This window comes from Macaca fascicularis, chromosome 16 (assembly GCF_037993035.2).
Source record: "Macaca fascicularis isolate 582-1 chromosome 16, T2T-MFA8v1.1".
Taxonomy (NCBI): domain Eukaryota; kingdom Metazoa; phylum Chordata; class Mammalia; order Primates; family Cercopithecidae; genus Macaca; species Macaca fascicularis.
Window position 1 is genome coordinate 33,193,202 of NC_088390.1, and position 70,469 is coordinate 33,263,670.

Sequence of the window (70,469 nt, forward strand, 5' to 3'; positions counted from 1 at the left end):
TTTGCATTGTTTCCAGCCTGGGGCAATGATGAGTAAAGCTGTTAAAACAGGCACATATGTTTTCCTTTTTCTCGGGTAATTTTTTAGAAGTAGAAAAGCCAGAACATAGAAGTAGATATTTGACTGTATTACAACTCACCAAGCAGTTTTTTTTATTTTTTTATTTTTTAATTTGTTGAGACAGAGTCTTGCTCTATTGCCCAGGCTGGAGTGCAGTGTCGTGCACTCTCACAGACACACATGGATCCAGATGCCACAGCAGCCTTAGTTGGCCAACCTTAAAACAACACATTTGTTCTTACAGTGTTGGAGGTCAGAAGGCTAAAATCAAAGTGTCATGGAAGGTGGTCAGCAGGACCGTGGAGCTTCTGAGGCAATGGGGCACTTTGGCTAAGAGCCACGTACTGGTTCCAGCTGGTGGTCAGTCTCGACCAGCCAGGCTGAGCTCCCCATCGTCGGGGCTGAGCCTGGGTGTCCTCTGGTGACGCTGAGTCCAGAACAAGGTTGCCCACATTCTGGTCCGCAGGGCTGAGCTCTGCTTTCTAGACTTCCAAATAAGAAGAGGGAAAGTCCCTGGTCTCTGGGCACAACCAGGAACAGAGAGCAAGTTCTGACTCAGCAGAGGGATCGATTCATTCCATGCAAAGAGCTGCACTGTCAAGGCCAACACGAGCCAGGGGCTCAGCTCACGGCATCACACCCAGTCCTCTCAGAACTCTGCCGGGTGGTGTTACTGTCCTGCCGTTCAGAGGAGGGAACTGGGGCACAGGCAGGTCAAGCGACTTGGCCAATGTCTGAATTGCTAGTGTACAGAGCTGGGAGGGGAGCCAGTGGGACCATAAAACCAGTGCAAAAATCCATCCTTCTGCATCCTGCGGAGCAAAAGTGAGTCCGGTTGTTTTCCTGGGTTTCCTGGACACACAGATCTAAATTCCACAGCAGCCTCGCCTGGCCAATCTTAAAACAACAAATTTATACTCTTAATGATTCTGGAGGTCAGATGTTAAAATCAGCGTGTCAGCAAGGTTGTTTCCTTCCGGAGGCTCCAGGGGAGAATCTGTTTCTTTTCCTTTTCCAGCTTCTAGAAGCTGCCTGCATGCCTTGGTTTATGACCCCTCCTGCCATCTTTAAAACCAGCAGCTTTGTCCAGGCACAGTGGCTCATGCCTATAATCCAAGCACTTTGGGAAGCCAAGACAGTAGGATCTCTTCAGTCCAGGAGCTGGAGACTAGCCTAGGCAACAAAGTGAGATCATGTATCTACAAAAAATAGAAAAAAATTAGACGAGCATAGTGGTGCATACCTGTACAGCCAGCTACCTGGGAGTCTGAGGTTGGGGGAATTGTATCAGCCTGGGAAAGTAGAGGCTGCAGAGAGCTGAGATCACACCACTGCACTCCAGCTTGGGTGACAGAGTGAGATCCTGTCTCAAAAAAAAAAAAAAAAAACATAAAACAAACAAACAAACAAACAAAAAACCAAAACTTCTTGTTGCTTCTGTTGTCACATCTCCTACCTCTGACTCATTCTCCTGCCTCCCTTTTATAGGATCCTTGTGATCACATTGGGACTACCTGTAAAATCAGGACAATCTCCCCATGCCAAAATTATTAATTCAATCACATCTGTGAAGTCCCTTCTACAACATATTCACAGTTTCCGGGGATTCGAATGTGGATGTTTCTGGGGGGTGGCCCACTGATACCCAGTGTTATAAGTTTCTTGTAAATCCTTCCAGAGATATTTTATTTATAAATAAATAAATGCAAGTCCATAGCCTTCCGTCACCCACTTTTTATACCAATGGCATCATTCCATATCAGTGCTCAGAGTTCTGTCTTCCTCTTTTTCTTTTCTTTTTAAGGCTACACAGAACCTATTATATGGAAATACCCTAATTTATTTCACTTTTCTCCTGTTGGAAGACATTTAAGCTCTTTCCAATGCTTTGCTTTATAATCTTGTGTATTATAATACTGCAATGAATAACCTTGTTTGTAGGATAACTTTCTATTTAAAATTTCATTTTTCAGGCCAGGCATGGTGTTTCATACCTGAAATCCTAGCCCTTTGGGAGGCCGAGACAGAAGGATCACTTCAGCCCAGGTGTTCAAGACCAGCCCTGGCGACACATCGAGAACCCCTCTTTTCAAAAAAACTTAAAAATCAGTGGGGCATGGTGGCATGTACCTATTTGGTCTCAGCTATTCGTGAGGCTGAGGTGGGAGGATCACTTGGGCCCAGGAGGTGGAGGCTGCAGTGAACCATGATCACACCCCTCACTGCACTCCAGCCTCGGCAACAGAGGGAGAACCCATCTCAAACTAAACTAAACTAAAATAATCTTGTTTCTCAGAATTTGAAGGCACCATTTCAGACATTTTGAAAACTCACAGAACTTTTTTGGGGAACTTGTTGCCTTGGAGATTAACCTGCCCTGTCCCGCCCCCATGATCTGTACTTGCTCTTTCTCCCTCCTGGCTTCCTTAATTAAGCCTTGTGTGTACTTGCGAGCCCACGTCCATCACGCTCTGCCTTCAATTCTAGACGCTGTGGTGTGAATACGCTTGAGTGGAGGCCGCATGCTTCCCAGGAGGGTGTGTATTTCCAGCGTTGTCTCTCATGATGGTATGAAAGGCTCTGGAGAGAATCACAGGCCTCCACAAACAGACAAGGGGAAAAATGTTCCACAGACATGTTTCAGGAATAACAGGCTTCCCGATCCTAGGTCATGCTGGTCCATACCTGGATCAGGCTGACTCTCCTTCCCCCACACTGCGGGTGTAGACAGGGACAAGAAAGAGAAGTCAGAGACACAGAGAAGCTGTGCTTTGCTTGAGGTCACTAAAGTACTTAATGGCAGAGTTCAGAGCTGACCTGAGGGGCAACAAAAGACACCCCCTCATAATCCATGGGGAGCAGAGTCTATCTGAGTCAGATCCCAGATTTCCTGGGGCTTTCACGGTGCCAGGTGTGTACACTGAGCTAGGACAGGTTTCCCAGGGTCCTGTGTGGTCACACAACTCAACAATACAGACCAGAAAGCAGTGGGCAGTAGGCTGAATTTGGCTGGCGGGTGTTTTCTGTTTGGCCTTCACAGTGTTTCTTCTAACTTGTTATTATAGGAAATTCAAACATGTAGAGAGAATTGTACCATCAACAACACACACCCATCACTCTGCTCCAACAACGATCAACTCAGACCTATCTTGCTTCATCCTATACCCTCCCTCGCTTGCTTCCCTTCCCACCTTCAGATATGAAAATACCATTCCATTGCAAATATTTCATTGTGTATCTCTATAATATGGGAATTTGGGGAATTTCATTTGAGACAGAATCTCGCTTTGTTGCCCAGGTTGGAGTGCGGTGTCGCGATTGTGGCCTCAACCTCCCAGGCTCAAGCGATCCTCCCACCTCAGCCTCCCAAGTAGCTGGGGTTAAAAGTGTGTGCCACATCAGGCTATTTTTTTAGTTTTTGTAGAGATCCCGCTATGTTGCCCAGGCTGGCCTCAAACTCCTGGGTTCAAGTGATTGTTTTGCCTCGGCCTCCCAACATCCTGCGATTATAGATGCGAGCCACTGTGCCCAGCCAGGAAGTTTTACATAATCCATTTTGACAAAAATTTTCCTCCAAGAAATTAGAAAGTTTTACAGAAAAATAAATTCAGATTTCTGTCTTCTCTTAAAAATTTGGAAGCTCTGCCAATCCTGGGCCTAGATGGTAATCACTGGTTAGCGCTGAGTAGATGTTGACTTTTTAGATGAGGGGTGTGACGTCTACTTTGCCACAGTCCCCACCACTCCCTACCTGGCCATCTGACTCATAACACATCCCTGCCTGGCTCCTTTAGGCATTTAATTTGTGTTGGAAATTGACCTAAAGGAGATATTAGAGAAGACATTAAAAACCTGAAGAATGTGAAAATCAGCCAGGAGATAGAACTGTGCTTTAATGCGGGTTATAGAACCACACTGGATATGAGGCATTTCGGAATAAACTTTGAAAACTGGAAGTACCAGTTTGTGAATTTTGCTCAGAGAGATCAAGGTGGGGGGTGGGTGACAGTGGAGAAGCATCTCCTATGTGCCAGTCTCTTCCATCACAGGCCTTTTCTCATGAAATCATCAGTCACATGCAGTAGGAGAAACACCTTCCCATTTTACAGATGAGAAAACTGAGGCAAAGAGAGGTGAAGTAGGCTTCCCAAGGCCACTCAGGTCATGAGCAGCAGAGCTAGGATTCAGACCTGGAGTTGGCCTGACTCTGAAGTGATGCATCCTCACCATGGCCCATCGCTCCTTTAAAGAGCCCCGGAAGACAGAATTTGACAAAGTGGTAGCCCGTGGGGCCTGGGATGGGTGAGGAAACTACACTAGGGCTTGGGGCTGCTGAGGGCCTGAGGGAAGGAATGGGGAGCCCGGGGGCAGAAGTAGAGGAGGCGGCTGCCCCATGGCTGCAGAGGGCATCTGGGAAGAGGTTCTGCTGAAGGTGGCCAGGAGGGCAAAGGTCACGGTGGCCATCGTTATATGGTGGTGGTGGGGAGAGGGACATGGTTTCTTCTTGTGCCTCTCGGGTGAGTCAAAGATTTACCCTCCAGACCCCTGATGGGTCTCTTTGGCCCCTTGAGCCTCCTGAGTCCCCAGCCAAGGCCCTGGGCGCTTTACTGGGAGCTTGGCATGAGGTCCAGCAGCCCCCATTACTACCTAGTTCCTTACCAGCCCGGGGCGTCTGCCTGCCTCTTCCCTGCCTGGAAGGAAGGCCTTCAGCCTGGTGCGTTCCTGATGCAGCCTCCACCGCCTCTCAGACTCTCACACAAGCTCAGCTCCCTGTCGTGTCCTCTCAGGGCCAGGCTTCTCCTTATCACAAGCTTAGACTGTCTGAGTAACTAATTGGATTTGTGTCTGCCTCCACACAGGACCCTAAGACCCCTGGGGCTGAGACTCCGTATATACTGGTCATAGCCGCACCCCATCCCCTTGCATGGCGCTGTCACACCCAGGCCGGCCACTGACTAGCGCTGGAGGGGAGCAAACAGGAGGCCGGCCACCTGACTGATGGTCCCACACCTTTTCCCTGCAGGCCGTCCCCTTTTCTGCGACTGTCCAAGGGGGTCTCCAGGACGGACTTCAGATCACTGTCAATGGGACTGTTCTCAGCTCCAGTGGAAGCAGGTGTGTGTGTGTGTAATGGATGGAAACGTTTCACTCCAGCCTCGTCCCTTAGTAAACCACTGGGCCTGGGAGTCTGGGTTAGTTCAGACGACAACATCCAAGCTCACGTGCCTGGCTCAGGGGAGGCCCAATGCGTCCCTAACCCATGCTGCCGGGCACCACTCCGCAGGCACAACCTGCAGCCAGGGGCGCCATTAACCTGGACTCCGGGATGAATGGGGCCCTGGGAGCTGGCGGTCTAAGGAGGGAGTGGGATGGTCAGAGTTGGAGGATTATGTTCTGGGTTGAACTTTGCACAGTGTAACTAAGAGTTACAAAAATCAAACTTCCTCCTTTTCCCATCACTGCTCTCATCCACTCTGAAGCTCTCCTTCTGCTGATGTGAAAATATTGAAAATCGCCATCAAAAGTAATTTGGTCTCTTTTGGTTTCAAGGCCTTTTCTGGAAACTACTAAATCAATTCAAAATACTAACATTGTATTAGGGCTCTTTCCCACCCCCTCCTCCCTCCCAAGGTGGGCTGTCTGGGAACAGAGAGGAGCTCACATGACTTCTCAGGGACTGGGAAGGCTCTAGACTCTCAAAAGGATCTGGCTGACCCCTGCCGGGGCGCCCCGACTGGGTGGCACAGAGGTGTGCAGCTCTCTCTTGTCTTGGTGGGAGACCACGGGTGGCTGCCTGCTGAAGTCTGTGGGGCCCACAGAAGAGCCTCTTGGACTCATTGCTCTCTCACAGAAGCCCCTCTGCCTCAGTCCCAGAGGACCTCTCCTTCTGGGCCTCGCAGATCCCTGCTCAACCTCAGCTCGGCCACCTAGATTCTTTTTTTTTTTTTTTTTTTTGAGACGGAGTCTCGCTCTGTCACCCAGGCTGGAGTGCAGTGGCCGGATCTCAGCTCACTGCAAGCTCCGCCTCCCGGGTTCACGCCATTCTCCTGCCTCAGCCTCCCGAGTAGCTGGGACTACAGGTGCCTGCCACCTCGCCCGGCTAAGTTTTTGTATTTTTAGTAGAGACGGGGTTTCACTGTGTTACCCAGGATGGTCTCGATCTCCTGACCTCGTGATCCGCCCGTCTCGGCCTCCCAAAGTGCTGGGATTACAGGCTTGAGCCACCGCGCCCGGCCTGATTCTTAGTGACCTCCCCCAGGAGATGCCAAGGGCAGGGAGGCCCCTGATCCCCCTGAACCCTCCAACCAGGGGAATCAGGACCAAGCCTCTGATCTTCCGCCCCTTCCTCTCTCCCTCTCCCTCCGCCTCCCCCACCTGCCAGCACCAGGAGGGCTTCCCACTCCCATCCTGTGGAACAGAGACAGATCCTACCTCAGAGGGCGCTCTCCTCTCAGGAGCTTTCTGCCTCTCCCTTCCTTGGGGCAGGAATTTCCAAAGGACTACAGGGATGAAGCTGAAGGACTCCAGGGGAAAAATACATACAGAGATATTTCAGATGTAATCGTCTTCATTTATTCATTTAATTAATTGATTTTTTTCTTTTGAGACAGAGACTTTTTCTTTCACCCAGTCTGGAGTGCAGTGGTACGATCATAGCTCACTGCAGCCTCGAATTCCAGGACTCGAGTGATCCTCCCATCTCAGCCTCCAGAGCAGCTGGGACTACAAGAGTGCACTATGATGCCCAGCTAATTAATTTTTCTTTTTAAGTAGAGATGAGATCTCGCTGTGTTGCCCAGGCTGGTCTCGAACTCCTGGGCTTAAGTGATCCACCCACCTTGGCCTCCCAAAGTGCTGGGATTACAGGCGTGAGCCACTGTGCCCAGCCCCAATTTCACATGCTCTCTACAGTTGTTCTCTTCTTTCCCACTTAGTCAGGCATGTGCTGGCTTCCAACAAGTGTCCACTGGCACGGAAGGCTCTGTCTTCTAGGTGTGCTTAGCAACTTCCATCTTTGGTACCAATTGGTAATCACTTTCCAAGACCTATGCTTCTTGTTTGCTCATGCCAGCACTTTTCCTTAACCATTTTCTACTTATTTTTAGAAAATCATACTGTAAAGGCAAAATGTAATAATTGCACAAAAACACATTAGATCCAAGTTAGAGAAAAAAAAGGATGCCAACCAAGCAGTCTCTGCCAGGCAGGTTCTATGCAAGATCCCAGACAAATGCAGGGCAGAGGCGCCGAGGCCCTCCTATGCCTATCACTGGCAATAAACCATGCCACAGAGAACTATTTGCTTTCCCTGGGCCTAGGTTTGCTGTGGACTTTCAGACCGGCTTCAGTGGAAATGACCTTGCCTTCCACTTCAACCCTCCATTTGAAGAGGGAGGGTAAGTGGTGTGCAACACAAGGCAGAAAGGAAGCTGGGAGCCTGAGGATAGGAAGATGCACATTCTCTCCCAGCAGGGAATGCCCTTTGACCTCTGCTTCCTGGTGCAGAGCTCAGATTTCAAGGTGAGCAGGAATCCTCTCCCCACCTCTCAGCCCTGGGACCCCCCAGCCCTATCAGGTGAATGGCTTTTAAGTAATCACTTCAATTGACATTCAGCCAGAATGACACCACTATACAGATAACACGACCATTTCCTTGTAAGGTGTTACCCATGGCTGCATAGTCTCCTTCTGCACCTTCACCTGAATCTACAGGTGTGCCTGCTGCTTCTTTTACTCTGAAAATAAGAACTAGAGGAGTCATCACGTTGCTGTTTGATGTTGTGTGTCTTTGAATTCCAAGCTCATTCCATTCCTCTGCTGTCACCATTCCTCCTCTCCAGGTCCCTGGTAACATTTACTTTTCAGCGACATTGTTCCAGCCTTTATCCAGGGTCTATTAAGGGTATAGTTTTGTAAGCACATTGCAAATTACCTTTGCAAGTAGTGTAGGTCTCTGGGCTTGAGAAGCCGGTGGGTAAGTCAGTCTGAATATGCTTATCTGAGATAAGGATGTTCCCATCCACTCAGTATGCAACCCGAGGTCACCTCTCCTCTGTTCCCCGTGAGCATTTTATGCATATTTAAATAATACCCCTGCAGCCATAAAAACAAACAAGATCATGTCGTTTGCAGGAACATGTATGGAGCTGGAAGCCTTTTTCCTCAACAAACTAACGCAGGAGCAGAAAAGCAAACACCACATGTTCTCTTATAAGTAGGAACTGAATGATAAGAGCACATGTACACAAGGTGGGAGACAACACACCCTGGGCCCTTGTGGAGGAGGGAGAGCATCAGGAAGATTAGCTAATGGATGTTGGGCTTGATACCAAGCTGATGAGTTGATCTGTGCAGCAAACCACATGGCACTCGTTTACTTAGTTAACAAACCTGCACATCCTGTACTCATACCCTGGAACTTAAAATAAAAGTTGAAGGGGATGAGCACAGTGGATCATGCCTATAATCCCAGCACTTTGGGAGGCTGAGGAGGGCAGATCACTTCAGGTCAGGAGTTCAAGACCAGCCTGGCCAACATGGTGAAACCCTGTCTCTACTAAAAATACAAAAATTACCTGGGTGTGGTGGTGGGCACCTGTAATCCCAGCTACTCGGGAGGCTGAGGCACAAGAATGGCTTGAACCACTGTGCTCCAGCCTGGGAGACAGACTGATACTCGATCTCAAAAAAAAAAAAAAAAAAAAAAGTTGAAGGTAAATAAATAATAAATAAATGAAGCCCCAGGTGAGCTAAGACTAGAAAGACAAACCTACTGCAGTAAACGACCAGAAGAACGAAAACCCAACCACTGGAGCCCAGTAGAGACTCGGGTTGATGCCCTTCGGGTCACACACGTTCCTGTAACTGGCCCCACAGTGAGGCCCAGACTCAGGTCTTCATTTTCTAGAAGGAGGGTCCAGGAGCGCAGGGGGGGTCCCCATCCCGGCCTGGGGAACCTGCCCCAGAACACGTGCTCTCCTGTGGCAGGTGATGGTGAACGGGAGTCTCTTCGTGCAGTACTTCCACCGCGTGCCCTTCCACCGTGTGGACACCATCTCCGTCAATGGTTCTGTGCAGCTGTCCTGCATCAGCTTCCAGGTCAGACTGTCCACCTGTACCGGTCCCCGGGGCTGGGATGCAGGGCCCAGCATAGCTGTGCCTTGGCCCTGCTGGGTGGACCCAAGCCAGTCTCCTACCCAGGTGACTCTGGGGACAACCTCTGCTTCCCTGTCCCAGTGCCTGCCCGCCCCTTCTCCTCTGTCACTCTGCCCCTCCTTCTGTGTCACTGTCTCTGTCCAGAACATCTGCCTTGGTCTCCCAGGCTCCTCAGCTGCCCCTTTCTCTTCATCCCTCAATTTCCACCCTGGTTAGGAGGCCATGTTGTTCTAGAAAGAGCCCAGGCTCAGGAACCAAACTGAATCCAGTTCAGATTCCCAGCTCTGCCATTCATCCTCTGTGGGATCTTAGACAAGCGACTTTGCCTCTCTCAGCCTCGGCTTCCTCATCTGTAGAATGAGCATGGTCATTGCCTGCCCCCCGTGGGTGGTTGTGTGGTTCAGTGAGGAGACAGATATCAGAGGTCACACAATGGCCCCCTGGGCCCACACCAGGGTCTGTTTGACCTCTGTGTTTTAAAGACTTTGAATGTGTTGCCAACATCTGAAAGGTCAGGAGAGCCGGGTACGGTGGTGGAGGTCTGGAATCCTGGCTACCCAAGAGGCTGAGGCAGGAGAATCGCTTGAGCCCAGGAATTAGTTCTGCCTGGGCAACACAGCAAGACCCCACCTCTAAAAAATTCTTGTTTGAATAACAAAATAAAATAAATAAAACTAAAGAAGGTCAGGAGATACTAATACCACATGAAAAACGGGAAGATGAGGGTATGCTGGGCACACATTCCCACAGGGCACCAGCAGCTGGATGGGAGCTGCTGTTACCCTTTTGGCATTCGAGGGAGCTCCCTGAGATGAGCGAAGTGCGCAGTAGGCCCTCAGCAAATCTGGGCTCCTCACCCTTTGGTCCTCGTCTCTCATTCCCTCCTTCCCTGACTCTCTCCCCTGCAGGTGGAAGGGAAGAGCTGGAGGGAGACTGCCCCCCTGTGCTGCTCACCGGAGCCTGGCCCTTTCCCCTCCCGCCTCGGCGTTGCCACATCCCTCTGCCTTCCTGATCTCTCCCTCTTGCCCCTGCCTCTGCCTTTCAGCTTCTTCTTGGCTCCATTAATGCTTCTCCTTACCACCCAGTGCCTTTTGTTTTAACAGAACCCCCGCACAGTCCCTGCTCAGCCCGCCTTCTCCATGGTGCCGTTCTCCCAGCCTGTCTGTTTCCCACCGAGGCCCAGGGGGCGCAGACAAAAAGTGAGTTCGACACAGAGGCCCTGGGTGGCTGAGCAGACAGCAGGACACCAGGGCCTACGGGCACCATCGTGCCCACTCAAGAGTTCCCTGTCTCTGTCCGCTGGGCACCCAGAGCTGGGGACCTGGGAGTCACCCTGGATTCTTCACTCCCCCTTCTTTATGTCTCTCCAAGGCACCAAGGGTCCTGAAGCCACCGACAAGGCTCAGGCCTCTGGGATTCCTCACCATGACGACAGGGGTCCAGTTCCCCACCCCCCACACCCAACCACTGCCGCAGTGGCCTTCTTATAAGCAAATCTGATCACACCCTCTCCCTGCTTAAAAATCTTAACAGCCCCAAGCCCTTCAAATAAAGCCCAAATTCCCCAGCAGGGCATACAGATTCCTCCCGAGTCTGGCCCCAGTCAACCTCCCTGCCTCACCCCCAACCCACGAAGCTCACGCAGCCTCCACGGCTCACGCGAGGCCCTCTCGGGCCACCATGCTTTTGCATATGCTGTCCCTGGTCCCGGAAGCACCCTCTGCCAGCCTGTCCCCAGCACACGCCTAATTGCCCTTCCATGCTCTGCCTAAGTGTCTCTCCTCTGGGAGTCCTCCCTGCCCAGAATATTGTTGGACGCTCCCGCCATGTCCCCATGGAGTCTGTACATATCTGTGCCATGCCAGTTCACAGCACCCCATTGTAACTGTGTTTGTATGTCTGTCCCCGTCACTCAACCCCATCTCCCTATGCACATGAGGCCCCAGAGGGCTAGGACCATGGCTTATTCATTTGCAGAGTGCCCGGCAGTCAGTAGGGGCTCAGTGAATGAATGAATGAATGTGGAATGTGGTTCTCACAGCCAGGAAGAATGGGATACCAGCCAGGGCAAGAACAGTCTACTGGGTGGGGCAGGATCCAGGATAAGGAGGCGAGCAGCCCTTCCTCTGGCCACTCAAGCAGTGGGGACTGGGAGGAGGGGCGCTTTGTCTACACAGTCTTCCTATGGCCCATTACGGTACAGACAGGGTACCTGCCTCCTGCCACGCTGACTTCAGGACTGGTTGAGCCCCGGGGAACTTTTGCAGGGCAGCCCAACTTTGGCCCTGGTCCTGGCACTGGGGAGGATAGAAAGTGTGCTGGATACAGTCAGACAGAACTGGCTGCCGTTTTGGATTTGGTCCCTTCCACCTGGGCGAGCTTGGGCAAGTTGCTTAATCTTTCTGAGCCTCACTGCCTCACCAGGAACACAGGAGCTGAGGCTGCTTCCCTCACTGGAAAGCACTGAAGCCCAGGAATCGACCCACAGCAGGCCTTCAACAAATACCCCTTCTCACCTTACGGGTGAGATATGGCACTGGAAGTAACGCTCTTGGCTGTGGGAGCTACAGAAAGCAGTGCAGTCTCTATCAAACCCAGTCTTCTCTCTCTTGAGAGGAACAAATGGGGATACCTTACCTCCCAACCCCAAAGCCCTGTGCACCTGGAGGTAAAAATCTGGGTACCACGGGTTCAGGAAGGCTTGCTTGGGAGCAAGAGGGAGGTGGGTGTTTCTGGGCAGGCATTTCTCTTTTCTTTTTTCTTTTTGTTTTTTTTTTGAGACGAAGTCTTGCTCTGTGGCCCAGGCTGGAGTGCAGTGGCGCGATCTTGGCTCATTGCAAGCTGTGCCTCCTGGGTTCATGCCATTCTCCTAACTCAGCCTCCTGAGTATCTGGAACTACAGGTGCTCACCACCACACTCGGCTAATTTTTTTTTTTTTTTTTTTTTTTTTTTTTTTGTATTTTTAGTAGAGACAGAGTTTCACCGTGTTAGCCAGGATGGTCTCCATCTCCTGACCTCATGATCTGCCCACCTCGGCCTCCCAAAGTGCTGGGATTACAGGTGTGAGCCACCGCGCCCGGCCCTGGGGAAGCATTTCTGAGCACAAGAGCCTCCCTGGAGTTCTGCCATCGTCTCTTCCCGTTCTGTGGTGCCCGCCATAACCACCGTTCTGACTCCCCTCACCCCTCCAGCCTCCCGGCGTGCGGCCCGCCAACCCGGCTCCCATTGTAAGTCTCTTGCTTTCTTTTTGGATCCTCTTCATTTTGGCTCTTCTGGGCTCATGGAGGAGGCGGGGCCAGGCATTGGGCCTCTCCCATTGGGAGTGGGGAGGGCAGAGGCCAGACCGTTGACCGTCTGCCCGGCCTGGCGAGGTGGGGGGTTGGATGTCGTTGGCTGGCCGTGATGAAACAACCTGAGTTGCCAGCCTGTGGGCAGCCACGGAAGACCGTGTCCCACATTCCCTTCTCCCACCTGCAAAGGGAGGCTAGGCTGAGAGAGGTTTCCCTGAGAGGAAAGATGGGCCAGAGCCACCAGCGTCCCCATCTGTCTTCTCCAGGGTTCTAACCTTTGCCCTCCCTCATCCCCTTGAGAGAAGAAACACCTGGACCCACCCTCTGTGGGGTCTGTGGGGCCATTGGGCTGATTACGCCCCCTGGAGGTGCCTGCCGTGTGGCGCCCTCTGGTGGGAGCTGGTGGTCTTCACATGGGAGAGCCTGGGTGAGACCTGGTTTCTTTCCTCCAGACCCAGACAGTCATCCACACGGTGCAGAGCGCCCCTGGACAGATGTTCTCTGTAAGTCTACAAGTTCTGGACAGTTCACAGCTGCACAGTGTCCTCCTTCACCAAGAACTAAACTGCCTAGAGCCCCAGAGTCAGGAAGAAAGCGGTTTAGCAAGGAGGATGGGGACATCTGGGGCTGAGTCCTTGGCACAGGTGACATGTGGCTAAAGCTGTTCTTGGGACAGCAGAGATTCTGGAAGAAGCAGGATTTATCCAGTGGTGGAAGAGGCAGGTTCCCTAGAGACCGGGAGGGAAACTGGTCCACCTGTCACCAAGTGGGGAGTGCAGTGGCCCCAGCACCCGGATGTGAGGTTCCCGGCCCTGCATCCTGCGTCCCCGGGATGTCACTACTGATCACAGGCTTAAGCTGTTCTCCTGATGGTGCAAATCAGGCCGGGAGTTTAGCGTTAGTGGGGCTGCCTATGGAGGGGTTGAGGGGCAGGTGACCGTGGTGGGGTCCGGGAACACGGCAGGAAGTTCCAGGAAGGCTAACATGAAAAGGGAGGTGGACGGGAGAGTCCAAGGGCCAAAGCCTCATGAGATCAGCCTCACAGTGGAGGCCCCTCTGGAATGCGTGGGTGCGCGTGAGTGAGTGCTCGTGCACACATGTGCTCTCCCATTGAATTTCCTGGTTTCTTTTCAACAGACTCCCGCCCTCCCACCTGTGATGTACCCCCACCCCACCTATGTAAGTGGTTTCTCAGGGAGGGTGGAGGTTCTGTTTGTGGTGGGCAGGCTGGGGGTGAAGAGCCACTGTGGGGGTATCCACTGGCCTTGAAAAATGAAAAGCGGTCCTTTGGTAAGCTGAAGGGCTTCAAAGCATCCCAGTGAATTAGAAGACTGTAGAGAGGAGCTTTCAACCTTAAAACTGTCATGTCAATGTGAGCACATTGCATAGCCCTCCCTTTTCACCCCACGAGTCTTGTTGTGTTTGGCCAAAGTTCCTTTCTTTTTTTTTTTTTTTTAAGACGGAGTCTCGCTCTGTCACCCAGGCTGGTGTGCAGAGGTGCGATCTCGGCTCACTGCAAGCTCCGCCTCCCGGGTTCACGCCATTCTCCTGCCTCAGCCTCCCAAGCAGCTGGGACTACAGGCGCCCGCCACCACGCCCAGCTAATTTTTTGTATTTTTCAGTAGAGACGGGGTTTCACTGTGTTAGCCAGGATGGTCTCAATCTCCTGACTTTGTGATCTGCCCACCTCGGCCTCCCAGAGTGCTGGGATTACAGGCATGAGCCACCGCGCCCGGCCCAAAGTTCCTTTCGTGACACTAATCTAAGCCCATTAATTTGAGGAGCACTGGAAAGTTTTCCTTTGGCTTTTATGGAACGAAGTAAAGATATCACGGGCTTCCTCTCAGCTGACAGCCCAGATTCATGGGAACTGGTACAGTGTTCCCCTTTTGCATGGTGGGCTGCCCTGGCTGCCACTGGCTGACCCATGCCTCTCCTTCTGAAAGCTGATGCCTTTTGTCACCACCATTCTGGGAGGGCTGTACCCATCCAAGTCCGTCATCCTGTCGGGCACTATCCTGCCCAGTGCTCAGAGGTAAGCCAAGGGCTCCAGTGACCTCTGGGAAGAGAGAGCCCTTCAAGGTCATTCCAGTCATTCCCTTGGCTTCAGGCAGGCTGTGGATGACAGGGAGGAAATGGGGCCCAGAACTCAGTGGACAAAGGTCCAGATGGGCCGCCCACCCCAGGTTCCACATCAACCTGTGCTCTGGGAGCCACAGCGCCTTCCACCTGAATCCCTGTTTTGATGAGAACGCTGTGGTCCGCAACACCCAGATCAACAGCTCTTGGGGGTCTAACAAGAGGGGCACAGCTGGGGAGAGAGGAGGAGTGGGCAGCGAAGACGAAGCCCCACGCTCATTCCCCTCCCATCCCCCACGCAGCTCCACCCCAGTCCCAAGCCACCAGCTGTCCACTCCTGGTGGGAGGTGACCTCCTCAGCCCCTCCCCTCTGACCTTTAACCTCACTGTCACCTTGCACTCTGTATCAACCCTTCACCCCCTCCAAGAAAGCTAGTCTGATGGCATCCCACTGGCCTCCACCAACTGACCAGAGTGCTGTCTTCAGGGGACTGGCTCCTTTCCCAGTGTCTTTGAAATAGAGAAATGAAAATGCTTGTTGGCACATTCATGTGGGTTGACCGTGGCTTCCTTAACTCATTTGGAGACATTTTGGAGCCTGTGGAATTGGGCGGGGGTGCTGCTGAGAGGAGTGGGACGGGAGAGCATGGACTCCCTTTGGGCAGTGGGTCCTGACCTCACACCTCCTCCCAGACGGTCCCTCGCAAATCCCAAGAGGGTGTTGGAGAAAGCAGGCTGGGGCTCCAGACTTTTGGGCAGGAGTCTCGGACACAGGAAGGGTGGTAACGGGGGACCCCAGGAAACAGCCCCATGCTTCCGAGATGGGAGAGGGGCTGGGGCAGAGCCTGTGAGGGCCACAGCAGGGCCAGAACTGGGCTCCTCAGACCTGGTGTCCCAGTGGGAGGAGGTGGCTTGGGGAAGGGGTGTCAGGAGAAGCCGACCCGAAGCACCGTTTAGGTGTGTGTTCCATTGTGGGTCTCCCTGGCATTAGGGGTTAGGGCTTGCGTGGGAAAAGTGGCTCTGTGCCCATGTGTGGGGTTCGGCCAGCCACTGGAAGCCCAGCTCCGCATCCAGCTGATGCCAACACATCCTGCTTGGCCCAGCAAGAATCCATTTCCTCAGGCCCCATAGACCAGCACAAGCTCCATCTGCTGCTGTCACACCTGGCAGCCATTTCAGAGGAGCCATGGCCTGCCTGGGGTGTTCCTCTGTGGAGGATCTGTCCAGGCTGTGACACCCACCAGCTCCCCACTCTGAGGGGAGCTTTCCCTACAAAACACCCACACACACATAGAGTGTGATTAAAATAAAATGCAATTCATATAAATATCTCCATCAAGGAATCATACAGGGAAGGCCCAAGTGGCCATAGGGAGCAGACTGGGGTGTTAGTTTTTTAAATACCGAGGCATAAATAACTGTACACAAGGCAGTTAAATACACAGTGGCGCAACAGCACCTCCTGGTGGTCACATGAAGTGGTGCACTCAGCAGCGGGTTCCATCTTTCACCCACTTGCCAGGTCTGGCATTGAAGCGTTCGTCTCCAAGGGACCAGGGAGGCCCCAGCTTGAGAGAGGAGGCTCCGATCAATCCAGGGTGCTACTTGGTAGGAGGTCAAGTAAAGGGCTTGATGGGGAACGAGGTGAGGAAATAAGACTTGAGGCTGGGGGATATCACTTTTCTCCATCCCCCCAGGCCCTGTGACCTCAGAGCTGGCTCCTTGGTTAAGTTCTGTGCCGGCAGTTTTAACCCCTCCTGTGGGCCATCAGAGGGCTGACATCTCCAGGCTCCTGGGCTGCGCTGCCGCCCCGTCCTTCTTCGCCTCGTAGGGAAATACAGCACCAAAGATATCTTCATGATAGCGCTTCTGGCTCTTTTAGGTGGAAACAGAGACCAACGTGTCAAGTCCAGGCTGGGATGAGCCCCCGGGGCTGCCCAGCTTCCCTGTCACGTGGACCTTCATGAGCCATCTGTCTTCCCCACTGTCATACTTAGATTGTGCTGGAATCTGGTTTAGAGCCTAACCCCGCTCAGCACCTGCTCTGGAGCAGGCCCTCTAACCATCTCCAAAGCTTTACTTGGCATTCCCATGTCCTGCCCAGCGCTCACCTCCCACCCAAGACGCTCCAGGAAGTGTGAGCTCTGAGATAAATATGTTTGGGAAACGCTACATCCTTGCTTCGCTCCCAGCCTTGAAGGGTCCCGACGCACAGCAGCAGGTTGAAGCCTCCCAGAAGCCTTGTAGTAAAGCAACGTGCTTGCCTTGGCTTAACTAAGCCTGTCCCAGGCTATTCGACCTTGCAACTTTTTGATGCCAAATATCTACTGACCCATTCAACCCATTTGGGGAAATGCCTGTTATCTCCTCACTGTCCTTCCAACACGCCAGCTCAACTCCCACCCCCGGCCTTTGTACCTACTGCCCCCTCCAGAGCAGCCCCGAGTGTTTCCTTCAGTATCCACGGGGCTCCTCCTCGCTATCTCGGGTTTATTCTCAGACGCCGCCTTCCAGCTCTGCCTTCCCTGGCCGCCTATTTACAATTACACTCCCCAGCGTTTCCTGGGCTGTTTCCTGCTGTTTTTCTCTGAAGCATTACACCTCTTTCTTTTGGGTTTGTCAGCCCTAGTAGAATGTAAGGAATTTTTGCCTGATTCATTTACTGGTCTATCCCTAGCACATAGTAGATGCTCAATAAATGTTCAGTTGAACATATGAATGTGTCTTAGGGAGAGTATGGAAGTGACAGTCACAGGGTTTGGAATCAGAGAGAGGCAGACTGAACTCTAGGCTTTCATATTCACTGCTGTGGACCCCATAGGCCCCCTTCCCTCTGTAAAACAGGGTGCCTCCCTTGTAAAATCGTTGGCAGGACTGAATGAAATGTCACATGAGAATCCTTGGCAAGCACTTGGCCTGTGGAAACCCTTGATAAATATCACTATTATCTTCATCAGTGAAATGCAAGCCCTTGCTGCCGCGGGGATGCGGGTGAGCAGACGCCAGCCTGGGTGTGAATAAGAAGTGTGAGGTTCACACGAGGCTGACGGGGGCAGCCTTGCTCTCCCCTGTGTTCACAGCCTTGCTTTGGCCACACAGATACTTTCTGAAAGGGGGCTTGGAGAGAGGCCAAGGAGACTCTCCTGCCCCCATTCCACAAATGGCAAAATGGAACCCATTCACCCGACTTCCCAAAGCTGCGACCAGTCCGGGATGTGCAGCGGGGCCTTCTGACAGCCCACCCAGCTCAGATCTCAGCCACTGCTAAGATTCTCTTGGGATCCAGAACTTTTCTGGGCCTGACTCCCCTGGGTCTACCGGCCACCCCTGGTCCTGGCTCCAGTGGCCTATGCTCTTGGCCAACACCCTCAGCCCACACACCCCCTACTATACCTTGAGCTGAAAGAAATAGTCCTCGACCTGCTCCTCATTCAAGTTCAGCTTGGCAGCCACCAGCTGCTTCAGGGTGTGGGCCACATCCCAGGCCATGCGCACATCCCCGCAAACATAGAGGTGGCCCGGCTCCTCGTGGAGCACACGGAGCACCTCACTGGCCAGCTGCTGCCGCAGGATGTCCTGAACATAGACCTGAAACCAGAGGAAGTGGTGGGTCCAGTCCCCAGCTGCTGGGGACAAGGCTTGCAGACAGGCCTGCTGGCCTCAGGGAGGCGGGGAGAGGGCACTAAGGGCTGTGGAGTGAGTCCCCTCCCAGCCAGGACCTTGCACGGGGCCAGGCTCAGGATGAGGAGGAGCACAGATGCCCCGGGGGCTGGGCTGGGAGTAGAGAGATAAATGCTGGACACAGTCCTGCCCTCGAGGGGCTAACCATCAAGTGGGGCTCCCAGACTGTCTCTGGATTTGCCATGCTTCAAAGAGGCATCAATAAAGGCAGTCCCCCCGCCCAGGGCTCTGCCTACACCCCAGAAAAAGGAGCCTCTCAATGCAGACTGTCCATCAGGTCCCTGCAGGATGGGGATCCTGGGCTCCCCAGCTAGACGGTCCAGGAGTCAGTCGGACACTCTCTGCTCCGGCTCCGCACAGGATGCACACTGGCCCCAGCACTGGGCACAGAGCACTGGACCCAAAAGGTGCCCTGGTGGGACAAGTGTGTGAAGGCCGAGAGTCTATTCTGACACCCCAGGCTCAGGGGGCAACGCGGCCTGGGGGCAGCAAAGACCCTCTGAGGGCTGTGATGGAAGCGTTGGCCGCCCTCCAGCCTTGCTGGGCTTGAGCGTAGCCAGCCTGCACCACCTCTCCCTGGGCAGTTGCGTGTCCCAGGGGACCTGCTGGGGACCTTCAGCAGGCTGAGCTGTAGGCTTAACCCGCGTGTGACCTAGGTTAGTCCCGAACCTCTCCAGGCCTGTCACTTCTTCTATATGAGAGGGCGTAACACTCTTCACAGCATCGCCCTGATGGTTGTGAACTACCCGCACTTCAGAGCTCAGGAGCTGAAGGCTCAGGGAGGCGAGGGGCCTGTGGGGACCCAGGGCTCACCCTGGAGCCTGTGTGTGTAATGCTTCACCTGCTTCGAGGATGCATTTACCTTGGGCTTGCCAGGCAGGCGAGAATAGGCTGTGTGCACCGCATGCAGCACCCCCTTCTGGGCCATCTCCAGCATCTCCTCCTGGTAGATGTGGTCCTCATCTGGGCGGCGGCACCCAAACACCAAGGTCATGCGGCCTCCCGGCACTCCTGCAGGAGTCCCGGGCTGTTGTTACCATGTCGGCCACCAGAGGGCGCCACGGCGCCAAGTCCAACTGGAATTCTCATTTCACTCCCACTAGCTATTTAACAGCATTATCCCCACTTTACAGATGAGGAAACTGAGGCCCAAGGCATTCAGATCACTCATCCATAGTCACTGAACTGAAAGTGCGGATGCAAAATTCCCTCAGCCCATCGGAGGTCAAAAGCAGGGACTTTTCAGTTACCTCCACTCCCAGGAGGGGGAGCCCCGGCTACGATGTGGGAGACATTCTAACCCACAGAGTCCCACACAGGGAGGCAAATTTGGGAGGCCTTCCCTCCAGAAAGGTCCGGGAGCCGTTTGTGGGGCTGCGGTTCTGCTTCTAGGCAGGCGCTGCCCGCTGGTGCCCCTCCCACCTGGGAAGCCTCCAGCCTTACCCTTGTGCTGGGAGTCATGGAGCCGCTGCTGCCAGAAACTGCGGAAGGGGGCGATGCCTGTGCCAGGCCCGACCAGGATGCAAGGATGGGAGGGGTCCTCGGGGAGGTGGAAGCCGCGGGCGCTGAAGAGGACAGGAGAAGAGGGGGCCAGTCCTCAGACACCCCGGGCCCACACACACACTGGGTGCCTCGGGAGCTGGGCCTGTGGGGGGCGGTCGTGAGGGGTTGGAGAGGACAAGCAGCTGCTATTTGATTTCCCACATCCTGCAGGCTGCTTCACCTCTGTCCAGCCACCAGCACCTCCCCCAGGTCCTTCTGAAAAAGGGCCAAGCTTACTGGACTCTGAAACCCACTTGTCACCACTGTCCCTGCTAGAGACAGCCACACCAGTGTAACCCCAGTGGGGGCTCCGAGCAGCACCTAAACCCCAGATCCCTCCCTTTCCTCCCGGAACCCCCAGGGGTCAGTGGTCCCACAGGGGACAGAGCGGAAGCGGTGCTTACTTTCGTATGAAGCAGGGCACTGGGTCTCGGGGCTTCAGGCTGTTGAGCCATGTGCTGCAGACGCCGTGGTGCAGGGGACCCTGGCCATCTGCAACAATAACACAAAGTGACCAACGTCCCCACCGCCCATGCGCAAACTGTACCAGCTGCTCCGCCCACACCACGGCCTCCTTGGATGCCCCCACTCAGGCACTCTCAGGACTCAATGAGCAGCTGTTTGTCCTCCTGGTTCTGAGCGCCACCCTCTGAGAGCGCAGAGCTGAGGAAGGTTGAAAGGGACTTAGAGAGGCTGCAAGCTGCTCCTTCTGCCAATGCGGAAACCGAGTCCCGGAGAGGAAAAGTGACTTGGACAAGATCACTCAGGTCGTGGCGGAATCAGGTGGACAGCTCAGGTTCCCTGACTCCTACTCCAGTGCTCCTTCCAAAGACTTTCTCCAGGAGCACCCCCAGCTCACCTCTGAGCTCCACTGACAGCAGCATGAAGTGACCCCTCGGGGTGGCCACTGCTGTGTGCGCTCATGAGCGTGGCCCTTGCTGGCAGCAACCCTGGGTGGTGGATGAGCTCCGTGCATTTCAGCCTGCTCTGGGCCTCGCTTTCCTCCTCAGTGGCCCCTCCTGGGCTTGTAGAAACCCAGGAGGTCTCTCTGGGTTCTGTTCCCCTTACAGTGGCCCAGCACTTGAAGGAGGCCTCCCACCAACTGCAGAGGTCCCCCTGGTTTCCTCGGGCTCTCAAAGTACATGTCGGCCTCTCCTCTCCTGGTCTGGGTGGGTGTTCTCTAGCAGGGCAGAGTCTCTGCCAAGGTTTTATAAACTGTGTTTTTGCTTCCTAGAGGACAGAGGGCTCGGAAGTGTGGACAGCTCCCAGCTTTGCCAACCCAGGCAACTCTCAGTTACAGAGGGCAGGGCAGGGGGCAGAGGCCGGTGGTGGAGCCGAGACCACCTGGATGAGATGTTGGCCTCCCCATCAATGGCAGCATCACCCCCCCTTCGCTGCCCTCTGTGACCCTGACCTTTCCTTCTTGGCTTCTGCACAATGAAAATCATGTAATTATTTCTATGCCTATCTCTCCACTGCTGCCTCTAGATGCTCCCTGAGGGCAGGGCTGATGTCTTCTGTATTTCCCCACCCACCCCAGTGCCAGGCATGGGGAGGTGTGAAATAAACCATCACTAAATGAGCTCAGTGAGCGAATGAACAATCAATGCAGACTCCCCTGCGTTCAGGATGCACAATCAGGAAGACTAAGAACCACTGGATTCTCACCAAGGGTTGGGTGCTCTCCACGTCTGATCTCATTAAATTGTCGCCAGAGTAGTGGGACAGTGGAGTGGTGGAGGACTTGGACTCAGCAGTTGGACTACCCAGGTCCGAATCTCAGCTCTCCACTTACTAACAGTGTGACTTTCTGTGCCACCTGTAAAATGCACACAGTGCCTACCCCACATGGTAACTGATCATATACACAGAGAAGGCTTGGTTTAGTGCCTGGTTCCTAGAGATCTCTCCCACACGCCTCCTAATACTGTTAACAACTCTAGGCTGTGGGTGTTCCCTCCCTCCTTGAACTGATGAGGGAGCTGAATCCGAGTTGATGAACAGATGCCCAATAAGGAGTGGAGAGGGCCTGCTCCAGAGCCCTGGGCTCACCTTGGGTGTGGTACGTGACCACGGCCACAGTCAGGTGGATCTCCGTGGGCGTGTGATCCCGGGAGGAGCTGATGGAGTAGAACCTGGGCTTCAGAATGGGGAGCTGGGAGAGCAGGAAGCCAGCAGACACCCGCAGGGATGGGAACTCCTCCAGCACCTCCAGGAACGTGGGGCTGTTGGTGAACTTCCACTTGCTGTACTCTGAGGGCTGAAAGCCAAGGGTGATGTGAGTGACTCGGGGCGCCTGCCCCATTTTGGGGGAAAGGCTGTCACAACCCAGTATTCATTCACTCACTCAACAAACAAGTCCATGTGCCAGGCACTGTCCAGGGTGCTGAGACTACCAAGCTTGCGAAGAAATAGTTCCTGTCCTGGTGAAACTCAGTCCAGTACATTTATCTAACTTGTGTTACCTCCACTCTCAGCAACTCATGGGCAGGGGTCAAATCTTTATTGTAATTTACTTGGGGCAAGACTTTGGAACCAATCAGACCTGGGTTCAAATCTTGACTGGGTGTCCTCACTATGGAATCTCATCCCAATTACTTACCTTTTGTGAAACAAGGATAGCATTGCCTACCTGGTGGGGATGTTATGGGAATTAAACCAGAAAACATGTACCAAGCTAGTACATTGCAGCCACAAAATAATGGTGGTGGGGGTAGTTGGAATCAAGATAATTAGCTATAATGATGATGATAATAATGACAAGCAGTGCCGTTTGCAGACTTGGAACCAGACAGTTGCAGGTGAGTTAATGCATTCTCTCATTAACTTATTAATTCAGCTGTCCATCTGTCACTCTGTCCATAATGCCCATTTATCCATTCATCCACACCATCCATCCCCCAATACATCTTAAGTGACAACTTTATTCCAGTTTTGGGGAAAGCAAAGACAGATAACGATGGCTCCCCTTTCTAGCTAATATTCAAGGCAGTGCACTCTGGCTGCATCCTGCAGACACTTGGAAAAACTCAGTTCACTCAACACAACTGTGTCCCAGACATGGGCCAGCGGATGATGCCTGGCTTCCCACCAGCCTTTGACAGGTCTCACTTTGGGAAACTGGGTGGATCCCTCTTGGAAGTTAAAGACCAGCTCTGGGCTTTGGCTCCCCACATGCTGGGACCCCCCACATACCCCCACTGCCCACCAGCCCTGATCTTCACCTGGCACAGGGCCTCCAGCTTCTGTCTCTCAGTTGCTTCTGTGGCCACCTGGGCCAGCTTTTGGAGCAGCAGCTGGGTTGGGGGGGTGGTGATATCCAGGAAGTAGGTGAGGGCCTGGCTGAGCGAGCAGGGGGGCAGCCTCTTGTCACTGACCCAGTAGCTGCCTGGACGGGGAAGGAAGGTGTCAGGATGGAAAAGAGGCCCCATTCGGGATTCTCAGAAGGTAGCGAGGCCCCCAGGCAGACACCCCCTGTTCTCCAGCTGCAGGGGAAAGGAGGCTCTGAAATCTTGGTTCCAAGAGCAAAAGACAGGAAGGAGGTGGCGCATAGAGAAAGGATTGCCAGGGAAGGCTGAACACCAGCCCCCCAAGGGGCACTAAGTTGGCGTGGTCCTGATGAACTAACCATGTCCTTCCCTGGCCCAGACCTGAACTTTAGCAAGACACCCACTGGCGATCTACAGACTCACAATGACTAAATCCACCAAAGACTAATGGATACCTCACAGGCCAGTTGTTCACTCAGAGAAAAGCCCATGACTGCAGTCCCCTGGGTGCTGTACCAAGAGGTGCTGGGTGAGCAGAAGATGAGCCCAAAGGGAAGTCCCGGGGGGCAGCATGCAGGGCAGTCACAGCACAGACTCTGGGGCCAGCAGACACGGGTTCAAACCCTGGCTCCCCACTTCCTAGGTGACTGAAGCCTCTGGGCCTTGGGTTCCCTCCATGTGAAACAGATCTGATACCAAAACCTATCTTGCTGGGTTGGCATGAGCACTGAATCAAACCGTGCACATAATAGCTCGTGCTGTACCTGGCACACAGATGCTTTCTAAATATTAGGTAAAAATATGAGCATGACATTATCTCCTCTGGAACAGAGGCATAATGAACCACATCCATCACCCTACAGTCACAAGGACGTCTGTCTCGTTGTCCCCATGTCTCAGGTTCTCTCACTTTCTCCTGGACAGTGGGGAGCACCACCAGGCTCTGCCTCTCTGGTCCCACTTTCTTTTTTATTTTTTTGAGATGGAGTCTCTGTCACCCAGGCTGGAGTACAGTGGCAAGATCTCTGATCACTGCAACCTCCACCTCCTGGCTTCAAGCAATTCTTGTGCCTCAGCCTCCCGAGTGACTGGGATTACAGGCATGAAGCACCATTTCTGGTTAATTAGTTTTGTACTTTTAGTAGAGACAGGGTTTCATCATGTTGGCCAGGCTTGTCTCAGACTCCTGACCTCAAGTGATCCACCGGCCACAGCCTCCCAAAGTGCTGGGATTACAGGCGTGAGCCACCGTGCCCGGCTTATCCCACTTTCTCACTTTGGCCACTGCATGGCGGGGATGTTGTTATCACTGGGGAAACTAAGGCCAGGGAGCGATGCCTTATGGGCTAGGACTGTTTTCATAACTGCTTTCACAAGAGCTTTGGCGGCCCACCCTCTCAGCAGGAAGGGCAGGGATGGCTGTCACCGGCAGGCCCAGGCCCAGCCCCTCAGCCAGGTGGGGTGGCCGGAGGATGCCAGGCAGCACTGGCTCTCTGGCCTGGGGCTCACCGCTCTCGTCCAGGGCCTCCAGGCGCACTGTCTGGTGGGGTGCGGGGCCGTCCACCACTCGCTCCAGGATGCCTTGGACCAGGGCGGGCTGGTTGCCTGGACAAACCCCGAGGTGCTCCCCCGGCAAGTAGTTCAGGCCTTGGCCGTCCTCACAGGAGAGTTCCACCAGGATGGTGGCACGGCTGGGGAAGGAAAATGAAGCCTCAGGTGACGTTGGAGGATTTCCTCCAGGGCTCCTGATGGGCGGGCCAGTTTCCCCAGGAAATGTGCCCTCCTTTCATTTTCCTGGCTGGTTCCACAAGCCTGGGCCACCACCCTGAGCTTGGGATGAGGGATCCCCACAGGCAGGGGTGCTCGAGAGGGCCCCGGGAGCTTCCCTTTGGGGAGGAGGGAGCCCACCCCTTCCCAGCAGCCCTCTGAGTCCCCCAAGGGCTTGGCCACAGCCTCTGCCTGGAGAAAGCATCCCCCTTGGAGACACGTGGACATCAGAAGAAACCTTTCCTTGTTGCCAGGACAAACCCTGTTCTTATTAGAACCAAGGCCAGTTTTCCTAATGCACGCGGGGAGGACCGCACAGATCAATGAAACCTGCAGATAATCCACAAGGCTCGTTTCCCAGAGCTGGGAAATTTCCTTCCCTGCCAACACTTTTCCTGAAAGTTCTTCAGAATGAGTCAAACAGTTTAAGTCTCTCTTGCACTCTCCTTTTAGTGAAAGAGTTCAATGAGGAAGGAGAGGAAGTGGACAGATGCTTAGTGTCCAACCTGGAAAAGTGGCCCGTGGTTAACCAAGAGTAGATGTAAAAGCACAGGTGGCCGCGGGTTACCAGGTGGGCCGGTCCTACTGACAGTGCGGCTGCTAATGCCAGCAGATGCTCCTCCCCTCTCCCTTCAAAGACTGATTTCTTCTGGCCTTTCATTCCTTAGAATAAAATCGACAGAGCATCACCCGAGAAGCCCTGCACTTTCCCTTACCTGGATGTCAGACTCTGTAGGTTCTGCCGAGATTTGAGCCTCATGGTGAACACGTTCTTGGCGTGCACGCTGCTGAGGGCTGCGAAGGACACAGAGACAGTGAAATGGCAAAGTGGCTCTTGAGCATAGGTAGGGGAAGCCCCCAGGTGTCTGAGTCAGTGACACCTGGACACTACACTTGGGGCATGCTGCTGAGGTGGCCGTTGAGGGTTTTCTTTTTCTTCCTTTTATTCCACAAATAAAGATCCTTGGTCCAGGCCGGGCATGGTGGCTCATGTCTGCAATCCCAGCACTTTTGGAGTCCGAGGTGGGTGGATTACTGGAGGTCAGGAGTCTGAGACCAGACTGGCCAACATACTGAAACCAGGCATGGTGGTAGTTCCTATAGTCCCAGCTACTAGGGAGGCTGAGGCACGAGAATCACTTGAACCCGGGAGGCGGAGGTTGCAATAAGTGGGAATCGCGCCACTGAACTCCAGCCTGGACGACAGACTGAGACTCCGTCCCCCAACGCCCCCCCGCAAAAAAAAGTCCTTGATCTGATACAGGGCAGCTTCTAGGTATTGCTTCTAGGTGTTGGGAAATTCAATTTAGGAACCTAAAAACGAAAGTCCCAGGACATCTCCATGGCTTGGGACCCACAGGAGAGCATCGCTGACATTGGGGATATCTGAAACGTAGAAACCTGCAGGACTATCTTAGTCAGGGCACAGGGCACAGCACCCCGGGGTGCAGAGTGGAGAGTTCACCACTACAGCCTGGAATCACCTCTGCGACGCCTTCTTCACGACCCTTGGCTGCCTTTGCGGCTGGAAGGCGGGGGCTCAGACCCCAACATGGCCACAGGCTAGCAACGTGCTTCACCTCCCTGAACTGCAATTTCTCCTTCTGTGCCTTTCTCCCAGGAGGAGTGTCCAGGCTCACTTAGCCCATGTGGGCCAGGAGCCCCGCACAGTGCCCGGCACACAGTAGGCCCTCGGCAGATGCTGTCCCCTTCTCTCTCCACCACCCTCCTGGGGCTCCCTCCTGAAACAGCCTCCCTCAGCACCTTGAGTCTTGCACCCTAACAGGCTCTTGCATGCAGTGAGAGGGAGGCGCCCAGGCCAGCTGTCTCTGTTCAGAAGGAGACCCGGGGGTCTCCTTGACCGTGGGCTCAGGGCTCAGACCCCAACACAAACAAGCCCCGTGTGCTGCTGAGAAGCAGGTACCTTTGCTGAGGTCCAAAGGCTGTGAGTCCTGCACGAGCCTGTAGTGGTGTGGGTCCCAGGTCACACTGGAGGTGTAGAGCTTGGGGATCTGAATGTGCTGTTTGCCTCGGACATCAAACATCTCACAGGCTGCCTGGAAGAAGGTGGAACAGACTGGGGTTAATGGTCAGCAGCAGCAGCATCCGCACCACCGGGGCTACCACTTTTTAGGCCCTTACCATGGACCAAACACTGAGCCGTGGGCTTCATGTGAGTTCTAAGCACACTTACCTGATAGGGTGACAGCAAGGACTCAAAGAGGTGCCTGGGCTTGGCACATAGTAGCTATTGCTACTATTATAAATATTGCTTTGTTTTTGTTTTGAGACAGGGTCTCACTGTGTCACCCAGGCTGGAGTACAGTGGTGCCATCATAGCTCACTGAAGCCCCAACCTCTCTGGGCTCAAGCAATCCTCCCACCTCAGCCTTCCGAGTAGCTGACACCAATTATGCACAAGCAAGCCCAGTCAATTTTCTGTATTTTCAGTAGAGGCAGGTTTCACATGTTACCCAGGCTAGTTCTGAGCTCCTGGGCTCAAGCGATCTGCCCACCTCAGCCTCCTAAAGTGCTTGAATTACAGGCATGTGCCACTGTGCCCAGCCATTATGAATGCCAATATTGACATGATCTTGTATCCTCATGCCCACACTGGGAGAGGTCTGATTGTCCCCATGTTCCTGCTGTGGAACCACATGGAGGAGGCCCGGGCTTTGGAACCAAGCCTGCCCCGACGCACGCTGATAATCCTAAGCACCACCAGTGAGTGACACTCTGCATGACTGACGAGTTCCCTAAGTGACTAGGGCCAACCACCGCAATAAATAGCTACGGAGACACTGAGTGGATCCAAAGTGGTGGTGGAGAGATAAGGGGTCAGCATCTGCCGAGGGCCCACTGTGTGGTGCCTGTGCCCAGGCTCTCTATGGCTGCGAGACTGAAACAGACACAGAAGTTAAGAGGTGACCTAGGTAGTCAGTGGGGGAAAGCCCTTAAACTAGAAGCTCCCTAAGGGCAGGGGGTACCTGTGCCACCTGCTTCCCCAGAGTGGTGTGCACCAGGTGGAGCTCTTCTGGGGGGCTGAGGGAGAGCAGCAGTGACCTGCGCCCTCAGGTCAGTGGCCCTGGCCCATGTCTGGGAACACATCTACAGGACCACGGGCAGAAGTCATGGCACCTGGGATGTTCAGCACAGATGTCCTAGGCATGAATGCTCCCTGTCATGTCCCTGCTGTGGAGCAGCTCTGGCTGGGAACCGACCTTGAAGGTTTGCACGGCCCAGCTGCGGAAGGCGTCCTCCTGCCCACTGAGTTCGTCCCCTTCTCCCATAGGGGTGAGCTGAGAGGCCCCCAGGTGGGACAGCTTCTGATCGATGTCATGAGCAAAGGCGCAGAACCGAGGGTACATGCTGGAGCCAAGGCCAAACACGGCATACCTGCCCGAGAACACACACAGAGACTCATGCCCCATGCAAGCAGCACCTGGCACCCAGCACCCAGCACCAACAGCCTGGAGGGCCAGCCCCAGACTCTTCCCCTCTAGCTGGAGCATGGAGTTGGATCCCCTTCGGGTCCCCCTGACCCCAGAGCCTTGTCACCAACTCCCATGACCACCCCATGCTTGGCCTACAGACCTGTGAGAGGGACTTGGTTTCTGTGGTTTGACCCTTGACATACTGTGAGTACAGACCTTAGACCCAGGGTCCCTCTGTGCCTGGTCAGCTCTGAGATGACCCCCTGTGCACACCCAGTTCCATCTCCTGAACCCAGACTTTGGGTCCACAGGGCAGGGCTAGGAGGAGTAGAACGAGGGAAAAAGTTTTACCTGAATTTGTTGGTGAGCTCTTTCAGCATGAAGAGCGATTTCTTCAGTTTCTAGAAAGAGAGGGAACGACAGAGTTCTCAGGCCAGGATGAATAAAAACACTGTTTTTTCCTTTCTTCTGGAAACCTGGCCACAGCTGGCAGGAGAAGGCTCACAGCCCACAGTGGAAGTTGGTTTACGTGTGGGGCCATCTGGCCAAGGACCTGGTTGTCAGCTGACAAGTTTAGCTTGTCTCTCACTTCAGCTAAACTGTAGCAACTCGTGTGGGCCCTGCCCCTTGGTGGGAGACCCAGAACAGCCTGGCCTCCTCCCATCCAGCCCTGGCAGAGGGGGCCTGCCTTATAGCAGGGCATCTCCAGAGGGCCTCCTAATGGGCCGTGATTCTCTTCTGGTTTGGAACCTGGTAGAAGCAACAGCAATTGGTCCTATAGTCTCTGAAATCAGGCGGGCTCTCCAGGAACCCAAGACGATCCCAGGAGGTGTGTGACCCAGCAGAACTAGCGTCAAATCCCATGGTGAGTATTTACTCCCTTTTCATAATTTATTTTTTAGTTCTTCCCCTTCAATTACATTTTCATTCTTCTGAGCACTGGAGAGACAGTCTCAAATTGGTGCTAATAGACCTTTAATACCTCTCTCATTGCCTGTCACTCTTTTTTAAAAACAAAGATAGCTGAGCATGTTGGCTCACACCTATAATCCCAGCACTTTGGGAGGTTGAGGTGGGCAGATCACCTGAGGTCGGGAGTTCAAGACCAGCCTGACCTACATGGAGAGACCCCATCTCTACTAAAAAAAAAGAATACAAAATTAGCCGGGCGTGGTGGCGCGTGCCTGTAATCCCAGCTACTCGGGAGGCTGAGGCAGGAGAATCACTTGAACCAGGGAGGCAGAGGTTGCGGTGAGCCGAGATCGCACCACTGTACTCCACCCTGGGCAACAAGAGCAAAACTCCTTCTCAAAAAAAACCAAAAAAATAGAAACAAACAAACAAACACAAAAAGAAAGAGTAGGATTTGGTTAGGAATAGTATCTAGCTAAAATTCATTAACTTCATTTTGTTTTCATTGAATTTATGTTTTGCTATTTTCCTTTTGTGAGAGTGATACAAGTTTCCTTTAAATATGAATTTTTAAATACGAACAGGTAGGCCATTCACAGAAATATATTAAATATATCATAGGAAAGGGGGTCCTCCCATATGGCAATAATTATGACGGAGGCCGGCAAATGACCTGATCCAGAGTGGCCTGAGCAGTAACACCCAAACGCCCTATATAGGACATGCTGCATCCCCTAGACCCTTTCCTGGGTCCTCCTGTGTGCGATCACCCCCTAGACCATCCAGACCTCAGGCCACCCACCTCTCCATTGCCGGGGCAGTCTCCATTGCCAAACGTACTGGTCACCACCAACAGCAGCCGCTCCTCCTCCAGGCAGCTCAGACTGTACTTATCCATGCAGACAACCTGAATGGACATCAACTCTCAGCTCCCAATAGGGCCCTCCCTACCCTGCCTAGACACCCTGGGCTTCCTCCCACACTGTCCCCAGTCTGTGGCTCCTGTGCTCATCTGTGCTCATCTGTCTCTCCCAGGGCCTGGCACAAGCGTGGCACAGAGGAGGTGAATGAACCGATTTGAACGCATCATCCGTGATTCTCCTTCCCAGCTCAAGCCCTGCGGCTAACCCATCGGCAAGCCCTGGAAGCTCTGTCTCCAAAACACTGCCTATCCTATGTCTAAACACCTCTCACCATGTCCACTGCTACTTGCAATTCTGTGTGTGTGGAAATATTTCCACAAAATTGGAATGAGCAGGTCACAGCGGCGCCTGGAGGCAATGGCCGGGGAAATGTGCCCTCGCCTTGTTATTCTATCCGGGCCCACCCAGCTGAGGATGGGGGACCTGCCACCACTCTCCTGGCAGTTCCGGACTCCTGGGAGCTGGCAGGTGAGGCTTAGACCCAAGAGGTGTTTTCAGCGACCTGGCTGACCTGGTCATCAGTCAGTTCCCTCTTGGCTTAGGCCTCTACGTGGTACAGATCACAGCTCATGCCATCGTGGCATTACACTGGCCTGTGCCCTGTCCTCAGGGTCACATCCATCTCCCAGAAGCCGTGCGACCCTGGAAAACCCATCAACCTGTCTAACCATCAGGTTCCTCCTCTGTGCATTAACAATGACATTGACACCTGCTTTGCAGGGCGCTGGGAGGGTAGAGTGAGTTGTATACTGGAGAGCTCTCCGAGGGCAAGGCCTGGCCCTGAGTCACTCACTCACTGTGAGATCCTCAAAGCCCGGAGCTGGCCTAGTATGGGGCCACCAATCCCTAAGAGTAGGATTTTATCTGTCAGTGCTGAAGGCAGGGGATAGAGCTTAGACAGACCCTCTGTGGCCTTTTCTTGTTTATCTGCAGCTTACTCATCTCCCCCCTTTCACATGTAGCACTGCATCCTGCAGAGCAGGTGTTCAGTGAGCCTGAATAAAGTTCAGCTAGAATAACTGATGTATATTGAGGCCTGGATTCACTGTGAAAGTGTTCCTCAAAATGTGTTCTCCAGAACACCATGAAAAACTCATCTGCTGTGTAAGTTTGGAAATCCCTGCACGCGTCTTTCCTTCTCTTGCAGATTTCTCATGCACATTAGCATATCCAAGGTTCTGAGACACCCAGGAGTGGGGAAATCGTTTTAACTTTTCCTAGACTCCCCTGCACACAAGCAGAAAAAACAACAGCCATCCCACTGAGCCGGTACCTTGGGGTTGAAGGCACAGCTAAACAAGGCCCCCAGGTCCCAGGCCAGCGCCTCTGATTTTCCTGTCTCTGTCGCAAAGAGGATAGTGACTCTGACTCGGGACGCCATCGTCTTGCGCATCAGCATACAGGCAAAGAGCACAGCTCTGTGGGGACAGATAGACAGGCAGGTGCTATGTGCTAAGTCAGCCTTCCAGAAGAAAATGGGGGACCAGGGGAATGGGACAGGACAGCGTTTAATGTGGGGCAGGTTAAGGGAAAAGCAAGCTACGCTTCTCACCAGCCGTGCACCATGACAACTCACCCTTTTCCTCCCCTCCCCCACTACTACGGGCCCCTTTGGGAAAATGGAGGAGAGAGAAGGTTGGAACAATGGTAGCAGGGGGACCCTTGGAATTGGCGACTGGACCTCTGGGAGCCAAATTCCACGAAGAATATACATTCCCAGGCCAGGCACAGTGGCTCACATCTGTAATCCCAGCACTTTGGGAGGCTGAGACAGGAAGATCACTTGAGCCCAGGAGTTCGAGACCAACCTGGGCAACATTGTGAGACCCCATCTCTACAAAAAATAGACAAAATTAGTCAGGCGTGGGTTTGTACCTGTGGTCCCAGCTACTTGGGAGGCTCAGGTGGGAGGATCACTTGAGCTCAGGAAGCAGGGGCTGCAGTGAGCTGTGATGGCACCACTACACCCCAGCCTGGGTGACAGAGTGAGACCCTGTCTCAAAAACAAAAGCAAAAAGAATATCCATTCCCTGTGTTCCTTGCCCTTCAAGGACTGGAGGCGGAGGCTGACTAGAAGGAAGAGAGACAGTTCACACATCACTACTGGTCACTGCCACTCACTTGACCAAGACTTTCAACGGAATCTCTCTTCTCTTGGGTCTCCGCTTCTCGTCCTGCCAGACATGGGTTTTCCAGGCCTCTACCTTCAGAAAAGAAAGGAGATGTGAGGGCAAGGCGGGGTCCTGACTTGGCTCAGCTTGCGGATGCTGGAGTGGTAGAGGACCCTTCGCACCCGTCATGAGCCTGGGAGAGAAGGCTGTCCTGCACCTCACCCCCGTCACTGAACCCCTGCAAGGAAGGGCTGTGGCTGCCTCTCCCCCAGTTGCCTCTCCACTGCCCAGCATGGAGCCTGCACATTGAGGGGGGCAGCTCACTCTTATTCTCATCAGTGTCCTCCTGGAAGGAACAAGCTGCGCTCCCTTTTTCTTTTAGCATCTTATCACCAGGCAGATGACATAATGTACAGTCCCAACTGAGACACCTTTGAGAGCAAGAGGAGCTGCTAGTACAACAGGCAAGAATCTAGGACATGCAGTCACCCTGCGTGTGAGGTCATGTAGATGCAGGAAGCTCTTCTTAAATCCTTTTTGGCACAAAATGAACTCGTCTCAATAGCTCATGGTTACTGAATGCATTCTGCGCTGGGCACTGGGCTGAGCTGTTCCATACACCAGCTTTGCAATCCGTACAACCCCCTGTCGTGGAGTGAAGCCCATCCCTTTTAGAGATGAGAAGATCAGGGCTCAGAACGGTGAAAGGACCCACCCAAGACCCTATTGCTAGGAAGTGGCAGAATCAATAGTGTCTGACTCAGGAGCCAATCCCTTCAGCACTCTGCTGGGTGACTGTTGCCGGACCCTCCCGTGGAGGCAGGTGTAATGACAGACCCCCCCACCCGAGCCACAGGCCACTAGGGGTGCAGTGGAAGGCGCTTCCTTCAGTGCCACTCTCCGTGGAAATGCACAAAGGCTGCTCAGCATCCTTGAGTGAAGCCTGGAAAGCTTTAACAACATATCCCTACCTGCTCTTGTGCCCTGCATGTGTAACCATGAGGTGCACATACACACACACAGCCACACCTGAGCCCCCAGGACGGAGAGGAGAGGAAGGCCCCTCACCTGATAGTAGTAGAAAGGGGACAGGACGTAGTTCAGCATCTCCTGGTGAAACACGGGAGTGATGCTCCCAGACATGGGAGGGACCAGCCAAATCCAGTCTGCCGGGCAGCCCCCACGGGACCGGTATTCATTTTGCATGTACTTCATGAAGGATTCTGCAGCTGAGTGGTGGTCCATGATGGTCACGTTTTGCTTCTGTATCAGAAGGCAAGAAGGGGAGTGGCGATAAGGGTGGGGGAATCGGGAGAGGGGCTGGTTGGCTGCAGGGCTCCCGGAGGGTGCCTGGGAAGGCCTGGCAATCTGTAATACGGGAGAGCAACTCCTCCTGGCCCTCTCCCCGCCTGCTGAAAATAAACACCCAAATGGTAGGTGCTTGTGGAGCCTCTGAAGGAGCCCAAGGAAGCACATTAGCCAGGGTCAGCCCACAGGTCCCATGTCCCTTTGGGGGTAATATCCAGCCTCTCATGCCCACAGGTCTCCCCAGACTCCCATCAGATGGCTCTATCTGGATCTGCATAACTCAAACCACAGCGCCTTTTGGCAGGTAAAGGAAATACCATCCCAGCCATTTATGGGTGGAGAGTTCTAAGAGTCACTTCCCTGGGGTTGTAGCCTCCTCAGCCAAGAAGGAGCCAGACCCCTCCGTGGGGAGGTCTGAAGCATTGGGAGAACTGTAGTGTATGGGAGACGAATCACTCACAGTCTGAAATTACAGGCTGTGGGGTCTGACCCCATGGAATGGTCCAGCGAGACAGCCACTGGCCTCTATGTCTGTGGCAACCCATTCGGTCAAGAGACATTTGTTTAACATAGTGGTTCAAACTCTGGCTTCTTATTTGAGCTATTAATTCTTTAATCTCCCTAAGCCTCAGTTTGCTCATCTGTAAAATGGGAATGATAAGAATTCCCATAATGGCCAGGTGCAGTGGCTCATGCCTATAATCCTAGTACTTTGGGAGGCCAAGGTGGGAGGATCACTTGAGCCCAGGAGTTTGAAATCAGCCTGGGAAACATGGTGAGGCCCCATCTCTATAAAAATTTTAAAATTAGTAGGCCAGGTGTGGTGGCTCATGCCTGTAATCCCAGCACTTTGGGAGGCCAAGGCAGGCAGATCACCTGATGTCGGGAGTTTGAGACCAGTCTGACCAACATGGTGAAACCCCGTCTCCACTAAAAAATATAAAAATTAGCCAGGCATGGTGGCAGCATACACCCGTAATCCCAGCTACTCAGGCTAACGGAGGAGAATCGCTTGAACCCGGGAGGCGGAGGTTGCAGTGAGCCAAGATCGCACCATTACACTCCAGCCTGGGTGACAGAGCAAGACTCCGTCTTAAAAAAAAAAAAAAAAAAAGATGAAAAATTTAAAAATGAGCCAGGTGTGGTGGCACATGCCAGTGTTCTCAGATATGGGGGAGGCTAATGTGGTAGGAGCATTGCTTGAGCCCAGGAGGTCGAGGCTGTAGTGAGCCATGATCACGCCATTGCACTCCAGCCTGGGTGACAGAGCAAGACCTTGTCTCCAAAAAAAAGTTCCACATCATGAGGTTGTTGAAAGGATGCAATAAGCTGAAATAAGCAAAGCATAGTAGGTGCTTAATAAATGTTAGCTGCTCTTATAATTTCCATCTGCCAGGCACTGCATAAGGCATCAGCGTTATAGAAGGGAAAGACACAACCCCTTCTATGCATTATGGTCTAGTCTAACTGGGTGGGAAGCAGAGGAAAATCAGGCATTTTCACATGGCCTGACAGAAACTCTGATGGAGGCAGGCAAAGGTGCTGGGGAAGGGCAGAGGAGAGGACACAATGCCAAACAGAGGCCCAGCGCGAGTTAGGGCATTTCGGGAGCGGCTCCTGAGAGGAGGGCAGTCTTGTGAGAGGTGTGCAAGTTAGTTGAGTGGAGCACTGCATGAGTCAAGATAGGGAGGCATGAGGGGACCCAGCTGGTGTCAGGCCTGGGAAGTCCAGCCATGCCTTGTAAATTATATAGACATATATAAGTTCTATATGTATATATATAAGTCCGGCCACCACTCTTGTGGACGTGGGCTCTCATTCATTTATTCTTCCAAGTCACAGCAACTCCTGGGTGCCAGATCAGTTCTAAGCTCGGTGGTAGCTACGGGATGGGCGCAGTGGCTCACACCTGTAATCCCACCACTTGAAGGCAGAGATAGGTGGATCACTTGAGGTCAGGGGTTTGAGACCAGCCTGGCCAACATGGTGAAACCCTGTCTCTACTAAAATTACAAAAATTAGCGGGGCGTGGTGACACAATCCTGTAATTCCAGCTACTCGGGAGGCTGAGGCAGGAGAATTGCTTGAACCCAGGAGGTGGAGGTTGCAGTGAGCCGAGATCACACCATACACTCCAGACTAGGCAACGGAGGGAGAGCTCATCTCAAAAAATATATATATATATATCTCAGTGGTAGCCATGATCGTGATGACAACATAATAAATAGTGAGAAAATCATTGCTTACCAAGTGTTCCCTATGGGCCAGGCAGTGCAGCTAAACATTTTGTATGCATTTTTACTTAACTCCTACAATCCTCAGGTGAGGGAGGCACTATTATCCCCATTTTACAGAGAGGAAACAAGGGCCCATCTTTTGAAGTTTACCCTGAAGAAGGGTGGTGAGGAAGTCCTGGAGACACTCAGGCAGTGGAAGGACACAGTCAGCCACGGTCAGGAGACAGCAGAGGCTCACGGACTTTCTGGGACGTATCCACATCCTGCCAGCATCAGGGCTGGTGCTGGGAGTCCCCAGGAGTCAGGATGTGTGGTGCGAGGCCAGCCCTTCCCGAGACACCAAGGGGCTCTTCCTGTTCCATCTTCCCCTCCCCCATCAAGCACAGGCCTGATCTGCCTATGGGGTGACCCAGTCATGGGGAACAGTGTGTGCTCATCTGTACTCTGTTCACCACTCACATCCTTGGCCCAGTCTAGTGCCCAGCACCAGGCAAACCCTGAGTAAAACATTGCCGAATGAATGAATGACTGCCCAGTGGTGGGGTCTCCAGGGCATCTGTCAGCTTTATGGCAATGGTTGTGGCTTCTAAAGTAGTATCTTCCTACATCTCAGGCCTCCTTCCCACAGGGAAGAGAAGTGTTTCCATGGGTAAGAACAGCAGATGGGCCAGAGGGCTTAGCCCTACACAGGAGCCCAGTGGCTGTGTGTGGGCTTAAGAGGAGGTGGAGGCTGTCACCCTCACACAGCAAGCAAGAGCAGCCACAGCTCATAGGTCCCCTCCCAGCGTCACTCATTCATGCACGCATCAGACCAGGACTGAAGACCCAGTTTATGCCAGGCGACAATGTGGATGTGGCCCTCATCATTCATTCTTCCAAGACACATTATTTTAGCATCTACCATGTGCCAGACACTCTTCTAGGCTAGAGGTGCAGCAGCAAACAGAGAGACAAGGTCCCTGCCCCATGGCGCTTACATTCTAGTGGGGAAAACCAAACAATAAAGAAAGCCGGCCCGGTGCAGTGGCTTATGCCTACAATCCCAGAGCTTTGGAAGGCTGAGGCAGGCAGATCTCTTGAGGCCAGGAGTTCAGAACCAACCTGGGCAACATGGAAAAACACCATCTCTACTAAAAATACAAAAATTAGGCAAGCGTGGTGTGCACCTGTAGTCCCAGCTACTTGGCAGGCTAAGGTGGGAGGATCACTTGAGCCCGGGAGGTCCAGGCTGCAGTGATCATGCCACTGCATTCCAGCCTGGGTGACCAAGTGAGATGATGTCCCAAAAAAAAAAAAAGGAAAAGGAAAAAAAGTCGACATCCTATATAATGCCAGGAACTGTATGAGGAAGTATTTTGAAGAAAAATAAAATGGTTAAAGGACTAACACAGAGAGACAGGTTGGCAGTGGGGCGAGGGTATCATTTTACATGGCATAGTCAGGGAGGCCTTTCTTTTTTTTTTTTTTTTGAGTGGAGTCTCGCTCTGTCACCCAGCCAGGCTGAAGCAGCTGGGGGATGAGGAATGGCAATGAGATCTCTCCATAGTTTTGCTGTAGAAAGGAGCAGAAAGGTGAGGCAGTGGCTGGAGGGAGCCTGAGGTTTGGCAGGAGTTGCGTGTTAGCTATTCATTTATTTTTTGACACGGGGCTAGGAGAGCCTGTCTGTACACTGCTGGGAATGACTCAGCAGAGAGAGACACTGATGATACAGAGAGAGAAGAGGGAAATTTTCGGCAGTGAAGTCCTAGAGCGATTGAGAGAGCACAGAATTCAGTGCTCAAGTGCAGGGATTGAACAGTCTTGGGAGGTGAAGAGCTGCCTGTTGCTGGACCTCTAGAGTGAGCAAGGGGGCTGACTTATAAAGTAAGCATCACATAAGTCACTGGATCTGATGAGCTTCTAACCAAAAAGTCTTCAGACTCACAAAACTCCAGACATACCTGGAAACTATGGAGCACAGCAATGTTGATCTCAACGACAGCCTGGTCTTTCCAGAGCGAGGCCAGCTTGTGCGTTTCCAAGCCCATTCTCCTGCCCACTTCCTACAGAGGCAGAGTGATAGCGGGGAGTCAGTCCCTGGAGCCACCCCCAGGCCCACACCTCCAGCTGGCCAGCTGGGCTGCTTGTGTTACCTCCAGGATGTTGTAGCGTTGGACGTCACAGAAGTCTCGGACTCCGATCTCTGTGCCCATGTACCAGCCATTGAAGGGGCACCCTGGGAACTCCAGGCCGCCCACCTCGAGCAGCATGTTGGCCACTGCAGGCAGGGCGTACCACTTTAGCTCCAGTTCCCGAAACCACTCATATCTGGCAAAAAGGCAGACACAATTTAACTGGGGCCTTCCTTTTTTTTTTTTTTTTTTGAGACTTGGTCTTGCTCCATTGCTCATGCTGGAGTGCAGTGGCACAATCATAGCTCACTGCAGCCTTTAACTCCTGGGCTCAGACGATCCTCCTGCCTCAGCCTCCCAAGTAGCTAGGACTGCAGGCATGTGCCACCTTGCTCAGCTAATTTTTTTCTTTCTTTTTTTTTTTTTTTGTAGAGTCTCACTATGTTGCCTAGGCTGGTCTTGAACTACTGGCCTCAAGCAATCTTCCTGCCTCAGCCTCCCAAAAGTGCTGGAATTACAGGTATGAACCACCATGAACCACCATGTCTGGTGCTGGGGGCTTCACTTTTGCACCTTTGCCCTCCCATTGACCCCCCACCTTCCCACCAAGAAAAAAGCTTCAGAAAGAGTCAAACAAGAAAACTCCTTTCCAAGAGTTGATTCTGAGTTAATCCCAGCCCGAGAGACGTATTGGACACACAGGGTGCCATTTATTAAATTATGCATTCCTGCACTCATTCATTCATGCAAACCCATATTAAGCATCAAGTATGTGCCAGGCTCTGTGCTAAATGCTGAGAATGCAACACAATAGAGCAATTAAGGACACCAGTGTCAGAAAGCCGGGGTTCAACTTCTGCCTCACCACTGACTAGCAGTGTGACCTTGGGATGTTTTTAGCCTCTCTGAGCCTCAACATCCTCGTTATCAGAATAGAAATCATAGCATCAAATTCATGGAATTATTATAAAGCTAGTAATATCATTCACTTGTATATTCATTTATTCCACAAATATTTATAACTGAGCACCTACTATGTGCCAGGCACTCTGCTAGCTGTTGGGTATGCATTGTGAACAGAAAAGAAAAGATCTCCACTCTCAAGGAGCTTATAGTCTAATGTCTAGACTCTAGATTATAAATGGGTAAACAAATACATAAGGAATAAAAACAAGATGATGTGTTAGACTGAGGGTAAGGGGGCCCTCCTCTAGCTTGAGTGGTCAGAGAGTCTTCTCACAGGAGATGGCATTATAGGAAATGCCTTTTGACAAGAAGAAATGAGCCTAGAAAAATTCTGAGGAAAGGGCATGTCAGGCAAAGGGAACAGGGAGTACAAAGGCTGTGAGTTGGGACTGAATTCAGTTCATTCAATGGCCAGGAAGAAGAGCCCAGCCCAATGTCTGCGAGAGAGTAAATCTCAATACGCAGAGGTATTTTTGCAATTATGAGAACTGCCTAGAGCAGGGGCTGGGCCAGTGGGACTCTTGAAGTCACTGGAGCCCTATATGCCCCCGACAGGAGAGGGACAGCTAAGAGCATTGTCAGGAGGGCAGAAGAGGCCTGGGCTGCTCCTTTCCAGAATCTCAACGCATTCCTCTCCTGCAGTCACTGCTTCCCAAGCTCCTGGGGCCGCGTGCATCTAAGCCTCTGCTTCCCCTCAGCATCAACAAATCATCCTGTCTGAGGCCCGAGGTGCCAGTGCAGACAGGCTGCAGAACGCAACAATGACAAAAGAGTCCTTGAAAGCCAGCCCCCTGAGTGTCACCTGCTGCTGGCTGGGCTTTAGGGGAGGTATTCGGAGGGGCCTGAGGGCTGGAGCCTCACTTAGGAAAGAAGAGCTGTGTGTTGACTCACCCCTGCCCCCAGCACCCTCAGCCCACTTACTTGGGATGTTCCATGGCCACCTCAAGCACAAGGTCAGGTGGGATTTCGAAGAGCTCAGGGTCACGGCCGTCAGCCTGTAGGACCAGGGGGACCACATCGAAGCGGCCATACTTGGGCTTCCAGCCCAGGTCGATGCACAGCTGGGGAACAAGACAGGCCTGTGAGTCTGCAAGCCCGGACTGCGTGTCTCCTCTGGGCTCCACTCTGTCACTCGCTCACCACGGGGCTCCCTGCCCCCAGGGCCAGGGGCTGAGGCTGGGCTGGGTACCTGAGTGAATTCCACGTTGGCAGGATCCCCTCTGATGCTGCCATCTGGCATCTGGTAGCCCGCGTAGCGGATGAGCTGAGCATTCCACACCCGGAAGTCGTGCTTACCATCGCTCCGCTGGGGGAACACGGTGATGGCCGACCTTCCCGGGACAGGAACAGTGCTGTTTACCACCTGGCCCTGATGGGGGCCCAGCCATCCTGCACTGGCCCTACCTCCCCCTCCACCCTACCTGCTCTGCAGCCCCTGATCCCGAGCTGACTGAGCCAGCCTCCTGACATGCCCCTCCTCCTGCCCTCCCTCAAGACCCAGGGCCCACCCCCTCAAGGGGGCCTTCCCATCCATCAGGCAGGGTTAGCTGATTTGCCAGTCTTTCCTTCGCTGCCCTATGTCTCCCTCTTTGCAGTGGAGTTAGCTAGATGCCTGTCTAGTGCAGGTCGTAGGCTCATGGCAGCTGGAGCAGCATCTTAGGGTTCTAGTCACTCTGCCTCCTACCCCCCATACCCCACCTTCCTCCTGCTCCCCCAGCCTAGTCCTGTGTTGGGTTGCATTAGGTAGGCACTGAGTGCTTGCTGAACAAAAAGATGAATGAATGACTGAATGAGCTGTTCAGTCCTATTAGCTGTGATCTCATTGGTTGGGAGAGCAAGGTAACCTCTTAACATCCCAACCCTTCTAAAAAATGGGAGCCCCAACCCTGAATAGTGAAGCAGTTACTACTTAAAGATTCTCCATCCCCTCCAAATGGCTCCACGTCAGAAGGAAACCAAAGGCATGGGCTGCCGATGGGAGCTGAGCTCACAGGGGCTGGGCTCGCTACTGGAGGTCCCCGAAGAAGCCCGAGTCTTTCTCTTTTTCCTTTCTCTCTGGTTTCTCTTGGAGCTGGAGATGCCTCCCCTAGACCCAAGTGCTGCATCTTTTGGCTGAGATTCTCAGGCAAGGCAAGCCCCTCTGCAGCCCTGGGAAACGTGCACCGACCTGATGTTGCCATTGTTGGTGGAGTAACGCACGTGTCTGCAGATGTGTTCAAACATTTCCCGGGCGGTGGAACAGTTGCGGGCATCGAAGACCTACAACAGCCCATCCAGACCATGCCCATCAAAGACTGGGCAGACAGAGGCTTTGAGGCTGATCAGAAGTCACTGGGAACCAATGGAGCAGCCGAAACACTCAACACTCAAACACTCAACACCATGCAGAAGAGTGCAGCCTCCCATCTGCACCACCACTCCCATCTCATAGCTGCCCTCTAGGGGAACACAGGCAACTCCACTCAGATGATCCCAGCAAAGCCAGAATTCCAAGAAAACCTGACTTGAAAGCACATGAATCGGGATTCCTACAGCCCCAGGCTAGGCTAGCCCTTTCCCACACCAGCACATATTACACAGCCAGAGTTGGTTTCACTGGCAGTTCTAATCGATTTCTCTGTCCAAGAGCTTTCAATATTATCCTGCAACAAATGATTCCCCAACAAAAAGATGGCCTAGGAGGCTAGGCTAAATAAAATGTTCTCTTGGAGCCAAGAATTCAAGCATTCGAGGAAAACAACACATCTTGCAGCACCACGGCCTCAAGAGTAATAAAAACAAGGTCGTGGTTTACTCTAATGATGGCATTTAGTCTCCTGAATTTAACACAATAGAGAACGGGCAGCTAGAAACTCTGGTGCTGAAACACGATTCAAGGCTTCTAGAGAGGGACTCTAGGTGCCCCATCTCAACATTTGGGAATGTGAGAGAGGGTCCAGGGCCGTGGCTTCAGTCCCAGGAGGCCTAGGCACAGCTCTGTGTGGCTGTTCCAAGCCATCTGCTCAGGGCCTGGCCGCCTCCAGCTCTCTCCTGCTCAGGTCTAAGGAAGTTCACCTGCAGGTTGGACCACTGGATCCTCCCAATGCAGCGTGGGGCATTGCGCCAGGCCTGCTTGGTGGCGAAGATGAGCTCATCTCCCGTCAGTTGGTAGGTTCCTGTTGTTTCTATCTCCTTTGTTACCGCTTCCACCCTGGCCAGATGTTCCTCTATTTTTGCCCTGGGGGACAGGAAGACAGAAGGAAGATCAACAATGAGATGGCCTTACATGGGGATTGATTCAATCCACAGAAGCAGGAACTGAAATAGGACACCAGAAGGGCAAGACGCCTCTCACCAGAGACAGCTCCCTCCAGGACTGGCTTTGGGGACCCCACACTTAGCCTAGAAGCACCCCACGCTTATTGCTCTGCTGTCCCCCATCTTGAAATTCTGAATCATTTTAAAATAAAGAGCCCACATTTTCATTTTTACACTGAGTCCTATAAATGTTACTCAGCCAGTCCTGAGTCCATGGGAATGCTGCTTATTTTCAGGTGCTTTTTCTTTAATCATATTCATCTCAGTAAGGGGTGCAATCCTTCTCAGACACTTGCAAGCCTGGGAGGAGTGTCCCATCCAGCCATAGCAATGTCCTGCCTCTCCATTAGTTAGGAGAGTGCCCTCCTGCCTTGACATGGCTGAGAGAAGATGAGCCAGCCCCTCCGTGGCAGCTCCCGTGTACTGGGTACCCACATGAGCCAGGCACTGGGTGAAGCAACTCGCAGGCAGGGTCTCACTGAGTCTGGGAGGGAGATATTTTCGCATCTGTTTTATAGCCAAGGATCTCAAGGCTCTAGGAGGTTAAGTACCACGCCCAGGAACATAAGTACAGAAAAGAGCAAAGTCAGGACTCAGACCCAGGTCGCCCTGATGCCAAGCCCAGATTCTTAACTGTTGGCAATGTGACCCTCCACCTTCCACCCTAGCGGGGACGGTAAGCCCAAAGATGTTGAGGGCCTGCCCACCCTTTCTCAGGAGCCTGGTCAAGCCAGGACTGGGACCTGGCTATTGGAGCTCAGTCTGCAGGGTCCCAGGGCCTGGCCAGAAAAGAGCTGCCCACGTCATAGTCTCTCTAAACCATGGTGTTCCTCAGCCTCAGAATTGCTCATTCAGTCACTCCATATGCAATTCTAAACTTGCTTCTCTCCTCCCCTCCCAGACTTCAAAAATATCCCAAAGGGAGGGAGGGACTCAGTCAGAAAGGCTTTGAAACACACACACACACCACCAACAACAACCACCTTGAGATTTCCAATCAGCCCCAAAGCCTTTGAAACAGTATCAAAACTATTTAAAGAATGAACTCCTGATTAAGGAGAGTGGGTAACTCCGAACAAAATGGCCTTTCTGTGGATGAAGAGTGTCTCGACAACTTTTCCTTGATTAGAGAAAAAAAGCACGAAGACAAAACACTTGATGATATTTATCCCCAAGGACACCCCTGCCATAAGAAGCTGCTGGGTGAGGTGGGAACCACCCCACTGCTGGGAGACCTCCCTCCCCAAACAAAGCTTCCAGCAATATTCCCCACTCTGCATCCGAGCATGAAAACAGTAATGATCACCATAACACCCACACCGCCAACACACATGGTGGTCAGCACGTGCATATGCAAGAGAAGATTATTTTTTACATTCACATCCAATTCCTTCAGAGTTTTAGATGTGACGGCCGTTTTCATATAATCATGTTTCTAAGGCATTACAAATGCTATGATGTCTATGAGCTCTGAAAAAAAGGAGTGGCTTTCGTCATCAGTGAACACATTTAAATGTAACATGCAGCAAGTCACAATCTCTAAATATGCTATGATTCTTCAGATACAAAAGGCCACTGACCCCGCTCAGCTGGTCATGTCTTAGACTGCCAGGGTCCTTGTGAGCAGAGGCTGCCATTCCCCGTCCACACCCCAGGATCTCTTGGTCAGGGAAGCAGGGGTTCAAGGTATGTACTTGTGACTTGGAGAAATACAGTTTTCCTCTGTGAGAAGCAAATGGGTTCCAACACCACCAAGCATGGCCCTGTAGCCCTACTGGGCTTCTGAACACCCGCCCAATTGCCTTCCACACAACAGCAAGGCCTCCCAGGTCCAGAATAGAGTTGGGAACCTGCAAGGTCACATGACTAGGTACTAGAGCACTGACAGGAAAAGCAAGGGCTCGGGCACCAGCTGCCTGAGTTCAAATCCCCACTCTGGGGCTTCGGAGGATGTGACTTTGAGCAAGGTACATCTCTTCTGTGGACTTCAGTTGCCTTGTCTGTAAGATGAGGATAATAATAATACCAATCTCATAGTGTTGTGGTGCACACGTGCTTTGTGCTAAATAAATAAACAAATAAGTACCGTGGCCCAGTGAAACCTATCCAGGAAAATCCCTGGACCCCGAAAGGCTCATTAATTAACAACTGAGCTGAAAGGCCAAGGATCTTGTGGAGTTTGCAGTCACAAAGCAGGCAGCCCCTAACAGGCCGCTCAATCCAGGCTGCACATTAGAATCACCTGGGGAGCTTTTGAAGCACACACATGTCTGCCTCGTCCCCACCTCCCAAGATTCCGCTGCCCTTGACTCAAGGGACCCTGCCATCAGAATTTTGCAGGCTTTCCAGGTGAGTCTACTGTGCAGCCAGGGTTGAAGACCACTGACCCTGGAAGATGTGGGCGTTTTCTGAAGACTCACGGTCCCTCCCAGCTCAGACATTCTAGGATTGTAGAAAACTGGAGGTGGGCCACGTGCAGCGGCACACATCTGTAATCCCGGCACTTCTGGAGGCAGAGGCAGGAGGATCGCTTGAGCTCAGGAGTTCAAGACCAGCCTGGGCAACATAGTGAGATCCTGTCTCTATTAAAAATTTTAAAAATTAGCTGGGCATAGTGGTGTACACCTGTGGTCCCAGCTCCTCAGGAAGCTGTGGTGGGAGGATCATTTGATCCAAGAGATTGAGGCTGCAGTGAGCAGAGATTGTGCCACTGAGTTCCAGTCTGGGAGACAGAGCAAGACCCAGTCTCAAAAAAAAAAAAGAAGACGAAGAAAAGAAAAGAAAAGTGGAGGTGGTGCCACCAGAAGCCACTCTTTCCACCAGGGAGTCCCAGGTACACGTCTGTGGCTCACTTCATGTGATGCAGTGCTGTGTGAGGCTCTGCCCTAATAGCTACACTCCCCTCCCAGCCTAGAAAACAATCCATTTCTGGGCCAGGCTCAGTGGCTCATGCCTGTAATCCCAGCACTTTGGGAGGGTGAGGTGGGTGGATCACAAGGTTGGGAGATTGAGACCAGCCTGGCCAACAAGATGAAACCCCGTCTCAACTAAAAATACAAAAAAAAAAAAATTAGCCAGGTGTAGTGGCACATGCCTGTAGTCCCAGCTACTCAGGAGGCTGAGGCAGGAGAATCGCCTAAACCCAGGAGGCAGAGGTGGCAGTGAGCCGAGATCGTGCCACTGCACTCCAGCCTGGGCAACAAGATCAAAACTCCATCTCAAAAAACAAAAACAAAAACAAACAAACAAAAAGAAAACAATCCATTTCCTTCAGACATTCTTTCTTACAATCTCTTCGTGCATTTTTGTTTTAAAAGTTTTAAAGGGGCCTAAATTACATAGCCACATATTTTATTTGGACAACACAGTGTTCTAAAAACATAATAATGGCTAATATTTATGTCGTGCTTACTATGGGCCAGGCATTGTTCCCAGCTCTTTATATTCTTTAACTCCTTTCATCTTTATAAACTCCCGTAGACTACCCTCCTCCTGCAAGGTGGGTACTATTATTATCACCATTTTCGGTAAGAAAATCAAGGCATAGAGAGACAAAGTAACTTGCCCAGGGTTACTCAGCTTGTAAGGGGCACAGCTAGGATTTGAAACTGGGAAGGCCACAGTGCTTTACAACCTCTCTTTGGATGATTAAAATTGTATATGTTGGCAATAAAATTGGCAAATGACAATTAAAAATCTTTGTATTCCAGTGTCTGACACAAGGCTGGGGCATACTCAGTGCCTGATGTGTGTCTGTCAAGCAAATGACCAATTGGTCATAGAAATAAAGGATGTCTAGCATGGTCTTCAGGGAAGTCTCACTGGGTAGAAAAAAAAAAAAGAGAACTCCAGAAATGTAGAATCCCACCAGAGTCGGGGCAAAGAGCAATGGCCTGCTCTCTCCTAGTCAGGTGGCCTGGCTTCTAGCTGGAATGAGGTGACTTCAAGTATGTCACCAGCTTCCATGTTCACACCTGTAGGAGGCCTGACTAGGTGGCCTCAGAGATCCTTTCTGTCTCAAATATTTCACAGTTAAAGGGTCCATATTAATTCATAATCAAGGTCTCTGTAAGCCAGGACACTGTTCTGAACTTACTGAATCCTCACAAAAATCACACGAGCCACCTTCTATTATTTTCTCCATTTTATATTAGGTTGGTGCAAAAGTAGTTGCAGTTTTTGCCATTAATATGATGAGGATGTTGAGACACAATGTGGGAGCCAGGGTTCAAATTCAGTCACTTTTAACCGGTATCACTATGTACAACTTTATCCTACAATTATGAGAACCCGCTCCAGGGTCTTCTCCCCTAGAAAACCATTTTCGCTCTGCAAAACCATAGTGATTTAACACCACAAATCTGGAAAAGAAAGCTATCTAGCTAGGGTCAGAGGCGATGGGTGGAGACAGGAGAGCAGAAGGAAGGGCAGGAGGCAGCGACCCTGCAGCGGGCAAGCCTTACTCTTTGAAGGAGCCGTAATATTGGTTGACAAATTCGATAGCTTGAGGTAGAAGCTCATCTGGAGGGGTAGGCTTGTCCCTGGGTCCTCTGGTCAAACTTTTGGGAGTCATAATGGACCCCAAGCAAGATTTGGACCTGCAAGTCAAAATCTGGAAAGACAGAGGCAGGTGGTGAGGGTGGGCCATTTGGCCTCTTGCCACCCTCCTCTGGGGCCAGCTCTCCTGGCCACCTGGCTCCTCTCTGGCTGCTCTGGCTCCCTGCACCTCCTCTCCACCCCTGTGGCACCTCCTCCTTGGGGTCCACCTGGCTTTCTCCCACCTAGATCTCCTCTCTTCCACTGGCTGAACCCCAGTGGGTGTGAGTCAGGTTTGCCCCCGTACTCCGGACTCAGTCTCTGGCCCTGCTCCCCAGCCAGCTCCAGATCCAGAGCAAAGTCAATCCAATATGGCTCCTATGGGAACACGATATTGGTATTTGGCCAAAACAAACTGAAATGAGACATAGGATGGCCCACGTGCGCGCACACACACACACACATACACACACACACACACATGAATGAAGTACACCCGAATGTAAACTGTGGTGGTTTGGGGGCATGTGGGAAATCATTTTACTTTCATGGTCTTGAAATTGTCCATTCTTCCCCACTTTACAACCATAGAATGTATCCTGAAGTTAGAATAAAAACTTAGATGACCAAAAGAAGCCTGAAAAGACGTTTAGTCCAACCACTCCCAGGATACTTGAACCCCTCTGCAATCTATCAAATAGCACTTAAATCCTTCCAGTGACAGGGAGCTCACTACCTCCTGATGTAATACAGTCCAGCTCTGAGCAGTTCTGTTAGAAAATTCTCCCTGACATTATCCTGAAATCTAAGAAAGATATGAATTTGTTTCTGCAATCATTTATTTGACCTTCTGGATTATCCATTATCTACTGGGGTGGTTAACAGGGAGTTGGCATCATTAAGTAAATGCACAGATGCCTACTGTAATCTGTGAAGAATGTCTCTGTTTCCAGACCCCTTTGCCCAAGCAGATGATTGTTTGGTTTGCCCAGGGGGACGCCTGTTTGATCCACAAAGCCTTGGCAGCTTCACCAGCTTGGGACAAAGGTGGTTCTCCCTGAAGCCCCAGACATACCCCTTTGGCCTTGTGGTGAAGTGTGTCCTGGAAAGTCATCCCGCTGCCCCAGTTTTTGATCCTCACGTGCCGTGGGGAGGACAATGGGGTTGCATCCGGCTTGACCAGAGATTCTGGAGACTTCTGCAAGGGGAAAAAAGCCAGGGTTTTCTCTCAGGTCTCTCCCAGACCCCAGCCCCTGCTCTGTCTTGGAGTGGGGAAGGATCTATTGGTGGCCACACAGGGCAGGGTGTCCCTCCCCTGAGCCACCTGGGCCAGTGCCTGCAAAGAGCTCCAGGTGCCTGGGCCACTGGCCAGGGTCCTCTCCTCACCCAGGGCCCTGCCAAATGCTTCCTCAGAGGAACTGCCGTAGGAGGGACTAAGTTAGAGGTGAGGAGGATGACTGTCAGAGCCAATACCACCGAGAACAGAAAGGCACCACTGCCTTCCTTCCCTGGGAGCATGGAAGGACATATAAGCCACCCTCTCTCCCACTCCCACCCATTTCTCTGCCCACCTCTCTAGAATGGTATGGAACCCAAGGGATAGAAGCTAGCTGTCAGTGCACCTCAGGGGCCACCACTCCCGACCACTGGGTGTTGTCCCACTCTCCCAAAGCCCTTCCTCATTCCCACCTGTTCCCCCCAACACCCCAGGTCTGGGACTCTCCACTCTCCACCCAAACCCTGGCTTCCTGCCCTCTCCAGCCCAGCCTCTAACAGGCTGCTCTGCCTGCATCTGCCTGGACCAGAGAGGAAGGGGCTTCCCACACCCATGTGACTCACTGACCTTTCCTGTCCCCACGAGGGGCTGCGGGGACTCATTCTGCTGCTTGCTGAGGCTGTGATACTGAAGGTCATCCTGTGTCACTAGACTGTGAAAGGAAACAGCTAGTATGAGATGGGGTATCTGAGGGTGGAGGGGGCTCTTGGAGTTCCCTCTGTCAGTACCCTCATTTGACAAATAGGGAAACTGAGTCCGGAGGGTGGGAGTGAATTGTTCATGGTCAGTCTGACCAACTGCCCCCCATCCCCACCTTCCCTCTTCCTCTTATCTTCTTCCTCCTGCAGAGCCAAAAGGGCATGAGCAGAGCTGAGCCAAAGCTACTGGCCCAAACAGCAGCCCATAGAGGATCTGGAAAATGCTCCTTCACCCTCTGGACTGTACAAACGTGGCACAGGGGCTGGGTGGGCAGAGAATGGCTCCAACAACTCTGCCTCCCAGACCAGCAGCATTGCCCAGCAGCCACTTGGATTGATTGATTGACTGATTGATTTATATTTATATTTGTATTTTTTGACTGTCATCCAGGCTGGAGTGCAGCGGCATGATCTCAGCTCTCTGCAACCTCCACCTCTCAGGTTCAAGTGAACCTCCCACCTCAGCCTCTTGGGTAGCTGGGACTATAGGCACACACCACCACACCCGGCTAATTTCTCTATTTTTGGTAGAGGTGGGGTTTCACCATGCTGCCCAGGCTGGCCTCAAACTCCTGGCCTCAAGTGATCCTCCTGCCTTAGCCTCCCAAAGTGCTGGGATTATAGGTGGGAGCCACCGCGCCCAGCCCCAGTCACTTATTTTTCATGACTTAAGCTTTTTTTATTTAAAACACTTGATTTATCTTCGTATTCTACATTTCTATTATGGAAAATGTTAAGCATACAAAATTAGAGAGAAGAGTCCAATAACCTTCCCTGGGCCCTTTATCCAGATTCAACCCAATTCAACAGTGATCAATCCACTGCCAATCTCATTTCAACTATACCTTCCCTGCCTCATCATTATTTTAAAACAAATCTAAGATGTCAAGTCACCTTCACCGAGGTAAAAACAAGCATTGTAAAACTTAGCATTAAATTACAGATTACTTAAAAATTAAATTAAACATTACTTAAAGTAACTTTTTAAATTAAAGATTACTTTAAAATTCAGTATTCTGAAACTGGTCAGAAACCATTTGTTCTCGTTTGGGATTTCAGGTTCATTCACGCAAACTGAATAGTCACCACTCACACATGCCTCCCCTAGGGAGAATCATCCCACCAGGGCACCTTGGTTTGAAAGCGTATTGTATTCCATGTTCTTGGCAGTATTTTCCAGTGTGTGCATGCTTGTGCATCAGAGGGAGAGGGGGTTAGAGACTATTATGAGGGTCTCTAATTTTCTACTTGATACATATCTATGATGTTGAAATGGGATAAATGACCATGTATTGCTTTTATTATAGGAAAAAAATGACTATATGTTACCATTATATAATTAATTATGTACATTACATAGTAGCAGTAAGTGATTCATAACTATAAAGAGATACTGTCTTAAAAGAGGATGTAAGTACGCATCAGAAAGCAACTTATATCTGAATCAAGGGATTCCACAACCCCGTAAAGGGCCTTCCACGTGACCAACCATTGTCACATGGCAAAGATGCTTTGCTTGGCCAAACTTTACTCAGACTTCTGAATCTTCTGCTGGGCCCATCCATGCATTTCCTTGTAAAAATGCAGTTTTAGCAAAATAATCCCTGCAAAGTCAGTTTAACAAGAACCCTCCATCCTCCATAGCTTGTCGCCCTCCCCATCTGATCAGGGTCCTCGTCCTCCATCCTCCCCCAGGCGATGTCTGATCACCTTAGCCTGTCCTAAGCAAGAATCCTGTTAGGTTGGTGAGGCAGAATTCCCCCTATGCCTGGAGTTTTTCTTGGTAATTTTCCATCCACAGACCCTGCCCTGATCTTTGGCTATAAATTCCCACTGGCTCCTGCTGTATTTGGATTTGGGCCCAATCTCTCTCCTCCACTGCCAGACCCCACTGCAGCAGGTCCCTGTACCTATCAAGATGGTCCTAAATAAAGTCTTCCATACTGTTCTTTAACAAGTGTCATTGAATAAGTTTTTCTTTAACACACCCATCTAGTCTAGACTGGTGTGGCCTGCCAAAAAAAAAAAATATATATATATATATATATATGATAATCTGGATATTCAGAACAGGTAAGCCACGGCTGAGCAGTCATCATGGGGCTGCTTCAACAGGAAGATGTATGAGGGATGGGGTCCCCAGGGAGGCAACTGCCCCCCTTGCTCTTCTGACATTCCCCCTCACCCCAGCACCCACCCTGCACCCATTCTTGCTTCCTCTCACTTATTTCTGGAAGTAGAGTTGGACAATTTCAGAAGCTTCAGACCAGAAATATCTACAGTACTGTTTAGACTGAGAAGCAATGCCTTTGTACATTTAACATAATCATTTTACCCCATATTTCAAAAAGCATCATTTTTAAAAGTTGCCTAAAAATCCACTTTACAGATGGGCCACGATTAGCCTGGTCCCATCGTCCATGGCTGGATGTTAGACTGTGTCTAGTTTTGCCCTCATATGAATAATGCCTTAAACTGTATAAGTGGTCTGATGCTGTGTGTGTGTGTGTGTGTGTGTGCGCGCGCACGCGTACAAGCACTGAAAAACACCTCAGGAAAATGTTAGTAAATGTTAACAGTGACTAGCATTAACTGATAAGATCCTGGGCAATTTAACTTTTCTTATACTTTTCCACCTCTTCCAACTTTTTACAGTGATCACGAATTCCTTTCATAATTGGACAATTCTTTAAATTTGAAAAGTGAATAAACAAAGCTTTGCCCAGTTCCCTCCCACACCATTTCTTCTGTCTGGCTGCTGGGAGACAGGGTGACAGGGTGACCAGATGCCAGGTGAGCACCTTCACGATCTGGACACTTCTTTCCAAATTATCGCATGGTTGATTCCGACCCCACAGACGCTCATGCAATTTGACTAAACCCACAGCAGTGCAGGGTCCTGAGGACCCTCAGGGACCTGCATTCAAAGAGAGTACTGGCAACGGGCGCGGTGATTGACGTCTGTCATCACAGCACTTTGGGAGGCGGAGGTGGGTGGATCACTGGAGCCCAGGAGTTCAAGAGCTGCCTGGGCAACATGGTGAAACCCTATCTCTACAAAAAAAAAAAAAAAAAAAAAAAAAGTTGCCAGGTGTGGTGATGCGCGCCTGTAGTCCCAGTTACTCAGGAGGCTGAGGTGGGAGGATCACCTGAGCATGGAGGCGGAGGCTACGGTGAGCCAAGATGACACCACTGTCGCCTGGGTGACAGAGCGAGACCCTATCAATAAAAGGGGTCTGGGGCGTGGGGAGTGCTGGCAGTGTGGTGGCTTGCTTAGACCGAGAACTTTCCACAAGCCCTTGACCAGCCGAGCCGGTCACAGCTGCAGACTGTTGCTTGCCTGGGCTGACCTGGGGGCCAGATTCCCCTGCGGTTCCGGCGCCTCCCTGCCTGTTTACCTCACCTTACACCAAGGGTGATGGTGGGGACAGATGGGGAGGGTGGGGGGGATGACGCCCTGGGAAATTGATCTCATTTGTGAACCTCCTTGCTCTCTTAACCATATTTGATCCAAAGAGTGTAGCAACTTTCAACCTCAGTGCTGAAAACTTTCAAAAGCTCCCAAGTGCTGGAACATGCGCAGCGCAACTCAGCCCGCATAGACGCCTCTCATAGAGCATGGGGGGCTTCTCTGGGCAGTCTGGGCTCCTGAATTATTGCGACCTCTCACGCGTTCTAAACCAGGAAAACGCTTTTAGTAAACCCTCAGGAATCCCACAGGGCGCACATCCCTGCCCTCCGATTTCTCCCAGAGATGCTTGGGGCCGCGCCCGGGTTCGGAGCCCACCGCTTCCCTCCCAGGGCGGACCTCAGGCCGCGGGGTACCTGGCTCCGCGCAGGCAGCAGGCAGGCTTCGGCCGGAGGATCCTGCAGAGCAGCCGGCATAGCCGGGGCCCGGCAGCCTCGCACGCCGCGCCCAACCCCTCGCGCATGGTCCCGGCTTCTTAGGCGCAGATCCGCAGGCTCCCTGCGCCTCCCAGGGCCCGCGCTTTATCGCTCGGAGCCCGCAGCCCCCGCCCCGGGGGCGGGGCGAGCCGCACAGAGGCCGGGGCTCTTCACCTACTCTATGTCCGGGGCCGAGCTGCCCCTCCTTCCCTGCCTTCCCCGGCGATCCCGGGACCCAAGCACCCAGGGAGCCGCAGCCGGCGTCCGCCGCGGAGTTTGGATGGCACTGGACTGTGTCTGGGTTAAGAGGCCCGGGTGGTGTTGGGCCTCGTGTTTGTTTATTCCCCATAAAATCACAATAAAGCTTATCATAATTACTCCCATTGCGCGATGCTTTCTAGTTTACAGAGCAAATTTTCTTTCTGTCATTTCTTTCAATCCCGTGGAGACGACAGCTCTACGTTGTCATCTCCACTTTATTGAGGCATTAGCTGGGGCCAGAGAGGTTAAGGATCTTGTCCAGGGCCACACAGCAGCCCCAGGGCCACAGCCCAGCCTAAGCTCACACCACCTCACAAGGCTGTCCCAGGAAGTATTATATCACTTGTTATATACAGCATGTTCTGTGCGATTCCAGAAAAGAAACCAAAGAAAGCACTGGGTTGGGGGTGACTTCTAGTAGGAATATTGCAGGAGGGATCGTAAACCGCCTTGGGTGCCTTGCAGGCCCCTTGTCCTTGCTACCTGGACTGCGCAGAGCCTCCTGACTTCGCTCCACCTGTAAGTTGCTCCTTATCTCAAGCAAGATAACAGGTAGGGTCCAGACCAGATGGGGCAGCAGCCCTGGACCTCAACATGCAGGGGGCCCTCCTGGCAGTATGCAAGCACATTAAATCCAAAACCCCAGTTAAAGCAGAATGAAAGAGGGCACATATTTATTTCAAGCCGACTGTAGCCCAGCTAGCAACACGTAGCTTGACTTAGTTCTGAATTCCATGTGTCTTCACCTAGATGCTCCCACATTTGCCTCTGTCTCTAAAATATACACACATACACACACACACACACACACACACACACACACACACACACACCATGCTCACTTCCTAATTGTTTACAAAGGTATAGAATCATCAGTCACTTAGAATAGGCTCTTGGTTTCATGACACCTGAACAGATTAGAAAATTACTTCTTAAAATCAAAATACATTCATTGGCTCTCATCGCTTTCAGGATGAAATCCCCTTTGCACAGCTGCTTCCTCTTCCAGTATCATCACCCCTCCCTCGAGTGGATGTTGCACTCTGAGTGTATGTACCTCCTCCCCCCAACTCCTCCCCACCCTACAGCCAGCCCAGGCGCCTCTGCAGTCTCCCCAGCAGAGGCCTCTAGCATGGTGCCAGTACACCCACAACTACGACCTCCTGTCTACTCTCTATCCCACCTACTCCTGACACAATTTCTCCAACTCTTTAACATCGTATTCTTCATGTACATCTCCCAAACCAGCGAGGAAGACATCCGTTTCCCCATTTCCTTCCTGACAGCAGGAACTGGGTCTTTTTTCTCTGTCTCTTGAACAGTCCAGCACACAGTAGGCCCTCCAGGAGAGCACAGATAGTGTAGATGTTATGAGTTTGGACTTGATTCAAACTTTAGCTCGACCATTTTCCAGGAATTGACCTCCAGTAAGTCACTCAATCTTGTAAAACAAGGATAATAATTCCTGTCTCATTATTGACATAGTAATAAGGACCTTATAACTGTTATCTATTGTTTTTAGCAGTGGTGTATGCAAGTAATAAGTGGCTCAAACAATTCACTGATGAGCAGAAGGGTTTCATTGGTATCTTAACTCCCAGCACAGAGCCAGGGGAGTGGGCATCCCATGTACTCGTCAATGGAGTGGGACATGCCCAGGACACAAAGGTGGCAGCCCCATGCAGGGGTCCCTCTGGACTGCCTGGATCTGAATCCTGCTTCTGTCATTTGCTAATTATGAGATCTTGAAAATTACTTCAACTTTCTGGGTTTCAGGGTCCTCATATTTAACATGGGATAACTAAAATTCCTTCCTTGTGGATCGTTGGGAGAGTTGAATGAATTGATGTGTGATATTTTTTTCTTCATCCCCTCCTCTATCCAACTGGATCCTTTCCGCCAGCCCACCCCAGCATGAAGAGGAGGGGGGAAAAGATGGTCAAGTGAGCTGGTTTGCCACAGTTCCGCTGCAGCTCAGGGCCCTCTCTGCAGTCTGAACTCACATTTCCTGAATTATCCAAAGACACAAGTCAATACACAAGTCAGTCCCCAAAGACACAGGGATAACTGGCAATGCTATCAGAGGGTGTGGGGATGAGGGTTAAAGGCTGCAGCCAATACCATAAGGGTTTTGGGAAGAGAGAGATTCAGGGTGATCTGGAAAGATGGCGGATAGATCACTAGGGTCCAGAGTTCGAGAGCAGCCTGGGCAACATAGCAAGATTCTCAGTTTTAAGAGAGAGAGAGAGAGTGGGGGAGAGAGAGAGAGAGAAAAGAAAAGAAAAAATAAGCCCAGGTGCGGTGACTCACACCTGTAATAGCACTTTGGGAGGCCAAGGCAGGAGAATCGCTTGAGGTCAGGAGTTCGAGACCAGCCTGGCCAATATGGTGAAACCCCGTCTCTACTAAAAATACAAAAATTAAGGGGGCATGGTAGCACATGCCTATAGTCCCAGCTACTTGGGAGGCTGAGGTGGGAGAATCGCTTGAAACTGGGAGGTGGAGGTTGCAGTGCAGTGAGCTCAGATGGAGCCACTGCACTGAGGTCTGGGCAACAGAGTGAGACTCTGTCTAAAAACAATAATAAATTAAAAAATAAAAATAGAAAAGAGAAAAATAGGGGATGAGTTGTGTCTGGATGAGCTGAGGGAGGAACGTGCTATGCACAGGCACTGGGGAGCTGAGGAAGGCTGGGTTGGGCAGGTGGGATGGGCTCTCCATTTGGGTAGGGTGTGCGCTCAGAACTCTGTGGAAGCTTTAATGTGGTGACAGGCAATGGGGAGCCACTGCAGGCTTTAGAATAGGGGCATGACTTGCTAGAAGTCCAGTTGGCAGGAGAGAGCTCAGAGCCAGTGTGGGGAGCTGGAGTCAGGGAGGCCAGCTGGCAGAGGCAGCAATGATGAGATGAAGAGAAAGAAGGGGTGAAGCTGCTGTCCCTCTACAGCCCTTAGAATCTGAAGTGCCAGCAGGACATCTAGAGGCCATCCAACCCTGTGTTCTCACCTCTTGGTCTCTTAGCCACCTCAGCTGCCACAGCCCAGACTGCCTGGTTTCAAAGTCGTCTCCTCCAATTCACCCGCCACACCACACCTAGACTGTCCTGCTCAAGAACCTACATTGGCTCCCTACTGCCAGGGAGAGCGAGTCCAAATCTCCTACCCTGCATTCAAGCCCTTGTGCTCTGGCCTGGCCTTGCCTATCCCAGCCCCCAACCCTCTCCTGGCCAAGCACAGTCAGGCTCATTTCTGCCTCTGAGTCTCTGCTCACCTCTCCCCTCTTCCCGAATGCCCTTGCTACTTCTCTGCAGCTGTCTACATTCTACCCATACTTCAAACGCCACAGAGTCCACCTGACTTCTGTGAAGCCCCTAGAGGGAAGTCCATCACCTGCTAGCTGCCAACACCACCACTAATGATGGCAACGCCAACAGTGCCATTTGCTGAGCATTTACTCTGGGCCAGGCACTGTGCTAAGGTGCTTACATGGGAAAGCTTATTTACTCCTTACTCCAACTCCAGGAAATCAGCATTGCTACCCGCTTCTTACAGAGGAGGAAATTGAGGCTCAGAGGCTAGGAGACTTGCCAAAGGTTACAGGGCTACTGAGTGGCAAAGCCACTTGCTCATCCCCAAGCCCATCCTCTTAGTCATTGGCGTTTTTTGCCACCTCTGACAGATACACTGAAGGCCGTCATGCTGCACACATCCAGGGGGCGCCCTGCCTTTTGTAGTCCATGGGAAAGGCTCCTCTGGGGCGGTGGGGTTGTGTGACTGTGTGGTGGCCCTGCGTAGATGGGGGCTTTGTTTTGAGTTGCACTATTGCGTTATTGCGGATTGCCTTGTCTTTCCACTTGAGCGAGCCTCAAGCCTGTCCCTTGACTTGTTCAATGACTGACTCATTCTCTTGGTTCTGCCCTGGGAGGAGGGAATGGGCCTGGGGAGAAGGGACATGAAAAATCCAACTCTGGGCTCAAATTCCAACTCTGTAAACTCTGTAATCACCGGTCATTCAAGCTCGGCAAAGTCATAATCCTCTCAGAGTTTCTATATCAGTTCCTTGTCTGTGAAATGAGTCAATCAAACGAACTTCACAGAGCCGCCACAGAGATCAGTTGAAATGCAAAGTCTGTAAAGCGGCCTGTGTAGCTCTGGCAAGGGCGGGTACTCAGTAGATGGTAATGAACCCTGATGTGGACAGAGCGCCTGTTCTGTGTGGACACAGTGCTGAGTGCTGTAGATCTCATTTCATCCTCAGCACACCATGAGGAGGGCCCCTTTGAGTTTCTCACTCCGCAGGTGAGCACTAAGGTTCAGAGAGGTGAACTTACCCTGAGTCACGCAGACGGCTAGAGGCAGCACCGGGCAACTAGTGCGGCCAGCACAGGGCTTGGAACTAGTTTGTCTAACATCCTGATGCCCTTCACCAGGATGATATTCAAAGCATCTAGCGAACAGTAAATTACAATGGATGCAGGCCAGGATGCTGACCCTCCACCCCCACCCCTCCGCCCTGGTGCCCACCACTAGGCTCTACTGCCTCCCATTCTCAGGTCAAGCTCCTTCCCATATTCTTCCCCCAGAGATTCCAAGCTCCTTCGGGGCCAGCCCCTTGCCATGTCCCCTCTTCCTCCACATACTGTCAGGCACAGTGAGGTGCCCAATAATCAGGGGCTGCGTTGAATTCCAACAGGGATTTTCAAGAAGCAACAAGGAGACCTCAGGTGAGAGAGGAGGAGCAGAGCGAGGAATTCTGAGTCATGGGTGCTGACAGGGCATAGGTGCCCAAGGAGACAAGCGGGAGGTGCCCCTGGGGGAAAACTCACCTGGAGGTGGCACAGGTGGCTTTCTCCATGTTGTTGTTGATGTCTTTTCCCCCAGTCATTGTATACTGGTGGAATTTGGTCTTGAACAGAAATTTCCAAGGACAGGCCATCTCTATGGCTTTGCAAAGCAGGTCACTTATGTCACTTATCTGGATTTGAGCTCAGATGTTCTTCACTGTACGGCTGAAGAAGGGAAGCAGAGGTGAGGGGAGGTTGAAGAAGATTTTATAGAACAGGGCTTCTCAATGGGATTGGCTCACTGAAGAATTGATACGAACGCCAGCATGAGCCCCTTCATCAATGCTTTGCAACCTCTGTCTCTATTTCGGGGTTGGAATGGGGAGTCTTCTGACACAGACTTCAATTCTGTAAAGCCACTTAATAACCTAAAGGGAAAACAATGAACCACCCCCCCATCCCCATCTCCACTTAACAAGGACAAACTATATGCACCATGAGCCTCCTTAGAGGGACCTGCTGGCCCAGCGGACCCAGCCAGGCTTCATCACTGGCCACAGACAGGGTGAGGAAGAGCCAGGAGGTCGCTGAAACAGGGGTGCCTTTGTCTGACCCTGAAAGACACTTTCCAGCAGCTCTTATTATCAACCGTAGTTTTAGGTCTGTTACTGGGGAAAGCGCTCAAGTTGTAGCTGCCTTTCTTTTAAAGATTTTGCAATTGTTGTTCTAACTCAGCATTATTTCTTGCTCCTCTTTTATTATGTGGGGAGGAAATATTTGTGAAAAATGCACTCATCCCTCGAAATCTGAGATCATCTCCTTTGAAACAGACAAGAGGAAGATCAAAGAGGCAGAAACTCTGTCTTTAGAAGACAGTATAGTGGATATGGTCCATGTAAGAATTTTTAGGCCAAGCGCAGTGGCTCACACCTGTCATCCCAGCACTTCTGAAGACTGAGGCAGGAGGATCGCTCGAGCCCAAGAGTTCGAGTTCAGCCTCGGCAACACAGGGAGACCTTGTCTACAAAAAATTTAAAAATTAGCCAGGCAGGCATGGTGTCTTGTGCCTGCAGTCCCAGCTACTCGGGAGGCTGAGGCAGAAGGACCATTTGAGCCTGAGCAGTCAAGGCTGTCTCAAAAAAAAAAAAAAGAAAGGGAAGGGAAGAGGAAAGGGAAGAGAAGAGAAGAAAGGAAGGAAAGAGGGAAAGAAAGAAGGAAAGAAAGAAAAGAACTTATAGCCCAACAGTCCTGGGTTCAAATCCTGGAATTCCAGCTCTACCAGTTATGTGTCCTGGATCAAGTTATTTAACTGAAACTCATTTCTTCATCCATAAAATGGTTTAATATATTCATCTTACCAGGATTTGTGGGGAGGTTACATGTTATAAGGACTGAATAAGATAATCTATGTTAAAAAAATTCTTAGCAGACACAAACTCTCATTCTTAACTTTTCAGAAAGTTTTTCCTTGTCATGTAGCAACCACAGCTAATATTTGCAGAAAAGAAATCTGACCAAGATGCCATGTTCAAATGACCGAACCTCATGTTGGCATTTCTTTACCTAGACTTTCCAATACCTTCTCTCTGTAGGCAGAAAATTCCCACAATTTTCTGAGCCTTCTCATACAGGAAGAAACAAAACCCTCTCAAAACAGCCACTTCCCCAGAAATGAAGGCCACTCACCTTGCACCTGGCTGCACTGCCTCCCCGGGGTAAGGTCAGTCAAACCGAGAAGAGACCTGTGCCTTGAGAACTTCAGGACTGTCTAGAACTGCCCAGTCCCCTCACCAAAGGTGGCCAAGAGATTTTAAAGCAGCAACGATGTTGAGTTATCTGGGGCCAGAGCCTCAGTTTTCGACTCGCTGCAAAGTTATGAACACACTGGCAGCCAAGAAGTATTTATACTCACCCCATGCCATCCAGAGGGTTGTTTTTGCATAAAGGTTTCTTTTTTTTTTTTTTTTTTTTTGGTTTGCAAAGGGAGTGCCCCCAGCTGGCGTAGAGTGAGCTAATTTATGACTGTGACTGCCAAGGACTGTGGGTGACCTGATCTTGCTGTTACATCACTCTGTGTGGTGTCTCTTCACCCATCCCAGCTCTTTCTGTTCCCAAGTCCAAGGTGGCAGTTCATCAGTAGGGTGGTTGCTAAGATAGAGGCACCGCGGAGCCAGGCTTTATTTGGCCAAGCCACATGGCCTCACTTTCAGCATCTGGGAGATTTTTTTCCTCAGCAGGGAGCTCTCCGGTTAATCCCTGTCCATCCTCTCACTTTTCCAGCTTGTGACGTGAGTCCAGGAAGCTGGGGGAATATTGACAGTATGGAACACGTTGGAAAATGCCCAGGGTCCAGAAGGCCAGTGATATTAGATGATGCCATTATTCCAGACAGGCCCTTGAACTAGTCACCTGAGGTTGTTGGAAGGGAAAGGAAGGAATGCTATTGGCACAGAGATGCCTCTGAGAAGTTGGTCTTACTAACATCTCATCCTTTTTGTTTTTTTTTTTTTGAGACCGAGTCTCGCTCTGTCGCTGGGGCCGGAGTGCAGTGGCCGGATCTCAGCTCACTGCAAGCTCTGCCTCCCGAGTTTACGCCATTCTCCTGCCTCAGCCTCCTGAGTAGCTGGGACTACCGGCGCCCGCCACCGCGCCCGACTAGTTTTTTGTATCTTTTAGTAGAGACGGGGTTTCACCATGTTAGCCAGGATGGTCTCGATCTCCTGACCTCGTGATCCGCCCGTCTCGGCCTCCCAAAGTGCTGGGATTACAGGCTTGAGCCACCGCGCCCGGCCCTAACACCTCATCCTTTAGCACTAGGTAAGCTTTGGCAGAATGGCAAGTAGGATTATTTTCTACGGGGGGAAAAATTCCTTTTCTTGTAATGGAAATGATCACTTCTTATATGAAAAAGTGATAATTTCTTGTAATTTCATTTCATTTCATTTCATTTATTTATTTATTTATTTATTTATTTATTTATTTTTGAGATGGGGTCTCACTCTGTCACCAAGACTGGAGCGCAGTGGCACGATCTCTGCTCATTGCAACTTCTGCCTCCCAGGCTCAAGTGATCCTCCCACCTCAGCCTCCCAAGTAGCTGGGACCACAGGCGCGCACCTCCATGCCCAGCTAATATTTCTATGTTTTGGTAGAGACTGGGTTTCACCATGTTGCCCATGCTGGTCTCGAACTCCTGAGCTCAAGTGATCCGCCCACTTCAGCCTCCCAAAGTGCTAGGATTACAAGGGTGAACCACCACGCCCAGCCTATAATTTCATTCCTTATAATACCTCAAATACAGTATTCCTATACCTATGCATTTTTCCATCATAAAAGTAAAATAACAACTACCTTAGGAAGAAGTTGAGAAGCAAAGGGAAAAAAGTCACCCTTGATCTCACCATCCCAACACATTGTTGCCAGTGTCCACTCATTGCCTTCCTGTCTTTCCCAAGTTAAATTCAGCATAATATATTAACTTTGTCAAAGATAAACTAAGAGCCGCAAAAAGGACATCGATATCAGAGCTCAAGGATCTTTGCTGAGTGAATGAGTGGATGAATGAATGAAAAATAGGAATAAACTGGAATGAGTTTTAACATATCAAAGCCACCTTTCTTTCAGGCTTCAGCCGTTCAATTCAGGTAAATAGCACTCAGGGAAAGCATCAGAATCCTGGCCTTAGGGAGTGCAAGGCGTAGAAAAATAAATGGAGGCTGGGCGCCGTGGCTCCCGCCTGTAATCCCAGCACTTTGGGAGGCCGAGGCAGGCGAATCATGAGGTCAGGAGATCGAGACCATCCTGGCTAACACGGCGAAAACCCGTCTCTAATAAAAAAAATACAAAAAAATTAGCCGGGCACGGTGGCAGGCACCTGTTGTCCCAGCTACTCAGGAGGTTGAGGTAGGAGAATGGTGTGAACCCAGGAGGTGGAGCTTGCAGTGAGCCAAGATTATGCCACCACACTGCAGCCTGGGCAACAGAGCGAGACTCTGTCTCAAAAAAAGAAAAAGAAAAGAAAAATAAATGGATAATTATAGTACAGAGTGATACCTGTAGTGATGGAGGGATGATATGGTGCTGATGTAGCTGGTTCTGCCTTGTTCAAGGAAAGTTTACAAGGGAGAGGACACCAGGGCAGGGTTTTAAGGGATGATTAGGAGTTTGCTGCATTCTATTCCCTGTAGCTGCTTTCACATATTCTGGCTATACCTGCAGCAAATGCATGTGTTAACCCATTTAATGCCCCCACCCAAGAGCCTCTGAGGGGAATACTACTACTTGCTATTCATGGAATTCTCAAGAATCCCATCTACTTGGCCTCAAAGCACTTCGTTGATTTTCCTTCAGAAAATGCAGTTATTCAGTTATTCGATCTGTCAAACATGTCACCTCGGGCTCCCCTCTAACGCAGCGTCTGCTTGATGTGGCATTCTTGACCTCTGGCAGGGTTTCAGTCAGCAGTTACTGTCTAAACTGAGCTTCAGGCTTGAGGACACATTTGGAATTAGCCAGCTGGGAAGGAAATATAATTTCTCCTCAATCCTCCAAAGTTCTTTGTTGGGAAAGACACTGTAACAAAAGACAGATTAATAATAGAGAAAAACAAGCAAGTTTGTTAATGTCTGTGATGCACACCACACAGGAGAAGCCTCAGTGAAAGTAACTCAATGCTGCGGCTTAGAACTCTGGCTTCCGGAGCATCTGCCACGAAGAGCAATGCATTTTAGAAAGTGACAAGATGGCTGGGTGCGGTGGTTCATGCCTGGAATCCCAGCACTTTGGGAGGCTGAGGTGGGCAGATTGCTTGAGGCCAGGAGTTCAAGACCAGCCTGGGCAACATAGTGAGATCCAATCTCTACAGAAAAATTGAAAATAAATTAGCTGGGCATGGTGGCATGTCCAGCTACTGTAGTCCTAGCTACTCAGGAGGATCAGGTAGGAGGATCGCTTGAGCCCAGGAGTTCGAGGCTGCAGAGAGCTATGATCGCGCCACTGCACCCCAGCCTGTCTCAAAAAAAAAAAAAAAAAAAAAGAAAAGAAAGAAAGAAAGGAGGAAAGGAAAGAGGGAAAGAAAAAAAGAAGAGAAAAGTGACAAGACAAAGGAACGCAGTTGTAGGCTTCCAGGGGTGGGAAGTAGCGAGAAAGTAAACATGTGTGAGTGAGGTAAGGAGTAGGATAGCAAGGTTTGTTCGTATTTGTAGATGGTTCTGGTGCCATCTCTGAGCTGATAAAAGTTATCTTCTCATCTTGATGCTAGGAAAGCATCTTTCTCCAAGGAATGTTTATGGCTTGCTGCAGGCAGGACAGGGCAGTTCAGATAGCCCTCTCGCTAGCTGCTCTTTCTCAAATGCCTTCAGCTGGAAATAATCAGGATGCCACATCGGCATATTTGGGGGTGGCATGATCTGGTTTCCTCTAGCCTGAAAGGTCCCAGGTTCGAGGGACAGCTTCACTGTTGAACTGTCATGTGACCTTGGAAAAGCCACTTCTTTCTGGGCCTGACTTCTCTTGTGACAAATGGTGATAAAAATAAAAGTAGGTAAACAAGACACAAGAAAATGCTTTGAGCCATTAAGCAAAAAGGCAGCCAAGCAAGAATGTATTATCCTTGCTGGGGGTCAGAGAGTAACAACTGTTTTAAATTCCTGCTTTTAAATTCCCAGTCCTCTCTCTCTCTTTGTAACATTAAATTCATGTACGTATTTTTAATTTTTAATTAGAATAAATTTCACATAACATAAAATTACCGACTATTTTAAAGTGTAAAATTCAATGCTTTTTAGAATATTCACAATGTTGTATAACCATGACCACTATCCCAATCCTCTCTTAACCAGCAAATAGGAAGAGGAGGGGAGTAAAAATAGTGATAATGATTGTGATGATACAGAGAGGTTAGGAGACTCACCAAGGTCACACAGCAGACAGCCTTCAAGTCGGGACAAACAGTGAGCTTCTGGTACCCTCCCCAGAGCACCTGTCTGCAGGATCCAGGGCTGGCCCCCTACTGGAGGTTGGCAAGTCTCCTGCGACTTCCAGGACCTGCACGGCTGCCTTCCTCTCGGCCCTGCCCACCCAGCAGGCCACATTCCTGGGCCTCTTCTGATGATGGATGCGGCAGGTGAATTCTGCTGGGGAGAAATCAAAGAGCACCTTGAAGGGCAGGCGGGGGACAGGTGGGCCCCCCAGAGGGTGGCGATAGAGGTTCTGAGGCTGCTGTGGAGAAATGCCCTCCTCCCTGCCTTCCCGGGCTGTCCCGGGCACCATGCTGACAGCAACCGGCATGGGAATGTCTTGGGCTCATTATCCTGGAACTGATTTTCCATTGAATCCATTTGATCTGTTTCTATGACAGGCTGTGAAGATGGTTCAGATTCAGTTAGCCCTTGGAAGTTAGCAACTTTGAAGCCCTTTCTACAAAAACAATGATCAGAGCTCACATTTACTGAGCAAGGCACTTAAACATACCGACCTTTTAATCCACACAACAGTCCTGTGGGATGGGAATGATCACTAGCCCCATTTTATAGATGGGGAAATTGCGTTTCAGCGAAGCCAAATGACTTGTCCAAGACCACGCAGTCAGGTGGTGGCAGGGCTACAACCCTGGAGTCCCAACTTGCACTTGCTCTGGCGCTTGCCCCATAAATATAGCCAGGCCCTGGGCTTTGCATTTATTATCTCAGTAATCCTCCAACAACGTTGTGTGGCAAGTACTATTATAATACTATCCCCAATTCACCAATAAGGAAACTGAGACACAGACAGTTTGAGCAACCAGCTCAATGTCACTCAGTCTGTAAGTGGCAAAGCTGAGGACTGACCCAGGTCTGAGAACTTGACTGGACCCCACTTGTATGCCCACTGTGTGTGTGCCCATTTTGCTACAGGTGAGTACACCCAGGAGCAAGGAGAGGTGACATTGAGGGAGTGGAAAACTGAGGCCAAGGTAGGAGCTGAGGATTACCTGGGGTTGAATGTTCTTCTCTCCATGTCAGTGTCTGGTGCCAGCTCTGTGCCAGGCCACGGAAGGAGGAGATGGAGTTCCTACTGTGTGCCCCACCTCACAGAAAGTGATAAAAATTTTATTTTAGAAATATATTTAAGGTTTAAAAAGAGCCAGTTTAAGGTAAAATGTTTAAGCAAATAACAGTATGGGTGCATGCAGATGTGACACAAATGATAAAGGTGGGACGTGAAGGAAACGCGGAGGGTGGCTCTTTCTCTCCATTTGTGTGTATGCATATCACACGTCCTGTGGGGCCTTCACTCCACTGGGCTGTCAAAGGAAGGCATTGAGAAGAGGCACTCCTGGGACCCTCCCATTTCTGAGGCCCTAACAAGCTCGAGTCCCCAGACCCTGAGCCCCATGTCATTTGTCAAGTGACCACTGGAGGGCGTGAGTCACACAAATTCCAGCAGCTCCGAAGCTGAGGTCTTCCCAGGTTTCCACCACCTTGTGTGACTTGGAGATGACGGAAGTGAAGGGATTTTTACTGGAAATGCCCGGTAGTCACTCCAGGGTGGACAGGCCGAGGGTGGACCAGGGAGGTGGGCAAGCTTTGCTGAGTCCCTGGAGTGTGACTCACGTTGGCTTGTGTAGGCCTGGCACTTTGCTGGTGTTCCAGCCAGGAATTTCTTTTAAAAGTCTCATTTCTTGTCAAGCCTCCCCAGAACATCCTCCCTTCCCTGCCCTCCCATGTTGCTTCCTGGGTGCCTGTCCTTCTAGGTTGAGAAATAACAAACAGAGTGGCACCTGGGGTGGTCACAGGGTGTGATGGTTCAAGGGGCAAGATTCAGGGGCAAGTAGTGTATCTGGGAAGTACAGGGGACATCAGGAGGGGAATGAGAAAGTGAGACAGAAAAAGGAAGGCAGCTGATAAAGGTGCTATAGGCCAGCTTTCACAATTTGCAACTAGGCTAAGCCCCACCAGGAAACTTGAAAAATGGTACGGAACACAGGGCTTCGAATGATCCCACCCTAGGGGCCAGGGGCTCGGCTACTGGCCCAGCAGTTCCAGAGCATCCCTCACTGAGGCTGTTCCCAGGGAGGTTAAACTCGCAAGGCCTGCTGTGAGCAGAACAGCCTTCCTTTGTTCTGGAAAAGCCCTCTGGAATTCACAAAGTGCACTGGAATGAGATGAGGACAGACGTCGCTGCTACAGGGGGGTTAGAATTAGGCCAAATGGAGGAAGAGAGGTGTTTGATCACCTTCTCCCCAGGTACAGCCTCTGAGGGTGCTGGATGCTGATCCAAGAAGTTCTAAATGCCAAGAACTGCAGCTAAGCCCACCCTCTTGTATCCTTCCCTAAGAAGCACTGCATCTTTGGTTAGGCCACATGAGCCCTCCCGGCCTCCTTTTCCTCACTTAAGGGTCTCTGAGGCTTTTCCAGCTGTCATATCTGGGCTTTCTGAGTCTCCTCACCTCATATATATCTGGTCTTTGATGCTTCTGGAAAAGTGACCTTCCCCACCAGAGTGCCCCTGAAAGGCAGAATGCAGCATCGACTGGCAGCTTCTGTAGAGCCTGGCCACTGTGTGTCCAGAGACGTCCGGAGCATCGCTCTCTATGAGAGTCAGGAACGACCCAGGTGATCAGCATAAAGAAAGACACACCAGGCCGGCTTTATAGTGAACCATTACGTGGCCCGGTGTGGTAGCCCATGCCTGTAATCCTAGCATTTTGGGAGGGCAAGATGGGAGGATCACTTGAGCCCAGGAGTTTCAGACCAGCCTTGCCAACACGGCAAAACCCTGTCTGCGCAAAAAATAAAAAAATTAGCCAGGCGTGGTGGTGGACAACTGCAGTCCCAGCTACTCAAGAGGCTGAGGTGGGAGGATCGCTTGAGACCAGGAGGTCGAGGCTGCAGTGAGCTGTGATTGCGCCACTGCACTCCAGCCTGGGCAACAAAGTGAGACCCTGTCTCAAAAAAAAAAAAAAAAAAAAAAAGAAAGGATTTATTTAGCTGGGCATGGTGACAAGCACCTGTAGACCTAGCTACTGACTGAGGTGGGAGGATCACGTGAGCTGAGGAATTAGTGAGCTATGATTGCACCATTGCACTCTCCAGCCTAGGCAACAGTGAGACGCTGGTCTCCTGAAAAAAAAAAAAAAGGAATCTTTATGATAAGAAATAATGTTCATGGTGTCAGTAGCAAAATAATAACCCCGACCATGTAAAATAAAGACAGAAAAAAAATGTGGGGAAAAAATACTAAAATATTAAAAAGTGGTAGAATTATGGGCAATAGTTATCTTTTCTTTACCCTTCTCTGTATTTGCTATCTGGACATATGTTAGTTTTATAATATAAAAAGTGGATCCTTACTTTTTGAGCCACTATCTCAGACATGCGACTGTGCCAGTAATTCACCTTTCCCAAAGGAAAGGAGCTTCTAGTGTCCATTTTCATTACAGAAGGCACAGAGAGGGCAGCCACCCCTGCCCCTGGCTATTCTGCAGGAGTTACACTGGTTTTCTGAGCGTCGTCCATGAGTTTTCCAAGCTGGGCCCTGGGGATCCAGTGGTGAGTGACGGCAGACAAGCTGGCTCTCTCTCTCCCTCCCTCCTCTGCCGCTAGTAGAGATGGCAAGATGAGTCCCAGAGCCTGTTGGAGGCAGTGCATTTGGGGGACAGAGGCTGCCTCCTTAAAGACAGAGTAGAAACCAGGGGGACAGGCCAAGTGCATCAAAATGCTTGGACACTTGGCCAAAGCCGAGCGGCTCACTCTTGAAACAGAGGTAGGGTCTGGCTCTTTGTGGGTGAAGGAAGGATGGGAGGAAGGGAGGAAGGGTAATTCCTCCAGCAATTTGAGTGGGAGGCTGTGGGGGCCAAGCTATTAATAACAGCAGAGGCCACTGTCAGGCAGACTCAGGGACAAATCTCAGGCCTGCCACCTAAATTCATCTGTGGGCCTTGGAGCGGTTACTCTTGGTTTCAGTTTGCTTATCTGTAAAGTGTGGATGATCACAGAGTCCCCACCTCCTCGAGCCTTGGGAAGGAGTAGTGAGATGATTGTACACAGCGCCTGCCCTGCAGTTCAGCTTGAGCACGCTCCTATCTTGCCAGAGCCAGAGCGTAGCTGTAGCTGTAGCTGTAGCTTTAGCAGAGCAGCAGCAGGGAGCTGGATAGCTCTGCCTACTGCTATTCTCCCAGCACCTGGTACATGCCGGAGCTCAAGAAACAATGCCCAACTGACTGCCAGGGCCTTTTTATGTGTTATCTCATGCATTCCACACCACCACGCTGTGAGGTGAGCTGTGTCAACCCTATTTTACAGATGACAAAAGTGAGGCTTAGGGAGATTAAATAATTTTTCCCAAGATTATACAGCTAAAGCTGCAGAACTATGATTCAGGTCCATTTGATTCCAAATGCATCTGGGAGGAGCATCTTAGGGGCGCCGCCGGGCTGAGGCTAAAGGTAGCCCTCTCTCACCCAAGACCAAGCTCCTATGGATGACGACTGTTTAAAGGGCAAACACAGCTCCAGGGGAAGAGGCGGGAAAATCAGGAAATGATCTGTGATGCTGTCAGGGCCCTGGAGGAAGGACTGAGCAATGCGGGAGTTCCCCAGGGGCTCCTGGGAGGGCCCAAGAGGCCAGGTGGGGACAGGGTTGGGCAGGAAAGCCTGGAAGAGTGCTCTCAGAGGAGGTGACAGTCCCCAACAGGAAGAAAGGCTGTCCTTCTGCTGAGCTTACAAGGGAGGCTCCCATACTGGAAGAAAGAACCTTGAACTTCTGCTTCCAACACCTGTGTCTAGCCTGTCTCATCCTGACCTGCATTTCAGAGCTCCCCGTGACTCCAGGAGCTCTCCAACAAGCCATGCCTTAGCACACACTGTTCCCTGAAGCTGGAATGTCCCCGACAGCTCCCTGGCCTACCCTTGCCCTAACTCGAATCCCCTTCAGACTCTGCTTCACTTCGTGGCATTGTTGCCTCTAGGGGCTCCCCTGACCCTCCACCCTCAAGCCTCTTGGGGTGCCCCAAATCCCTTGGGCTCCCCTTTCCTCAACACTGATCCCACTATTTTAATTGTGAGCTCACTGGTGTGTCTCTTTTAGTAGACACAAGCTTCCCAAGGCCAAGATCGTGTCTCACACATCTCTGCAGCACCAGCAGCATGCCTGGCCCAGAGTAGGTGCTCAGAGGACTTTGTTTTGTTGAGATAAAAGTCATGTGCCATAAAATTCCCCCTTTTAAAGAGTATAATTCAGTGGTTTTTAGTATATTCACAAAGTTATGCAACCATCATCACTATCTAATTCCAGAACGTTTTCATCACCCCAGATAGAAACCTCGTACCCTTTAACAGTCACTCCCCACTTCTCCCTTACCCCCAACTCTTAGAAACCACTAGATCTACTTTTTTTCACTATAGATTTGCTTATTTTGGATGTTTTATATAAATGGAATCATACAATATTTGGCCTTTTGTGTCTAGCTTATTTCACTTAGCATAATGTTTTCAGGATTCATTCACGTGACATGTTTAAGTTCTTTGTTCTTTTTTATGGCTTAGTAATATTCCACTGTATGGATATACCACATTTTATGTATCCATTCATCAGCTGATGGTCATTTGGGTTGTTTCTATTTTTTGGTCACTGTGAATATTGCTGTTCAAATATAAACATTTGAGTATAGGTTTTTGTGTGAACATGTACTTTCAATTCTCTTGGAGTAGAATTGTTGGGTCATAGGGAAACTTTATGTTCAACTCTTTTGGGGAACTGCCAGACTATTTTCTGAAGTGGCTGCTGCACCATTTTACATCACTACCATCATAGGAAGAGGGTTCCAATCAGTCTACATCCTTGACAACACTGATAATGAGCTTTCTTTTTTTTGTTATATAGCTTCTAGTGGATGTGATGTAGCCAATGGACCACTGATGAATTAGTGAGTAACAAGCTGATGGATGGATGGATGGATGGGTGGATGGATGGATGGATGGATGGATGAATGGATGGACATATGGGAGTAGATACTTGACCCTGAGTTCTGAGCTCTGATTTTGGTGGGAGAGCCTGCTTCCCTGAGGACCTGCATCAAGTAGAGACATAGCAACCTGCAGCCTGCCCCTGACCATCGTGGTTCCAGATGCCCAATCTGCCTTCGTCCTTGGTGGCTTTTAAGCACACAGGTGACCTGGATTCTCCTAAGCCTGTGGAAGGCCTTGGAGGGGGCCCCATTCTGGGTGACACAAGTTCTGTTACTCATCAGTTTCAATTTCTTCTTCTGTGAAATGGAAAGAGAAAGAGAAAAGGCACACAAGTTTCTGCAGAGGGTGTGGCACATAGCAGGTCCGCAATAAATGGGAGCTTTCTTTTTCCAGTCTGTTTCTCATCCAATGTGTATATAAATGCCGCTCCACTAATTATCTACTGGAAAAGAGCTTGAGAAGTGGGGCAGTGGAAAGGGTGGGGGACAGGGAAAGCGAGGTAAGAGATTTACATATGGCAGGGAGCTGCAGCAAGTCATCGAGGGAGTGGGAGCCACAGAGCAACCCTGGGAGGATCGTCACAGGCTTCGGAAGGGGATCTCCTCCCGGTCATTTGCATCCCCAAGCACGACTCTTACTGTAAGGAAGACCTGAGCCTCCTAGTTAGGCCTTTGGATGGGCGTGGAGAGAGGGCAGCATCTAACTAGTGCTGATCTAAGATCATCTCGGGTCCCCAGGCAAACCCCACAGAAGGGTGAACCAGATTCCAAGGCCAGTGAATTTTATCCATTGTGCCAACCTTCATAGACAGGGAATGACTGCTCAGAGATTCACAGTGAGATGGACGTTAAAGTTCTGTATTTTTAAGACTCAGTAGGAAAAAGTAGCCACCCGCATCTGCCCTGGGCAGATGACCAATGACCCGTATTTACTGCCCCTGTT

At 51.3% G+C, this 70,469-nt stretch overlaps 1 protein-coding gene and 1 pseudogene across 2 annotated transcripts; one reads left to right on the plus strand and one right to left on the minus strand.

Moving 5' to 3' along the window:
- Window positions 1-4,288: 4,288 nt before the first annotated feature.
- LOC135967811 (galectin-9-like) lies at window positions 4,289-14,937 on the plus strand (annotated as a pseudogene).
- Window positions 14,938-15,882: 945 nt separating this feature from the next.
- On the minus strand, window positions 15,883-52,621 carry NOS2 (nitric oxide synthase 2). 2 transcript variants are annotated; one of them, XM_065531118.2, is made up of 26 exons: window positions 52,480-52,621; window positions 48,524-48,608; window positions 47,756-47,878; window positions 46,608-46,756; window positions 41,902-42,064; window positions 41,015-41,106; window positions 40,037-40,178; window positions 39,769-39,908; window positions 37,903-38,077; window positions 37,711-37,812; window positions 33,294-33,488; window positions 32,236-32,318; window positions 31,388-31,532; window positions 29,994-30,098; window positions 28,631-28,680; window positions 28,067-28,241; window positions 26,770-26,902; window positions 25,562-25,640; window positions 24,588-24,769; window positions 23,034-23,197; window positions 21,862-22,069; window positions 20,214-20,301; window positions 19,711-19,832; window positions 19,130-19,278; window positions 17,980-18,174; window positions 15,883-16,461 (listed from the first exon to the last, which is right to left on the minus strand). In XM_065531118.2, the coding sequence occupies exons 1-26, from the start codon at window positions 52,584-52,586 to the stop codon at window positions 16,354-16,356; spliced, it is 3,459 nt and encodes a 1,152-aa protein (XP_065387190.1). In that variant the 5' UTR covers window positions 52,587-52,621; the 3' UTR covers window positions 15,883-16,353. The 2 variants fall into 2 exon arrangements, with proteins under 2 accessions (XP_065387190.1, XP_065387191.1); XM_065531119.2 differs by having other exon boundaries at window positions 52,463-52,621.
- Between the last annotated feature and the right edge of the window lie 17,848 nt (window positions 52,622-70,469).

What these genes read in the sequence shown, in the direction of transcription:
- NOS2 (XM_065531118.2), bottom strand. Translation starts at nt 52,586, where the DNA reads ATGCGCGAGGGGTTGGGCGCGGCGTGCGAGGCTGCCGGGCCCCGGCTA. An exon ending in CTGTGCTCCATAGTTTCCAG is followed by an intron (nt 33,489 to 37,710) that starts GTATGTCTGGAG and finishes CTTCTGATACAG; the next exon opens with AAGCAAAACGTGACCATCAT. An exon ending in GGTCACGTACCACACCCAAG is followed by an intron (nt 20,302 to 21,861) that starts GTGAGCCCAGGG and finishes TTATTGTTGCAG; the next exon opens with ATGGCCAGGGTCCCCTGCAC.